Source organism: Zootoca vivipara, chromosome 13 (genome assembly GCF_963506605.1).
Source record: "Zootoca vivipara chromosome 13, rZooViv1.1, whole genome shotgun sequence".
Taxonomy (NCBI): Eukaryota; Metazoa; Chordata; class Lepidosauria; order Squamata; family Lacertidae; genus Zootoca; species Zootoca vivipara.
In genome coordinates this window covers 26,296,985-26,368,478 of record NC_083288.1, presented here as the reverse complement: position 1 = coordinate 26,368,478, position 71,494 = coordinate 26,296,985, and the positions used below count along the sequence as shown (strand labels likewise).

Genomic DNA, 71,494 nt, shown 5'->3' with positions numbered 1-71,494 from the left:
ACCATTCTAACAACAGATCATACATTTTTGACAATAATTTTGTTTTGCCTTCTAACAGCTCTATATGGAATTTGGATCTTTTGTCCTCAAATCCTATCTTTTTATCTTTTGAAAATATATCATTTATTTGGTGGTATTGCAACCAACTAGTCAAGGAATCTTTGATTTCTTCATATGTTTTCAACTTCCATCCTTGTTCTGATTTCCTAAAAATTTTTTCATATGTTGGTCTCTCTCCTTCCATATTAACCTTTTTTACTGTGAATACCTCCACTGGTGAGATCCACCATGGGGTCTTAGTCTCTAACAGCGGTTTGTTCCTTTCCCATACTTCATACAGTGATCTTCTTATCACATGGTTCATGAATCCTTTATGTGTTTTTTTCCTATCATACCATAAATATGCATGCCAACCGGCTCTGTTGTTGTATCCTTCCAGATCTAGCAAGTCCGTATTTCCTAATGTTATCCAATCTTTTATCCAACAGAGACAGGACGCCTCAAAGTATGTTCTTAAGTCTGGCATGGAGAATCCGCCTCTTTCCTTCTTATCAATCAAAATTTTATATTTTATTCTTGGTTTCTTCCCCTGCCAGACGACATTCAACCCAGTTTTAGTCGTCTGAGAAGTCAAGTGGGGATATATGTGCTGGCCTTGCTCCCCCACTTCCACCACCCTCCATGAGTTAGGCAAGGTATGTATAGGGAGACTGCTGAAGGTGTGTGAGCTCCCCGTATAATTTAGAACCCTGCATGATCAGTGCTCTAAATTGTATAGGGAACTTATACAAGCACATTGAGCAGGCTCCCTGTTTCATATCTTACCAGCAACACCTGCAGAGTGCTAGGACTGCACCAGTGAAGTGACCTGGATGGTGGAGAGAACCAAGCATGTTCCTGAGCGTTCCACAAAGCAGGAATTGAATGCCTGAATAGGGCCTCAAGCAAGCTTACCTGATTTGAAGGTGCAAGTACTCAAAACTTAAAAGGAAGCAAGGATGGATCTTTATTGGACATAAACAGCCTCTCTTGGGTAGGAAGCCAAAGATTCAGTTTTAAGGATAAATTTGGCACAACATTCAGATATTTAAAAAACTGGTATCTGATCTTTATTTTATCTTTAAAAAAATCCTTGATCCACACCACATGTGCTTTGTGGTGGTGACGTTACTTTTAATTGATATAATAGATCACTGCTGCAACATGCAGCGTTGATTTTACGTTTCTGGCTGCCTGACTTGCAGAAGCTGACACTTGGATATTTCATAGCCCTGTTGGTACTTGCACATTTAGAAATTGCAGGCATTGTATTGAATTGGACAATCAGGGCTCCAATAAAGGGCAATTCTTACTTTGAACTGATGCTTTCAGCAGTTGAGATTCAGAGAAGCTAAAATAAGGAAGTATCTACTAATCCTTTTTCAGCTTTCTACCTTCAGAGAACCCTTTGCTCTTTGGCTTCTCTTACAAGGAGCCCCTGCTATGCATACTCCCCATATTCTACAATAAATACAGTGCTCAGTTTGTGAGATTGTTAGACTTGTTAGCCTTATATGAATTAAGTGAAGCTGAATGCAATCCCCTGCAGCTGTATATTGGAGGGAAAGAGCAGTGAGAGCAGACAAGCTGTCTTTCATAGGAAAGATGATGTCATCAGTCTCATTGAGAAATGTCTGCTGGGCTGCTCAGATACCCCAGGGTTCACAACAACACTTAATATAAACTTAGCCGAAATGTATTACAGAGCAACAGACAGGCTAGCTTCCCCAGTGATGCAGGAAGCTACTTATTTTTTTTTAAAAAAACACCCCACAGCTTTTAAATTCAGAAATGTCCAGCTGGTGGACAAAACAGTTAAAACATACCATAAACAATAAAAGTGATACAAGTGGTAATATGAAACAGCTGCACATTTATGTTTGGAAAGGAAGCTTATTAATTAGTCTTTAAGCTATCGTAGTGTTCTTGAAGCACCGTGTGTTTAAGATCTGTTTCTGTTGCCACTTGTTTCAGTAACGCCATGCTTTATTACCAATTTCAATTTTTTAAAAAAGCAATTGAGAAACTATTGGTAGAAAAACGTCTTACTGACGACGAACTGGCCAAGGGTTTACATGCAAAATAGACAACACTAGGTTGGAATGTGGAGTTTCTGAAATGGCATTTAAAATGGGAATAGAGCAGTTTGAAATGGCATGTTCTATCAATTTCTAAATCCCTGTTCACGTATGAAACTACCCTTAGGCTGAGAGATACTGACTATCCCAACTTTCTTGGCAGTGTTTGTGTGAGGTTAATGTGGGATACCACCCTGATGTAACCTTGTAGGAAGGATGGGATTGAGTTGTGATAATGAAAAATAAATGGATGGAAGAGAATATATGGTAGTGTCTCGGTCAATATATCTCCAGCCAGTTACTGCATGATGTGGCCTGGTCAATGGGAATGCAGGTACACAGAAGGTGCTGTGTCAGTTTCCGGCAGGGGAAGTGTGAAGTGTGAATCTGTTCATTTGGAACTTCTAAAACATCCATTGCACGTCTCCCCGCCCCCGCCGAATACATTAACAATTCCAGCACATGTTAACACAAAACAATGACCAGCAGGAATTTCAATAAGCCAAAGAATCCAATTAACTCTACTCAATTAGGTTGTGAATTTTAATTCCCAAGGATGACTTTCAAAATGTACGTTGTACAAGTTTTGCTTTAGGCTTGATTCTGACATTGACAGTTCAACCTTCATAACCAACGTTAATTTCAAATGTGAAATCAAGTTTTGTTTGGGTCCAGAGGTGTGCCACATTGAAAGGTAGCCCTTTGCCCATCCATTTTGGTTGACATTCAAACTGCTGGCCTTCCTCCCCCTCTGCTGCATTTATTACTTGAGGCAATCTGAGTACCTGTAATAACCAGAAACTAACATGATCCCATCTGCCAAGTGTTGTCTGTTAATTACCTAATTAATCCCAACATAGACAAAGAAGATCAAGACAATTAACCCTTGGCATGAATGAGGGGCACATTCTAGGCACATTCCTGGATTTACTGAAGCTATCCTAGTTTCTGATTTGATCCCATAATGTCCTGCTTTTCCTTAGGAGGTCCCTATTTTCATCAGAAGGTATGGAATTATGCAACCCCTGAGCCAAGGAGATACAACCTTTAGAAGACATCTGAAGGCAGCCCTGTATAGGGACTTTAAAATTTTTTAAAAAAAATTTTTTTCTTTATATACATGGGAAGCCGCTCAGAGTGGCTGGGGCACCCCAGTCAGATGGGTGGGGTATAAATAAAAACATGACGGTGATTATGATGGAATAGAACATCCCTATTTTCATCGGAGAAATGTTGGAGGGTATGGGGTAGGCCACTGATTTCCCTCTTTTCTGGGCAAAAAAACAGAAAATTAGAAGTATTAACTTTGCCCGAGCAGTTGTGTGCCAAAGACAAAGGCTTCCTAATGCCAAAGGCAATCAACAATGTAATAAGCCTAGCAGCTGAAGCAATGATTGCAAACAAACAAACAAACCAAAAACAAAACTGTTGAAGGGAATCCTTGTTAAACATCAGTAGATCTCCAGTAAGAGAAATAATAGCTGATGGGGTTCCCTAGAACAGCTTTTCCCTGCCTGTGTATCACAGCCTGCAAGTAGGTCATAGGGTTTTATATGTAAGCCCAATATAATTACTGCTTTTTAAGTACAGTAGACACGATGAATACCGCTTAACAACTTTTTGTTTCGTTGGCATGTTGTTACAGTGCTGTGCTGACAGTTGTAACTGAACATCAGAAACTCTCGAGTCCTACATTTTAACACCTGGGAATTGCTCTCTGGTGGCAGATCTGGTGACAGTTGTTATAATTTCCTTTATTTATATCCCTTGGGTGCTGCAAGCGGTGGTTATAAAATAGGCAAACCTGGCAGCTAAAATGTGTGAAACAGAGAGCAGGCTGCTGAAGAGCTACGATCCGAAATCCATGTGACGATAAAACTGATGGGTCACAATTCCAGGTGAATTTGGACTTGAGGGTCACCATACCAAAAAGGTGGGGAAGCACTGCCCTAAAAAACAGCTTGCCTGAAACTCATTATTTTCTCCTGCAATCTTGGGTGTGTGTCATGTTCCTGTAGAAGAATGGTGAGGCCTGACAAGAGTTGGTCAGTGTCCTCTGCAAAATGAAGGTTCGCTTGAAGTGGCATCATCAACCTGCATATGGGCTATGGACAACAGGTGACGGGCCTCACAAGGCCAAAAGTCCCTTCATACAAATGCATTCCTTGCAGAAAGAACACTGGATTTCGGGGAAAGCAAAAACTCTTCTCTGTGATGCATAATTTTTCTATGTGCAGCAGATGTTTTTGTAAGGAGGAGCATTCAGGCTTTGTGAGTCCCCTTCACCTGCAGCTGCAAATCTCAGGCTTCTACTTCAGCACTGGATATAGGATGCTGGTCTTCTTCAGTCTATGATCTTACATTCTTAAACTTTCAGGTTTGGAGCATAACTTTTTTCTTCTTCTTCACCCTATTGGTCTTGAATCTGGTGGTTTCTTACCCCTGACCGACTGCCCCCCGCCCTGGCCAAACCATGCTTTTCAGCATCTGCATAAAACTGCTGTGAGATCACCTGAGGATTTGGAGCAAGGCATAACCAGAATTCTGATTGCACAGAGCCTTCTTGGGGGTGGCACTCATTAATGGAAAGCAGCTCACCTGGCACCTACATATTTAACTTTTTGATGCCCAAGGTTTTGATTTCTGGGCTTTAAAACAGGTGGAGAATGTTCATTTGGAGGTAATCTGTCAGAGGTAATATGGGTGGGGCTCAGAGCCAAAAGTATGTGAGAAACCTACCCCCCCCCCTGCAATCCTCTTCCCCTCCCTAGGCCACCTGCATGAAATCAGACCAAAGACTTCAAGTTGCCCAGCCCTGCTTAAAACAAAACAAAACAAAACAAAAAAGCTAAAAGCAAAACTCACAAACATACATTGAATTGGCTGTATACAGTATTCTTCTTTTTTATTGTAGCTTTCTGGAATGATTTTTTAAAAAACCTGAATGTTAATCGTGTGTTCAGTGGGGCTTACTCCCAGGTAACTGTGTATATGATTGCAGCCTTTGCTCTCACCCTTGTCGTTCCCCTTAGGAAGCAGAAGAGGGCAGCAGAAAACCACATTTCTTCTCTTCCCTTCCTTGCTGGGTAAGGAATTGCTCTTCTCTAGCAACTAGCGCTAAAATGTTGGATGCAAGGTTCTGGGTGACACAGAACTCTTCTCTAGGTGCAAGTGCCTATCAATTTTCTCCTTTTTTTGGAAAAAGAAAATGCTTAAAATTTATTTAGTGCTTTTAAGTATTCAAAACATTACCTTCTGAAATCCATAGAACAACCTCGGAGGGCCTGGTACTCTGGATTCTGTCTGAGCTTCAGGCCCAAGAGGGCTCTGATATATCTCCTTGTTGCAAACTTTTTGACTGATACGCCTCCTGGTGCCTCTCCCTTCACGCTAGCAACAACTGATGGTTAGTGAATATTTAGTACTGGAGGGTGAGGTTGGGGGCCACTCTTAAAGATGGTAATGTGCTTCAAAATAGGGTAAGCCAGCTGCCGGCAGGATGAATCACATGCCCAGAAATGAGGCATCCAACTGGCAATGGGAGCTGGAGCTGAGGGGTGAGCAAGCAGAGGCAGGTGGCTGCACTTTGAATGAATGAATGAATGAATGACAGAGGGAGGAAAACGAAGGTAGATGGGATGAATGGGTTATAAAAAGTGGAGACAGAGAAAGAGACGGGAGGAATGCAGAAGATTTAAGATGGGGGCCAAGAGGGAGAAAGGGAGAGAGATTAAAGAGTGAGGGGTGTGAGACAGAAGTGAGGTGAGGAGGAACAGAAGTAGCTGGAGTTGGGGCCCAGGAAGTCTCCAGTGGAAAGCTTAAAGCAGGGGTCAGCAAACTTTTTCAGCAGGGGGCCAGTCCACTGTCCCTCAGACCTTGTGGGGGGGTGGTGGACTATTTTGAAAAAAATCATGAACGAATTCTTATGCCCCACAAATAACCCAGAGATTTATTTTAAATAGAAGGACACATTCTACTCATGTAAAAACACCAGGCAGGCCCCACAAATAACCCAGAGATGCATTTTAAATAGAAGGACACATTCTACTCATGTAAAAACATGCTGACTCCTGGGCCGTCCGTGGGCTGGATTTAGAAGGCGATTGGGCCGCATCCGGCCCCCGGGCCTTAGTTTGGGAAGCCCTGGCTTAAAGGATTTTAGAGGGGATTGCACAGCCTGGGGAAAGGCCAGCTGGACCCGCCCTCTGGAAACATAGCCCCTTCAAACTCATAGACTCTTATATCCACCCTGAATGACAACTCCCATAGCCTTGTAAAGCATTTTTATTTTTAATAACTGGTATATGACCGTAATAAAGCTTGATTGGGGATTGCACAGGGGCAGGGAACAGTTCTTGCCTGAGGAAATAAAAAACGGACAGTCAGCGATGATAAGGGCACCCAGGTTTGCGAGAGTAAGGGGCTGATCAGGTGGTCACTTAAAGTAAGAGGCACACTAGGGTTCTCCTTGACACTGACAGGTTGGATGTGACACCAGCCTTTGGGGTCCCTCTCTACTCATCTCTGTTGACTTCAGCCTCGATGGCACCAACGCCAGTCTCTTTCTAACCTCTTCCTTCCTTTCACTTCCCTTCGCTCCCTGTCGATTAGTGACTTTGCGAGTCCAGTTTCGGGAGTGCGTTTCCCAATCTTACAATGCTTCCAAGCCACATCCCAGCCTGGATTTGGAACTCCCTTTTTATCCATAGCTATTAGCTTCCAACTAGTCCTATCTTCTCTCTCTCCCCCCCCCCCTGCCTGACTTCTACATGCCAGGGAAGCCCGGTGACAACTGCTTGAGCGTCGAGCCAAAAACGCCACTGTGACAAAAGATGTTTCCCTAATAAATCACCTGCTCTTTATTATACCTCCACCGAAGAGTGACAAGGACAGGCTGCACTGTTCCCTGGAAGAGATGGCGGAGCTGGGATGCACCACATGGCTTCTAGTCACCAGTTCAGGAAAGGGCAGAAATGAGACATTCAGACACAAGGTATGCAACACAAGGTCTGCTCTTCCCTTGAATAAATAAAAGAGATTAAAAAATCTGGCTGGAGCATTTTTAATGGTCCTTTCGCAGCCTTTCCTCACCTATCTCCTTCTCTTCCCATACCATTTCACCTCTCCCTTGCCTGTCTCTTTCTCTTCCACCCATCTGTGTCTCTGACTACCTTACCTCTGAATGAGAAACAGGAATTTGCTCTTAGATCAGGCATAGGCAACCTCTGCCCTCCAGATGTTTAGGGACTACAACTCCCATCATCCCTAACTAACAGGACCAGTGGTCAGGGATGATGGGGATTGTAGTCTCAAAACATCTGGAGAGCCAAGTTTGCCTATGCCTGTCTTAAAAGGTAAAGGGTAAAGGGACCCCTGACCATTAGGTCCAGTCGTGACCGACTCTGGGGTTGTGGCGCTCATCTCGCTTTATTGGCTGAGTACAGCTTCCGGGTCATGTGGCCAGCATGACAAAGCTGCTTCTGGAGAACCAGAGCAGTACACAGAAATGCCATTTACCTTCCTGCTGTAGTGGTACCTATTTACTTACTTGCACTTTGACGTGCTTTCGAACTGCTAGGTGAGCAGGAGCAGAGACCAAGCAACGGGAGCTCACCCCGTCACGGGGATTCAAACCGCCAACCTTTTGATCAGCAAGCCCTAGGCTCAGTGGTTTAACCCAAAGCGCCACCCGCATCCCTATCTTAGATAGGGACTTAGATAGTGCCTGTCTTAGAGTCAAACTAGTAGTCAATCTAGCTCAAATACTGCCTTCTCTGACTGGCAGCAGCCCTCCAGAGTTTCAGACCGGGGACTCTATCCCAGCCCAATCTAGAGTTGCCAGGGATTGGCCAGGGGACTTTCTGTATGCAGAGTGCAAATATTCTACCACTGAGCTGTGTCTCTTCCTCTTTCTTTCTCTCCCACTTACCTTCCCCTTGACACATGCAGTTTTGATGGGGCGGGGATTCTGACCCCGTGTCCGTTGCAACTCAATTATTCTATCAGGATGCTGTTGTTTACATTATCGGGGGTAGGTGGGCTGAATGGCCTTTTAGGTCCTTGCAACCCCTGTGGGTTCTATGATTCACTGCACAATACGATACTAGACAGATCCGTAAAGTTATTGCAGAAATGCATTCTCATTATTATAAACTCCCCCTCCCCCTTTGTGGCCTTTTTAGTTACCTCTTTGAGGTGCCTTCTACCTCTCTAAGTCCTGGATCATCTCACACACACACACACACACACACACACACACACACACACACACACAATTATATATATATTTTTACAAAAGCATCGAGTCATTCTCTCAACACAGTCCTGCACATCCACTTTTAACTATAAAAAAAAACCACTTCTGGCTATATATTTCTCCCCGTCCCTTTTGATCTGGCAAGCCCTGAGCCCCAGAAGATTGGCTTTAGGCATTTTGGCACGCAGCTCCAGTGGATGTGCTGACGGGCTATTAATAGACAGAAATCGGGCTGACAGCGTCTCAATCCGTGACCTGCCCCCTGGAGTGGGACACACTGCGGCAAAGAGACCTGCAGTTCATCGCAGTGAAGCGTGCAGCTTTTGCTGCTGTCCTGTCCTGTCCTCTCCATGTCGTGTAAGCACCCGAACCTGCCACCCCTTGTTTTCTGCACCACTGTTCATGGGGCTCAGCAGGCTGGAGCACAGACAAAAGATGCTCTTATTTTCAAGTGATGGACCCCCCCTCCCTCCCCCCTTCTCCTCTTAAACCTCCCTCCATTGAGAGCTTCCCACTGGCGCTTTCCCTGCCATTCTCCCCAGCCTTCCCCTCTGAAGCTATAGTTTTCTTGCTAGAGTTTCCCAAGGACGAAGCTGGGACTGGCTGACGTTAATCAGAATGGTTTGCATAACAAAAGGCAAGGAGAAGGAAAAAGGAGAAAGGGGAGGAAAAACACCCAGCAAAATTGATTTGTTTCAGAGCGCTCATGATTCACTTTCGAGAATGTCTGGAGATAGATATGGGCCCTTGCCAGGGCATAGGAAAAGGTTACGAAGCCAGTTGTAGCTTCTAATCCAGGGTTGGGAAGGCTCCAGGCTTCATCGTATCTATTTGGAACCCCAAGATCTACTGACCAGCCTCTGGTGCAAAAGTCAGATAATTGGAATGCAAGAACCGAGTGCCTCTCTGAGCACATTCTGAACCTGGGAGTTTTTCCTTTTGGTCCCAGAACAGAACAGAACTCACGGTCATTTCACATAAAAGTCCGTTCCTGTTTAGGTGTCTTCACGCGGGTGGCGCTGTGGTCTAAACCTGGGCTGGGCTTGCCGATTTGAAAGTTGGAGGTTGGAATCCCTGCGACAGGGTGAGCTCCCATTGCTCTGTCCCAGCTCCTGGTAACCTAGCACTTCAAAGGCACACCAGTACAAGTAGATAGATAGGTACCACTGCGGTGGAAAGGTAAATTGTGGTTTCCGTCACGGTGTTCCGTTGCACCAGAAACGGTTTAGTCATGCTGGCCACATGACCCGGAAAGCTGTCTGTGGACAAACTCGGCCTGAAAGTAAGATAGGCGCCGCAACCCCATAGTCGCCTTTGACTGGACTTAACCATCCAGGGGTCCTTTACCTTTACCTTCTACCTTATTCATTTCAGCCAACTAATTTAGATGGGGATAAAGTAACATTGTTGTTGCAATCGACAAACAACCGAGAGTCAGAAACCCTTGCGATCTACTGCAAATATCCCAGAGATCGACCAGTAAACCTGGATCTAACTTAAGAATGTTAGAAGAGCCTTCTCGACCAGGCCAGTGGCCCATCTACCCCAGCATCCTGTTCTCACAGTGGCCAACCAAATGCTCATGGGATGTACATGAGAAGGACCGCAGCACAAGATCAGTCTCCCCTCCTGTGCTATCCAGCAACAGGTTCTCAAAAGCATACCAAATACAACCAAGGAGGCAGAGCATATCCTCCAGTATTTATCCAATGCTAATAGGGACACCCTATTCCATTATTATTATTATTATTATTATTATTATTATTATTATTATTATTATTATTATTATTTACACCCCATCCATCTCACTGGGTTGCCCCAGCCACTCTGGGCAGCTTCCAACATGTAATAAAACATTAAACTTCCCTTTACAGGGCTGCTTTCAGATCTCTTCTAAAGGTTTTCTCGTTACTTATCTCCTTGGCTCAGGTGTCACATAGCTCTATACCCTCCAATATTTCTCTAATGAAAATAGGGACATCCTAAGCAAAAGCCGGATCAAATCAGAAAGCAGGACAGCTTCTGTAAATCCGGGACTCTCCCTGGAAAATAGAGACACTTGGAGGGTCTGGCATAGCTTCCATTGTCGCTAGTGCTACTGATATCCTCCATGAATTTGTTGAATCCTCTTTTAAAGCCTCCTAAGCTGGTGGACCCAGGTGGCGCTGTGCTTAAACCACTGAGCCTAGGGCTTGCTGATCAGAAGGTCGGCGGTTCGAATCCCTGTGACGGGGTGAGCTCCTGTTGCTTGGTCCCAGCTCCTGCCAACCTAGCAGTTCGAAAGCACGTCAAAATGCAAGTAGATAAATAAGAACCGCTACAGCGGGAAGGTAAACAGCATTCCCATGTGCTGCTCTGGTTTGCCAGAAGCGGCTTTGTCATGCTGGCCACATGACCTGGAAGCTATACGCCAGCTCCCTCGGCCAATAATGCGAGATGAGCGCGCAACCCCAGAGTCGGTCACGACTGGACCTAATGGTCAGGGGTCCCTTTACCTTTAAGCTGGTAGACAGGGACGCATGTGGCGCTGTGGATTAAACCACAGAGCCTAGGGCTTGCTGATCAGAAGGTTGGCGGTTCGAATCCCTGCGATGGGGTGAGCTCCCGTTGCTCGGTCCCAGCTCCTGCCAACCTAGCAGTTCAAAAGCATGGCAAAGTGCAAGTAGATAAATAGGTACCACTCTAAGCGGGAAGGTAAACGGTGTTTCCGTGCACTACTCTGGTTCGCCAGATGCAGCTTAGTCATGCTGGCCACATGACCTGGAAGCTGTATGCCGGCTCCCTCGGCCAATAACGCAGCCCCAGAGTGGGTCACGACTGGACCTAATGGGCAGGGGTCCCTTTACCTTTACCTTTAAGCTGGTGGACATTACTCCCTCCTGCAGGAGGGAGTTCCATAGTTTATTACCGGGTATCTGTCCCGAACCTTCTGCCTATACCTGTTCTAGTAAGAGTGTGATTCTGTCAGGCTTCTTAATTAATCTGAGCTAGGATTTAGGCCTGTTTGGAATATGCCATGTGAGAACCAGTTCTTAAGAGCTAGTGGAATCCTGGGAAACAGCTGTCTGTGTTTACTTCCGAGGGCAAGAAAACCTCCAGCGAGAAACCAGAGGCATTAAAACAAAAGTGAGTCACAATGTGACAGCCCATCTCCCTAAGGGAATAGTCTGAAGGGAATACACTGCACCAATGCTCTCTGGGATGTTTTGAGGGTTTTAAAGAGACACTTGGCCATCATTTCCCTCCCTGACCCTGCTTCTGGCCCTTCCTCTGCTTCTGCTCACACAGGCAGATCACCTCCTCCGCCTTCCTCAATGTGGCAGCCTGACTGGATGCTGTTTGGGAAGCTTCCGCTCAAGAGACGCTAACACAAACTGATGGGAGGGATTCTGCTGACCCTCCAGGCGCTTCCTCCATCTCTGCCGCTGTGGCTTGGCATCCCGTATCCTAGTGTGCTCATGGCAAACTGCATACATTTCTGAAGTGAGAAGTACCAGGCCACCCACCCAACTGCCCAGAGGAAGTCCTGCTCCCTGTCTGCCAGGGATCTCCCGGGAACAGCGGGGGTGGCCTTGAGTTCCCCCTATGATTGGCCAGGGATGTGTGTTGAGTCCTCCTTGGTTCATCTGGCAACAGCAACCACTGCTGCTATAAGTGATGAAAGGAGGAGAGGCGCAGTTCTGGGACTTGGCAACTAACAGCAGTGTCCATCTTCTTGTGTCTTGAGAGCTGAGCTTAGCTGTACAGAAAGGAGCTGAGAACTCCTAAGTGGGGTGAGTCGTGAGACAGGAGACAGAGCTGAGCTTGATAAGGCCTTACTCGCCTTATAAAAACACCTCAGGGGTCCATGTTATTGAATTGATCTCTCCAGGCTTGGCCCAAGACAGCAAGGAAAAGGAACAAAACAGAGGCTTGTGGTCAATGCCAGCACTTCTGTGAGGCGAGGTGAAGCCATTTTCCTCAGGCGGTGCTCTGAAGCCCTGGCCTACTGGGCAGCAAGTCAGTTTGTTAAGTCTCCAGTCCAGGATCAATCCACATGTCCAAAGTCCAAACTAAAGCACAGTCCCACAGACCCTAGAGCAGGCATCCCCAAACTTCGGCCCTCCAGATGTTTCGGACTACAATTCCCATCATCCCTGACCACTGGTCCTGTTAGCTAGGGATCATGGGAGTTGTAGGCCAAAACATCTGGAGGGCCACACATGCTTGCAATATAGCAGGCATAGGCAACCTTGGCTCTCCAGATGTTTTGGAACTACAACTCCCATGCTCCCTAGCTAACAGGGCTAGTGGTCAGGGATCATGGGAGTTGTAGTTCCAAAACCTTGGAGAGCCAAGGTTGCCTATGCCTGCCCTAGAGCATCCAAACTGGCCATCAACATGGACAGCTGATGAGACCCAGCCCCAGCTGATCAGCCCCAGCCCCTCAGCTCTGCTTCCCTTTTGTACTTTGCATGATAATTGCAGCACCTGGGCTTGACGAGGCAGGTGACCCTCACCTGTTCTAATCCTGCTCCAGCTGAGGAATCATACCCCTCCTCCAGAGCTAGCGAGCCCCACCTGGCCAGCTAGGGGGCTGGGCTGTGGGCCCTTGCCTGCCTCAGCCTCCTAGAGTGCCATTCTCTGTCAGGAGGCAGACTTCAGGCAGCTCACTTGGCTAACTGCTGAGTGAAACCAGACGTGCAGAGAGCTTATTTTCAGTACTTCTATTAGAATCAAATATGGAGACCATGGAATGTATTCCCTCAAAGCTGAGCTGTTGCCCAGAATGCCTGCTTCTTTCCCCCAGTAGCTAACTTCCTAGCTCTCAGCCCCCTCCTGCGGTCTACGGTGTGGTGGCGGCACAGGTGAGGCTGTGATGGTGGGGCAGGCGCAATGTGGATGTGCCCACTGGGTCAAGGAGGGGCACCAGATCTGCGGGTGTTAACAGTCGGGGTGTCAATGGAGCATTTTGCCTACAAAAATGCCCTGAGTCACCCCTGCCTGAGGTACCCGGAAGCTTGGCGCATTTGTTACAGGATCAGCATTCACAGAATCCTAGAACAGCATTCACCGATTCCTAGAACCGTAGAGTTGGAAGGGATCCCAGGGGTCATCTAGTCCAACCCCCCGCAATGCAGGAATCTCAGCGAAAGCATCCACGAGAGATAGATATCCAACCTCTGTGACCTCACTCGCAGGCTGATGCTCACGTTTTTCCTATCCTGGAGCCACGCAGTACATGTGCAGGAGCAAGATTCGCCTGGCCTTGACTGCTTAAACGCAGCAATGAGCAGCAATGAGGAATGTAATAGAATCACTCGAGCGCCATCTTCTAAAAGCGAGCCGCTCATGATCTCTGCCCTCGGATACAGCACAACTTGTAGCGTTATGCTAGGAGCGCTGGTATTCTGCCAGCCGGACACATTACTTGCCTGAATGAAAACATCTCATGGTGGTTGTTTTTTTTTTTACTAAGAGTATGTTCACATTAAAGGTAAAGGGACCCCTGACCATTAGGTCCAGTCGTGACCGACTCTGGGGTTGCAGCGCTCATCTCGCTTTATTGGCCGAGGGAGCCAGCGTACAGCTTCCAGGTCATGTGGCCAGCATGACAAAGCCGCTTCTGGCGAACCAGAGCAGCACAACGGAAATGCCGTTTACCTTCCCTATTTATCTACTTGCACTTTGATGTGCTTTCGAATTGCTAGGTTGGCAGAAGCTGGGACCGAGCAATGGGAGCTCACCCTGTCGCCGGGATTCGAACTGCCGACCTTTTGATTGGCAAGCCCTAGGCTCAGTGGTTTAACCCACAGCGCCACCTGCGTCCCATGTTCACATTAGCAGCTTAAAATAAACCAAAGTCATCCTGCTTACCCACTGATTTTCAAGCCGTATTTACATGACGTTGCTCACTTTGGAAAGGGAGCAGGGATGTCTTTACCTGACAAGCGTGGCGTTTTTGGTTCTCCCTCCACCCTATCGGACTCCTGTTCATAAAGCTGTTGTGCATGGGCGCCGATCTGTGCATATCCGACGACCCTCTCAAATGTTAACAACATTCTGAAGTGTGAAGTGCACATGGCGCAAATGTTCTAGTTGGACTGAAGCAGGTTTTGGGGGAAAACCTGCATCAAACAGCAGTATCTGTCGAGAAGTGACAGGATCAATATGGATTTGTGGTTCATGTTGTGCGAATGCGGTTTCAAAAACCTAGCGCACTGGATGACGAGTGAACACACCTTAAGAGATGTGGGAGAAAGCATTTGTGGCACTTCCGATCAAACGGAGGCGTCAACCACAAAGCTTTTAGGAAAGCCAAACAATTTATTTTTGTGATTGGGATGGAGGAAAGCCATTAGAGTTGAAATGGCTCCTAACTGGCATAATATATCTGATGTTCAGCCTTTCTCACATAGGAAGGAGGAGCAGAAAGACCACACTGCTCAAACACAGAATTCTCTATGCAGTAACCCACGCAACCTCAATACTACACTCTCTGAGTGTGGATCCTTTTGTAATTGAAAAGGGATTCTGCAGTCAGTGGCGTAGCATGGGGGGCACCGGGGTGGTTGCCCCGGGCGCAAATTTGTTAGGGGCACAAAATTTCAGCACCCGGTGCTGTCTCAATACGCCTGCACCCTTTAGTCTCTGGGCTCTGTTGGAAATGGCTTCTCCATGTTGAACCAGGAAGTGACCTCTCCAGACAACGGAATGACTCTTCTTATCTCTGTGGCTGCCATCTCCTGGGTGATGCAGATGCCATAAAGCAGTTGGATGTGCATGTGTACATGCCCCAGTCCCGAATGGGGCAACTGTGCCCTGAAGGATCAGGTGCGGAGCCTGGGAGTCATTTTGGACTCACAGCTGTCCATGGAGGCGCAGGTCAATTGTGTGTCCAGGGCAGCTGTCTACCAGCTCCATCTGGTACACAGGCTGAGACCCTATCTGCCCATGGACTGTTCCACCATGGTGTTATCTCCTGCCTGGACTACTGCAACGCGCTCTACGTGGGGCTACCTTTGAAGGTGACCTGGAAAGTATAACTAATCCAGAATGCGATCCAGAATGCGACAGCTAGACTGGTGACTGGGAACAGCCGCCAAGACCACATAACACCGGTCTTGAAAAACCTACATTGGCTCCCAGTATGTTTCCGAGCACAATTCAAAGTTTTGGTGCTGACCTTTAAAACCCCAAACGGCCTCGGCCCAGTATACCTGAAGGAGCGTCTCCACCCCCATTGTTCTGCCTGGACCCTGAAGTCCAGCGTGGAGGGCCTTCTGGTGGTTCCCTCACTGCGAGAAGCCAAGTTACAGGGAACCAGACAGAGGGCCTTCTCGGTAGTGGCGCCCGCCCTATGGAATTCCCTCCCATCAGATGTCAAAGAAATAAACAAGTACAGTATCTGACGTTTAGAAGACATCTGAGTGGCTGGGGAAACCCAGCCAGATGGGCGGGGTATAAATAATAAATTACTACAACAATAACAACAACTACTACTACTACTACTACTACCATCACTACTACTACTACAATGTGTACCCTCCCTCCCACCACTCCTTCCACGGAGCCCCGGGTGCTTGCAACCCATGCTACGCCACTGTCTGCAAGTAGCAGCAGGATTGTGGGAGCCCAGCACTTTTAGTAGTATAAACCTCGTTAGAAAAACCCCTAAGGGATAGGGGACCCTCAAAATAGTCTAATGAGGGCTGAGTATGCTCCATGGTCCTAAGAAGTGCCTGTTGGATCAGGCCAATGGCTCATTTAGTCCTGCATCCTCTTCTCACAGTGGCTAACCAGGTGCCTGTAGGAAACCTGCAGAACCTGAGCACAAGAGCCCTCTCACCTCTCGTGGCTTCCAGCAACTGGTGTTCAGAAGAATGGTCACAGAATCTGGCGTGTTTGTTGGTGGTGGGGAGGATCAGAAAATCAATGAGTAGGGGGAGGAGAGGGGGAACGGAATGGAGCATTGTGAAAGGGGGCATGGCTGGCTGGCACCTTGAACAGCAGCACTCCACTCTGTAACATTTTGTTTCTGCTCACACCTTATGCTCCAATCTAATGGGTACAGAGAAGCAACTTGAACCACTTGCATTAAAAGATAACTGGCAGAGCAGCATTCCAGGAGATGCGTTCAGAATCAAGATAGGTTTTAAGGCATAAATCCCTGAATGGTCTAGGATTGCAGTATCTGAAAACCTGCCTTCTCCTCTATAAAGCTTTTGTTCATTTATTGAGGGCATCGTTTGAGCTCTTGCTCAAAGTGCTGCCCTCTTTAGAGGTCAGGTAGCTGGCTACTAGGCTTAGGGGGGCTTCCTCTGTAATAGTACCCCAATTATGAAATACCCTTCCCAAGATTGCCTCCTCTCAAGATTGCATAGCGCAGAAGCAATCAATTCGGCTGCGCGGCTCTTTAGTATGTGTGAGGAGGAGTAACTCAAGGTTACCCAGAACAGCTGTAATGGAGCCAGGCTTTTAAAAATTCTTCCCTACCCTGTCTTTGTGTCAGAACCAGCTCTGCCTAGATAGTAAGCACAGGCTCAGCAGCCTTGCAGGAGAAAGGGCTGATCATGTCACCAGATGGCGTGTCTTTATAATAAATCATCCATCGTTGGTGCTTAGCTGGGAGCGCCCAATGTGTCCAGAGATGAATGAACACCACCACCAGTCACAGCTGGGAGCCTGGCAGGCCTGAGCAGTTAAAGCGATGGAGATCATGGGGACCAGAATTGTTGGGTTCAATTCCCAGATTCTGCAAGATGGGGGGGGGGGGAGAAGAAGCCATAATAACAACAACAACAACAACAACAACAACAACAATTTATTATTTATACCCCACCCATCTGGCTGGGTTTCCCCAGCCACTCTGGGCGGCTTCCAACCGAATATTAAAAACAGTACAGCATCAAACATTAAAAACTTCCCTAAACAGGGCTGCCTTCAGTTGTCTTCTGAAAGTAGAATAGGTACTTATTGCCTTGACATCTGCTGGGAGGGCGTTCCACAGGGCGGATGCCACTACCGAGAAGGCCCTCTGTCTGGTTCCCTGTAACCTCACTTCTCGCAATGAGGGAACTGCCAGAAGGCCCTCGGTGCTGGATCTCAGTGTCCGGGCTGAATGGTGGGGGTGGAGACGCTCCTTCAGGTATACAGGACCGAGGCCGTTTAGGGCTTTAAAGGTCAGCACCAACACTTTGAATTGTGCTCGGAAACGTACTGGGAGCCACAGAAGCTTTGGGTCCTGCCCATTTGGAGACCTATGCAAGAACATTTTTAGGGGGCAAGTCCAACCTCCCCTCCCCTTAGCCTTGCAGAGCCACTACCCACCCCTGCTTTTCACACAGTCAGTGTGTGTGTGTGTGTGTGTGTGTGTGTGTGTGTGTGTGTGTGATGGAGAGAGATCAGGCCCAACGTTGCATGCTAGCAGAGAGGCTGGCTTGAGATCCAGTGGATTCTGGGCTGGCTCTACCCTTGCCACACCCTGTTTTTGGGGCTTTCTGCTGGCTCCGACCACCCACTGGCTTGCTCAGTTTAGCCAGGAGACCAAGGCAGAGGGTCATGACCACACACCCTCCAACCTCTGCCCTTCCCAGCCTGGCATTAAGGGTTTGGGGACTGCTTAGTCTGTGTGAACAATGTGGCACCCTCATTTCAGATACAGAAACTCTTTGCATTGGTAGTGGAATTTTCATTTTAACCTCATGAGAGCAGCAGGCTAGATTAGGGGACACAGGCAGATTGTCTTCCAACACTTTGCCACTACTCCTTGTCCCCACAAATCTGCCACCTGAGCCAGCCGCTTCACGTCAGGGCTAAGAAGACACACACAACTATTTTTATTGTATCCACTGTTTAGTGCAAGTCTGCTAGGATGGGAAAGTTGTGTCTCAACAAACAATGACATCAAAAATTGGCTGGGAGCACATAGGCAGGCACAGATACCCACAATGGAGCTCAGGTTTCCAGACCTCAGGAAGTCTGGGGCAGTACTACTGGTAATTGAGGCTGGGTAACAACACTGTTGTCTTTTTTGGTTGCCTGCTGAAAACCTTTATCTTTCAACAAGCAGAGGTCTTTCACTATCTATTTCTACACTGGAATTGTTCAAGAAGAAGAAGAAGAAGAAGAAGAAGAAGAAGAAGAAGAAGAAGAAGAAGAAGAAGAAGAAGAAGAAGAAGAAGAAGAAGAAGAAGAAGAAGAAGAAGAAGAAGAAGAGTAGTAGTAGTAGTTTGGATTTGATATCCTGCTTTATCACTACCCTAAGGAGTCTCAAAGCGGTTAACATTCTCCTTTCCCTTCCTCCCCCACAAGAAACACTCTGTGAGGTGAGTGGGGCTGAGAGACTTCAGAGAAGTGTGACTAGCCCAAGGTCAACCAGCAGCTGCATGTGGAGGAGCGGAGACGCGAACCCGGTTCCCCAGATTACAAGTCTACTGCTCTTAACCACTACACCACACTGGCTCTCTCAAAGTTTGTCTTTGGTTGGTTTGTTCTTAAGATGTTCTGATTGTTTTATCACTTGCCTGTTTGCCACACTGGGAGGACAGGTGGCATATAAATGTATTAAATCACAAGCTATGCAAAAACATCCCATCAAACACCATCAGCTAATGTGGATGTGAAACACCGAACTGAAAGAGGTCATGTGTGGATGAACTTGCACAAAAGCCCACACAGATCTGTGCTGTCCCCGGGTGCAGTTGACACTCTGGCGTGTAGGTCAGCCTTTATATTAAGAAAGCTGGAGATTCCTTCTAGGCGATGAACTGGGTAAAATAGTCAAGTGAAGCCAAATTGCATCATAGCAGTTAGTCCCAGTGACCAGAGGGCATGAAAATCCTTGTAAAATCAGGGGCTCTTGCTCCGTCCAACTCTTCTCAGGACTTGCATAAGGGATCAGCCCGACAAAAGCAGGCTTATCTCTAGTGTATAAGAGAGTCAGCTGCCTACAAAGTTTTGCTGCCAAAGTGAATAAACCAAGATAAGAAGCAAGGGGTGTGTCGCTGAACCACACTGGCATTCCTTGTCCATGGTGCTGATTGAAAATAATAATCATGGGCCAATAATTTCTACGTGCACCTGATAGGGTTGCTAGCCAGCTAGTTTACCCGTAAAACTATGTGCAGTCAGGAAATCAGTTGTGTGTCTGAAAAGCCGGTGAACTCCAGGTCGTGTCACGTTCCACTCATGATGACCCACCATATTCTGCGAAGCTCCACCCCGTGGTCCGTCAAGTGCTACCCTGATTGGGCACCTGATCCACTTGATTGCATTTCAGTTCCACTCCTGGGCTACTACATTCCATCCTGTCTTACTCCAATACCCCCACTTGGGAGTGACACACCGAGATCGACAAGACTGCATAGCGTAACCATGCGGTAGCAGTGGCAGGGCCGGCCCTACCATTAAGTAGAGTGAGGTGGCTGCTTCAGGCGGCAGATGCTGGGGAGCAGGCAATGGTGGCGAGGCATTGTAGGACGTGTGTAGCAGTGTGTGCCACACAACCTGCCTTGCATTTCTAAACAAGCCTGCTGCTGTCAGGTGCAGTGGGAGACACTGTCCATTTACCTGCACTGAAATAAAAGCCACTTACTCATCCAGTTGGCTTCTGTGAATTAGGGGATGCTTGCTTCAGACAGCAAAATGTCCTGGTCTGGTTCTGAGCAGTGGCGACGGTGGGTTGGTTCTATTTCACACTGCAGGTTTAGCCCGACTGCTTTTAAAAGAAGGGCTTTAATAGTGCTGTATGCTGTTTTTACTATCAGCATTGCAATAGATTTATTTTTACATCTTTTTAATCCTACTAGAGATTAATTACTTTTCAACTAGTATCTTTTTATGGTTTTAGCTATACAGTGGAACCTTGGTTTTCGAGTGTCTCGGAAGCCAAACGTTTCAGTTTTCGAATGCCAAAAACCCGGAAGTAATTGCTTCCGTTTTCGAATGCGCCTTGGAAGTCAAACGGTTTCCGAGGTGTGTTTTCTCCATTGAAATTCCCGGCCACCTATTGTGCCTTGGTTGTCGAATGTTTCGGAAGTCGAATGAACTTCCGGAACGGATTACATTCAACAACCAAGTTTCCACTGTATCTGCATTTTATCCACGTTTGTTTTAATTTTTGTGAGCCTCCTTGAGTCCTGGTACTTGGAAAGAGTCTAATAATAATGATGATAGCCTTAAGAACATAAGGAACACAAGCTGCCTTACACAGAGTCAGGTCCTTGGGTCCATCTGACTCAATAATGTCTACACTGACTGGCAGGGTAGCTCAGTTGGTGGAACATGAGACTCTTAATCTCAGGGTCATGGGTTCAAGCCCCACTTTGGGCAAAATAATAATAATCCTGCATTTCAGGGGGTTGGACTAGATGACCCTCATGGTCCCTTCCAATTCTACGATTCTATGATTCCAGAAAGCTGACAGGATTTCAGGCAGAAATCTCTCCCAGTCCTACCTGGAGATGCTGGGGATTGAACCTGCAGTCTTCTTCCTGCCAAGCAGATGCTCTGCTGATTAGCCAAGGCCCCTCTGATGACGCTGTTCCTTTTCTGGATGGAGCCATCAAACCACACTTGTCTCCCACCCCCGTCCCCGTTTCTTTGCTAAGAAACTGAGGGTTAAAAGAAGCGACACCCCTCTGGAGCTGCTTTGCCATAGCCATCCATCAGCTTTTGCTCACTGGTGCCAAACAAGCCCTCCCAAAATGAAAGGCCTGTCTAGTCTGAAGGGGGACACGGAAGGCATGACAGATTGGCACAGGCTTTTAACCTTTCAGAAAGTGCCTCGCTTCTGCGGCGGGAGGTGCTCTCTGCAAGACAAATCAGTCTCCAAGTGAGACAAGACAAAAGGGCAGCTGGCCTGACACGGTGGCTTGACGGGAATGGCAATAAACACTGAAGGGAACGCGGCCCTCCCTTGTCGCAAGCCTCTGCGGATTGGTGTGGCGGCTGTAAACCAGCATAGGTTTGGTTCCTCATTTCAAACGGAGGCATGGAAATGCAGGCCTCGTAGTCCTATATGGTGTCTATGTCTTCTTCTGCAAGCGGACAGGATGCAGCAGGAACCGTTTCCTACTTTAACACCTGCCGCTGCAATGGTACTCCGGGCTTGCTTTGCACGATCGAGATGCAGCCGTGGAGATCGCAAGGTTGTTACTTGAGACGGCAACCTGTGTCGGCACACAGGTGATGCTCCAGTGTATGCTTTCTGAGGGCAAAGGCGACAGACATGTTCTCTTCCTCCCCTCAGAAGCCTGTGAGGTAGGCTAAGCAGAACCTAGCAAGAACCCTCCGAGAGTTGCTGACTGGTCAAAGGCCACTCAGGGAGCTTTCACACTGAGTGGGGACTTGAACCCAAGTCCTAGGCTCACCCTCTAACCATTATACCGCACTGCCTCTCTACTGGAGTGACACTCTCTTGCTGTTTCTTTGTGAGCTAGAGGCAGTAACTTATTTTACATCAGATATGCCCATTTTTATTTTCTCTTCCTGCCCCAATCCAGGCTCTCATGCGTAGGCTTTGGCAAACAAACAGAACAGAAGGCAAGCACAATGGGATAGGCTGGTGGCTTTCCTTTGCAACAAGTTTTCCTGACATTGGGAATGCATCAAATCAGCACTGAGGAATCTTTTTTCTGTTAAGGGTCGCAGTCCCTTGAAGGTCCCTCAAAAGGTGGTGGACTCTCTTTCATTGGAGATTTTTAAACAGTTGGCCACCTGTTAGGGACTGTGGTGGGGGCCACTCTGAGTTCCTGAAGAGGCAGTTCTGGAATAGGTGGATTAATGGCTTGATTCAATTCATACAAATACAGGAGAGGGAGAGATAGATTTTGATATTGGCAGCAGCTTTCTGCTCTCTTTGCACTCGTCTCCAAATTCCAAGCCACCCCTCTGCTGCTGAACACATTTAGTTGTGCAACCAATCCCAACCCAACGTTGACTTATATTTGCCTATTTAACTATTTGTACCCTGCCTAATATTGACTTGAAAGTCACCGTGGTGGGTTAATGACAAGATGGATCGCAGCAAGGGTGACCCAAGGAAAAGGCCTGCCTTGGCCTGATTGGCTTTAGATGCCCCCAAACTAATATGGAAGGAGCAAGGCATCATCACTTTGGTAGTGATAATGTTAAGGTCCACATATCTCCATGCCCAGAAATGCAGAACAGTAAGTGAAGGGTGAAATACTAACTTCAGTCACAGAGAATGTTTTGCTACCGTAACAGTAGCCCAGGCAAAGGAGCTGACCTCCAGAGAAAGACTGAGCTGGTGTGTGTGTGGGGGGGGGGACGGGACTGCATCAAGCCTATATTTATCCAACCGAAAGGCAACAGAGCAGACACTCCTTCCAGCTGGCAAGAAGGAAAAAGGAAACCACAAGGTATTTGGTGCATTGTCGTCATGTTTAATCCAGGATTTAGTTCATAGCCAACCAGGTTCTTTGGCCATCAAAATTCAGTTCTAACGCCATGCATTCCTCCACAAATACAAATGTGCCGTTTTGCAAACCTACCTTTCTACAGTGCAGCCGGCGAGAATCCGGATGTTATTGCTTAGGTGCATGGGATCCCAGGTAGGGAATCGAGTGTGCTACGGGGACTCTGTACAACAAGGGTATCAAGAATGCGTGTGTGTGTGTGTTCATGACTGGCCTCTCAGTCTACACAAGTTGGAGGGATAAAATGCTTTGATTTAGCATTAGCTTGAAGCCACCTTCCTGTTGCTGCAGCAAACTGGCCACATCCAAGCAGAAAGAGGCGTGACAACTTAGGAGCTCCAGCAGCAAGCAGCTACACATAATTCCTGGCAAAGTAGACGCTTCCCATGTTTCCACACCACTTCATCACATCTATTTATAGGTGACTGAACATGTTTTGTTAAAAGCATCTGTTCATTTGCTTGCTCCAGTCTCGCCAGTTTAGGCTGCAGCCTCACAATATACGCTTTCCTGGGAGTAAGCCCCGTTGAACTCAGCGGGGTTTACATCTGAGTAGAGATGCATAGGACTGCGCTGCTGGTAACGTCAAACGTTTTTACAAGGAAAAAAGCCAATGCTGTGATTTGCCGACAGTGCAAGAAACAAACACCACGTCCTTCAATACACTTGAGCGTCTTCCATTTGACGCTATGGAATACACCTTTGGAGAGCCATACCAAGTCCACTAGAGTCAGCTTAGCAGCTGATATGAGAGACATTGTAGTGTTGGGGGTGGGGGAGAAGGCTGTGTTACTGGAGCCAACGTCCCATTATGTAAGGAAAAGTAAACATAGAAATTATTATTAAGTCCTATGAAGTCTCTCATCCATGCTCGGTATACTGGGCTGGATCCAAGATAAGTTAGTCACACTTTAGATTCATTGGGTTTCAATGAGGCTAAAGTTAGCCTTCATGACTAACTTGTTCCACTGTTTAAAGTACAGCTACCCTAGGGCTCATTCACATTCCCTGTGCCTAGAAAGCACTGGTCTAAGCCATGGATGTGATCAAGTAAATAATAATAATAATAATAATAATAATAATAATAATAATAATAATAATAAACATGACCAAATGCATCACAGAGAACTCGGTTCTGTCTCCCCTGACATAAAGCCAGCCCCCCATTCCCTAAAATAAACCCTGGCTTCACCCATGGTCCAAGCAGTTTTCCATTTGCCTTGCTGCTTTCCCCAGGAAAGCCTACTCCGTACAGCTTCAATCCATGGAAAACCTGGTTGACATTTGCTCCGATTCAGTGGTAAAGAGCAGGTTTTCCCAGGGGGGGAATCAGTAGGACAAGCAGAAGTGTGGAGGTACCCTTGGTTGGGATCCAGCTCACTGCTTACAAGGCCGCAGATGTTGGGTATTTGGGGTTTGGCAAGCCGGAGCATGACGAGCCCAACAATCCCACCTGCAAACAATGATATACCCTCTTAGATGGAGTGAATGCACCATGGAGTATATGCCATGCATCTCAAGAACGTGTGTGTCCTCCAAGGGACCAAGACCATGGCTGAATGCCCAGGAACCAGCATGTGCTAAATGAGGCCTGAGATATCCCTAAGCCGATAGGAAAGGAAGGAGAAACAATTCAAGCAGTACTGTGCTGTGGAAAATTCAGCACAAGGTGAATGTGTGTGTGTGTGTGTGTACGTGCAAAAAATGACCATGGAAAACAACTCCCCACCCCAAGAAAACCCCTCACATTTGAAATCACTTTACATGGTTTTTCAAAAAGAATTTGTTTTGGTCTATCCCAGCATTCTTCCATTATAGTCTGAAAACTTGGTGGTGGGTTCAGCCTTCTGAAAAAGCAAGAGAAACCATTTGGCTTATGTGAGCTATTCTCTGAATTACATCCTATGCCCTTTTAAAATGTGTTTTTTGTGTGTGTGTGTGGCAGGGAGGGAGCTATTGGGTTGTTGTTATTATTATGTATTTTGTGGTTTTATATCTTAATTTTATTCTGTGAACCGCCCTGAGGACCCCCCCCACCCCGGGTATAGGGCAGTATATAAATTCTAATAATAATAATAATAATAATAATAATAATAATAATAATAATAATAATATTCTCAATACAGAAAAGTCCACAATTTACATTCCAAGGATTGTGCCTAAAGTCAAAATTGCAAGTTGTGGGCTTACTGTACATTACCGGGGAAATGTATCCACAGACCTGACTTGGAAAATAAGACTGATGCAACATTCCTGTTTCTGTGTTTAAGGGACTACTTCTATAAGTGAGCCAGTGCACTGAAAATGTTACACGGGTGGTTTAGTGCCCTGGAATTATCTGTTCAATCCTGCTGGGCTCCTACTGCTCCAGAGCAGATTCCACCAGAATTTGAAAAAGTTCTTACCCCATGTTCTCTTTTTCTAGCCCTGCAAGCAATCACAGCACAATGGAAAAAATATGCGAAATTAGAGGCTTGCTTGTTCAGACATGTATAAACATTGTTTGATTTCACTAGCCTCCTGGTGAGTGAACTGACTTTGCTGAAGGGTGATACTGAAATTCTGTCTGTGGACTTTGATATCTGTGGTGGCTAATTCACACTTCAAAGGAGGTTTTAGGGTAGCGAGACTGGTTCAGCCACACTGGGTGCCTTCACCATAATAATGCCGTAGAACGAACACGAGATGCATGTGTGGGAATTTGAGCGTCGCACAGGGGACCGCTGAAATTTGAGAGCTCAAAGTCTGCCACTGCACACTTGCAAGCCATCACTTGGTGTTGCAGAAATCCTGCAATGTATGGATCAAAGCCAAAATAGTGGCTTCTTTCCTCAGCCGCTCTTTCAAGAGAATATGGGGCAGAAATTCGAATGGGGGGGGGAAAGGTTCTCTGCGCACACCCACTACCATTAAAAAACCATTTTACATATACCTGAAAGGAACAGTGGGAAATCCCATCACACAGAGTGCCCTGGCTTCAAACACATGTCTGAAAGTCTTCTTGAACTTCTGAAAGGGCAATGCTTTGGTGTATGTAAAGTAAAATGGTAAAGGACCCATGGATGGTGAAGTCCAATCAAAGGCAACTATGGGGTGTGGCGCTCATCTCGCTTTCAGGCTGAGGGAGGCAGCGTTTGTCCACAGACAGCTTTCAGGGTCATCTGGCCCGCATGACTAAACTGCTTCTGGCGCAGCGGAACACCGTGAAGGAAACCAGAGTGCACGGAAACACTGTTTGCCTTCCCACCGCAGCGGTACCTATTTATCTACTTGTACTGTTGTGCTTTCAAACTGCTAGGTTGGCAGCAGCTGGGACAGAGCAACAGGAGCTCCCTCCCTCATGTGGATTCGAACTGCCTACCTTCCGATTGGCAAGACCAAGAGGCTCAGTGGTTTAGACCACAGCGCCACCTGCGTATGTGGCAGGGAATGTATGACAAGGGGAGGAAATGATGAACTTGCACCAGCAGAAAGACCCAGATCTCAATCTCAATCTCTTTTTAATGGTGCCAGTGCCATCCTACTGGCTACAGCAGGCATCCCCAAACTGCGGGCCCCCAGATGTTTTGGCCTACAACTCCCATGATCCCTAACTAACAGGACCAGTGGTCAGGGATGATGGGAATTGTAGTCCAAAACATCTGGAGGGCCGAAGTTTGGGGATGCCTGGGCTAGAGTATTGGCAAAGTAGACGCTTCCCATGTTTCCACACCACTTCATCACATCTATTTATAGGTGACTGAACATGTTTTGTTAAAAGCATCTGTTCATTTGCTTGCTCCAGTCTCGCCAGTTTAGGCTGCAGCCTCACAATATACGCTTTCCTGGGAGTAAGCCCCGTTGAACTCAGCGGGGTTTACATCTGAGTAGAGATGCATAGGACTGCGCTGCTGGTAACGTCAAACGTTTTTACAAGGAAAAAAGCCAATGCTGTGATTTGCCGACAGTGCAAGAAACAAACACCACGTCCTTCAATACACTTGAGCGTCTTCCATTTGACGCTATGGAATACACCTTTGGAGAGCCATACCAAGTCCACTAGAGTCAGCTTAGCAGCTGATATGAGAGACATTGTAGTGTTGGGGGTGGGGGAGAAGGCTGTGTTACTGGAGCCAACGTCCCATTATGTAAGGAAAAGTAAACATAGAAATTATTATTAAGTCCTATGAAGTCTCTCATCCATGCTCGGTATACTGGGCTGGATCCAAGATAAGTTAGTCACACTTTAGATTCATTGGGTTTCAATGAGGCTAAAGTTAGCCTTCATGACTAACTTGTTCCACTGTTTAAAGTACAGCTACCCTAGGGCTCATTCACATTCCCTGTGCCTAGAAAGCACTGGTCTAAGCCATGGATGTGATCAAGTAAATAATAATAATAATAATAATAATAATAATAAACATGACCAAATGCATCACAGAGAACTCGGTTCTGTCTCCCCTGACATAAAGCCAGCCCCCCATTCCCTAAAATAAACCCTGGCTTCACCCATGGTCCAAGCAGTTTTCCATTTGCCTTGCTGCTTTCCCCAGGAAAGCCTACTCCGTACAGCTTCAATCCATGGAAAACCTGGTTGACATTTGCTCCGATTCAGTGGTAAAGAGCAGGTTTTCCCAGGGGGGGAATCAGTAGGACAAGCAGAAGTGTGGAGGTACCCTTGGTTGGGATCCAGCTCACTGCTTACAAGGCCGCAGATGTTGGGTATTTGGGGTTTGGCAAGCCGGAGCATGACGAGCCCAACAATCCCACCTGCAAACAATGATATACCCTCTTAGATGGAGTGAATGCACCATGGAGTATATGCCATGCATCTCAAGAACGTGTGTGTCCTCCAAGGGACCAAGACCATGGCTGAATGCCCAGGAACCAGCATGTGCTAAATGAGGCCTGAGATATCCCTAAGCCGATAGGAAAGGAAGGAGAAACAATTCAAGCAGTACTGTGCTGTGGAAAATTCAGCACAAGGTGAATGTGTGTGTGTGTGTGTGTACGTGCAAAAAATGACCATGGAAAACAACTCCCCACCCCAAGAAAACCCCTCACATTTGAAATCACTTTACATGGTTTTTCAAAAAGAATTTGTTTTGGTCTATCCCAGCATTCTTCCATTATAGTCTGAAAACTTGGTGGTGGGTTCAGCCTTCTGAAAAAGCAAGAGAAACCATTTGGCTTATGTGAGCTATTCTCTGAATTACATCCTATGCCCTTTTAAAATGTGTTTTTTGTGTGTGTGTGTGGCAGGGAGGGAGCTATTGGGTTGTTGTTATTATGTATTTTGTGGTTTTATATCTTAATTTTATTCTGTGAACCGCCCTGAGGACCCCCCCCACCCCGGGTATAGGGCAGTATATAAATTCTAATAATAATAATAATAATAATAATAATAATAATAATAATAATAATAATATTCTCAATACAGAAAAGTCCACAATTTACATTCCAAGGATTGTGCCTAAAGTCAAAATTGCAAGTTGTGGGCTTACTGTACATTACCGGGGAAATGTATCCACAGACCTGACTTGGAAAATAAGACTGATGCAACATTCCTGTTTCTGTGTTTAAGGGACTACTTCTATAAGTGAGCCAGTGCACTGAAAATGTTACACGGGTGGTTTAGTGCCCTGGAATTATCTGTTCAATCCTGCTGGGCTCCTACTGCTCCAGAGCAGATTCCACCAGAATTTGAAAAAGTTCTTACCCCATGTTCTCTTTTTCTAGCCCTGCAAGCAATCACAGCACAATGGAAAAAATATGCGAAATTAGAGGCTTGCTTGTTCAGACATGTATAAACATTGTTTGATTTCACTAGCCTCCTGGTGAGTGAACTGACTTTGCTGAAGGGTGATACTGAAATTCTGTCTGTGGACTTTGATATCTGTGGTGGCTAATTCACACTTCAAAGGAGGTTTTAGGGTAGCGAGACTGGTTCAGCCACACTGGGTGCCTTCACCATAATAATGCCGTAGAACGAACACGAGATGCATGTGTGGGAATTTGAGCGTCGCACAGGGGACCGCTGAAATTTGAGAGCTCAAAGTCTGCCACTGCACACTTGCAAGCCATCACTTGGTGTTGCAGAAATCCTGCAATGTATGGATCAAAGCCAAAATAGTGGCTTCTTTCCTCAGCCGCTCTTTCAAGAGAATATGGGGCAGAAATTCGAATGGGGGGGGGAAAGGTTCTCTGCGCACACCCACTACCATTAAAAAACCATTTTACATATACCTGAAAGGAACAGTGGGAAATCCCATCACACAGAGTGCCCTGGCTTCAAACACATGTCTGAAAGTCTTCTTGAACTTCTGAAAGGGCAATGCTTTGGTGTATGTAAAGTAAAATGGTAAAGGACCCATGGATGGTGAAGTCCAATCAAAGGCAACTATGGGGTGTGGCGCTCATCTCGCTTTCAGGCTGAGGGAGGCAGCGTTTGTCCACAGACAGCTTTCAGGGTCATCTGGCCCGCATGACTAAACTGCTTCTGGCGCAGCGGAACACCGTGAAGGAAACCAGAGTGCACGGAAACACTGTTTGCCTTCCCACCGCAGCGGTACCTATTTATCTACTTGTACTGTTGTGCTTTCAAACTGCTAGGTTGGCAGCAGCTGGGACAGAGCAACAGGAGCTCCCTCCCTCATGTGGATTCGAACTGCCTACCTTCCGATTGGCAAGACCAAGAGGCTCAGTGGTTTAGACCACAGCGCCACCTGCGTATGTGGCAGGGAATGTATGACAAGGGGAGGAAATGATGAACTTGCACCAGCAGAAAGACCCAGATCTCAATCTCAATCTCTTTTTAATGGTGCCAGTGCCATCCTACTGGCTACAGCAGGCATCCCCAAACTGCGGGCCCCCAGATGTTTTGGCCTACAACTCCCATGATCCCTAACTAACAGGACCAGTGGTCAGGGATGATGGGAATTGTAGTCCAAAACATCTGGAGGGCCGAAGTTTGGGGATGCCTGGGCTAGAGTATTGGACCTAAGTATGGGAGATTCAGGCTCATCTACCACTTTTGCCATGGGTTGCAATGCTGGTTCCTTTTTGGCAAATCAAGGTATGACCATTTCAAAGCATTTTGCATTCTGAAAGTGCTACAGAAATACTAAGAACGGCATTCTGATTACAACCACAGTTAGTTCCTGATTTCCCACTTTGCAGATTGGAATGAGTTTTGAAATGGGGAAGACTGAGGATGCAATAGACCAGGCTAATGGATTAGATCAAACACAATGAGGATCGGCATTTCGGTTTCCTGGAAGCAAAGAAATACCTATCTCCCGTCAGGCTCAGGCCATTTAAAAAAAGGTAGAGAGGGGAAACTCTCAGACAGGCCTGATTCATACATGGTGTGGGCCACAGACGAAAGTGCTTCCCTCTGTCCATGTTCTTTGTAAATGCAATGCCCATCATGCACTTACCACGAGCACTGGGTTATTTGCATGCAGTTAGCAGATCAGGGACCCCTGACTTCTATGCCTATAGTGTGCTGAGCGTGAATGGTTCAGTAGCACACAATGCATCTTAACGGGGCAGGGCGCATGTGGCATGTTGACACAGGCAAATGCTGTGCCTCAGAAACATGGGATTTGGCAGGCGTGCCTCCTTCTCAACCATTTCATCCAGTGATGAAAAATACCAGCTGAGTCAAACTGCAGATGCTGGACAACGAGGCTGTACTGATTAACTCTCTCCAATGGCTGGGACTGAAGTCATCTTATCTTCCTTCCTTCCGTTGTTCTTTATATATATATATATATATACAAAAGTACATTTACAAAGGACAAATAGCCGGAAGCATGCTGGAAAAGTGAGGGAAGATGGGATGGTCAGGGTCTCTGAACTCCTCACATGAGCAATGCCGCGACATTCTCGGTGTAGGTCAGAAATGCATCCAGCTGAGGAAGTTCCCTGAGAAAATGGTCCACACGGCTGTCAGTCATGCAGTGGGGGTAGGCCACCACATGCTGGGGGTGGGTGGGGCGCAAACGGAGGTCAAGGAATAGCCGGGGAGCCAGGAGCGAAGGCAGCACCTCACATCAAGGAACACACCCACCCACTCCGCACGTAACTATCGGTTCCCAGGAGCTCACTGTGGCTCAGGCTCTGCGGGGAAGACTTTGAGTACATGACAAACGAGAGGCTGCGTGGAATTGCTCCGCCTCTTTTTTTCTTTTTTGGCAGGGGGCTGCCCCAATCCTGAGCGACAGCCACCTCCCAACACATATATATACTCACACACACACAAATATACAGACAGCCCTGAAGGTTTTAGAACTGATACAGGGACAGACAGACGACAACACACTCAGGCGGCCTCTCCCTGCCCAAAGGCGGCCTTTTCACATGCGACATAGAATTATCAGGGAGCGTGTCTGAATGAGGGAGTGGTTTGGGCAGCGGGAGGGAGTGGTATGCCAAGATATAAAGAGTCCCCCTCGGGTCAGGCGAGCTGATGTCAACCAGCATCTGTTGCCGTGGAAGTGTGACCCGGAGGCAAAGTGGGGGGCGGGGAAACGGGCGTGAATTACAGCGGTGGAAATCTCCCTCACACTCAGCACCCATAAGAGCTGCCTGAAACGACCTTCGAAAGGGGTGGTGGAAAGCAAAAGCGGGCTTGAGCACACATGTCCAAGCCCAGCTGGGGGCAAGCGAGAGATCACGCAGGTCCTGGCGCTCAAGCCAGTCCCTCCCCCAGTCCTCTTCCCTTGTCCAAACCAAAGCCATATCCTCAGTCCATCTAGAAGATTCCATGAAATAGTGATTAGCCAGGTGCTCAGGGTTGGGATGGGCTGGAGAGCAAGGCAGGGCTGCCCCCGCCTTGCTGCTGCTGCTGCCGTCATCTCTTTTTTTTACTCTTCTGCCTTGCTTTGCGTGCTCATCCTGCCTTCAAATTTCTGTGAGTGCGTCAGCAGGCACCAGCCCTCGCTTTTTGCCACTCGTCACCTTGATGAAGCCCTCATTCTCCTTGGACTTCCCCACACCAACACAGATCTGGGAGGAACAGAAGATGACGGAACGGAAGGTGAGCAAACAGGTCAAGATTTTATAATGCAGAATGCAGCCGGAACAACAACAAAGCCAGTCCTTCCTTATTTACTAGGTGGCGCAGGAACTGGCATCCTCAAAATCTCAGGTGTTTTGGTGTTTGTTTGTTTTTGTAATCTTCTTTAAGGAAGCAAGTTTCTAGTCCCAATGGTTGCAAAGAAAAGCTGGAGGCAAAATGCTTACAACAAACGGAGAGTGTGCATTATGAATACTCAGCTCCCTGAGTTATAATGGACAAAGTTCCCCTTGATATTCTCGTGGTAAAATGTGGGTCTGGACAAGGCAACTGTTAGGTGGTTGACTGGCCAAACCCAATGAGTGCTAACAAATGGTTCTTCGTCATTCTGGGGGGAAAGGGGCAAGTAGGGTGCTGCAGGATAGCTAACGCTGCAGAAGACAGCATCAGGATTCTTGGTGACCTTAACAGATCAGAGAACTGGGCCCAAACTAGCAACATGAATTTCAATAAGGATAAATGTCTACCCTTAGGCAGGAAGAAACAGTTGCACAAATAGAAGATGGAGCACATGTGGTTTTACAGCAGTACATGCAGTGAAAAGGATCTGGGGTCTTAGTAAACCACAAGCTTAACATGAGTCAAGAGTGTAATGCAGCAGCAAAAAGAAGCTAATGCTACTCTAGGCTGCATCAACAAAAGTATAGTGTCCAGATCAAGTGATGTAATAGTACCACTCTATTCTGCCTTGGTCGGAACCACACCTGGAGTACTGTGTCCAGTTTGGGGTATGGCAATTTAAGTGGGATATTGACAAGCTGCAACGTGTGGAGAGGAGGGCAACCAAGATTATCAAGGGTCTGGAAACCAAGCCTTATGAGGAATGGTTGAAGGAGCTGGGTAACAGGAGACTGACAGCCATCTTCAAATATCTCATGGGCTGTCACATGGAAGATGGAGCAAGCTTGTTTTCTTCTGCTCTGGAGACCAGAAGATTTCAACGGATTCAAGTCATTAGAAAGGAGATTCCGACTAAACAACTTTCTGACGATATGATCTGTTCAACAGTGGAACGGACTCCCTCAGGAGGCGGTGGACTGTCCTTCCTTGGAGGTTTGTAAGCAGAGGTTGGATGGTCACCTGTCATGGATGCTTTAGTTTAGATTCCTATAGTTTAGATTGCAGGGGGCTGGACTTGGGGGCCCTTTCCCACTCTATGATTCTGTGATTCTCTCCCTTACAAATGAAACAAGCCTCCGATTTTATCCCTCAGCACCATAAAAATCCTTGCACAATCCAGCAGCGGTGCAGATAAAGGAATAACAACAAGGTCGCAATTTCCCACTTCATTGACTTCATATACACGTTGAACATGGTGAACTGATTGTATCCTGCCAGCGATTATGCAGAGGCATTTGCTATCCATACATTCCCTTATGGGAAAAAATAGAATTGATATTTCTACAGTGGCCCATTATGACATAGAAGGGGTTCCCCCCCCCTTTGTCCCCGGTGGTGTGACTCGAGAGACCTTGTCGCATCTATTGTGATGACTATGTTCTTGGTTGATCACGTATACAATCCGTACAAGGAGTCAACACCGCCAGTGGTTATCACTGTAACATTTGAGTTGAACACTCCTGTGCATTCCAAGTCCCCCATCCCTCTTGAACTAACAAGGACCTGCTAATGATCTACTCAAAGCCACTCGATCCGCCTGCTTGATATGCCATCCTGCTGGTCTCAGTGGGCCAAGTGCCAGCAGACAGCATCTTCCAGTGCATCTTAATACACACTTCAGGCAAAGCACAGCAAAGCATGCAAATCTCAGACGTGGAAGAAGCAGGTGGCTTCACACTTGGAGCAAAACGAATGAGACCCAGAAAATTCTGAGGCAAACCATAGGAGGAGGAGGTGCAAGGGACTCTGTGGAGCTCCTCACCTTCTCCTTCAGGGTCTGCACTCTCGTCCTCCTCATTTTTCTTCTTCTTCTTCTTCTTGGGGGTTTAATAGGGAACTCTCCTTCTGACTGGTTGCTTCTAAGGCAGGGGTCAGCAAACTTTTTCAGCAGGGGGCCAGTCCACTGTCCCTCAGACATTGTGGGGGGGCCCGGACTATATGGGGGGGGGAATGAACAAATTCCTATGCCCCACAAATAAGCCAGAGATTCATTTTAAATAAAAGCACACATTCTACTCATGTTGAAAACAAGCTGATTTCTGGACTGTCTGCGGGCCGGATTTAGAAGGTAATTGGGCTGGATCCGGCCCCTGGGCCTTAGTTTGCCTACCCATGTTCTAAGGAGTAGTAGTTGTCGGAGGAGGCAAACTCTTCTTCTATTGCTGGGCTGTGACTAAGTGCCTCTTGTGGCTCACAATCAGGAGAGAGCACTGATAAGCCAGGGAAAAAAATGTAAAAAGGATCCATACTAGACTCCACTTGAGACATCTAGCTCGCCTTCAAGTGACAGAAATGTGGCATTTTAGATTGAACTTTCGTATTTGCATAAACATTGAGCTAGTCCTCTAGAAAGTGGAGTGGGGGATTATTGGGCTGTTTTTGTTATGTATTTTGTGTTTTCTATATTGCAGTTTTATGTTGAGAACCTCCCTGTGGCCTGCGGGTATAGGGCAGCATACAAATTTAATAAATAAGAATGATAATACAGTCGTACCTCAGAAGTTGAACGGAATCCATTCCGGAAGCCCATTCGACTTCCAAAACGTTCGGAAACCAAATCACGGCTTCTGATTGGCCACAGGAAGCTCCTGCTGCCAATCAGAAACCGCGGAAGCCCCGTCGGACATTCAGGTTCCAAAAGAATGTTCGCAAACCGGAACAATCGCTTCCGGGTTTGTGGCGTTCAGCGGCCAAAACGTCAGAGTTCCAGGGCATTCAGGTTCCAAGGTACGACTGTAATTGATGCAGTCTAGAAGAGCATTACCTTTTTTTGCTGCCTCATCACACTGTTAACTCATGTTAAGCTTGTGGTCTACTAAGACCCCTAGATCCTTTTCACATGTACAACTAGTAAGCCAGTTGTCCCTCACCTTTCATTTGTGCAGGCTGGTTCTTCCTACTTAAGAACTACCAACCCCCAGAGGAGCTCATGCCCTGTATGCTAGTGGGACTGCTTTGGGGGGTGGGGTGGCGTGTCTCCTCCAAGGGCAGGCAATTTGGCAGAGATCCGGCAGCAAGAGAGATTGAATGCTCCAGACGTACCCGATGGGAGAGAACTGTGACATTAGTTCAGTCCTGGCACACAGATTGGAATCATTACAATCTCTCCTGTTTTAAAATTGATAGCATTTCATATTGCTTTTGCAATATTTGGTTTCTGCAATGTTAGATGCAACGCGACAAATAACTGAGTAAAGTGACACCATCCCTCGAGAGAGTAAGTACCATTGCTCAGTTAACCAAAAGGCAACTCACCGTATTTACTCATATCCAATGCCCCATCGAATCTAATGCGCACCTCAATTGTCAGAACCTTGAAACCAAAGAGAGTCTTTGCTGGCGAATGTAAATGTGCCATCGAATCTAATGGGCACCTTAATTATTGCAAAGTAATCGGCCAAAAAAGGTGAGCATTAGATTCGAGTAAATACGGTAATATGAGTCAAAGCACAAAGCACCTCAATCTTTCTCTACAACCTACCTCTATAGCCCATCTGATAGCTCAGTCCGGCAGAGTGTGATACTCATAATCTCAGGGTCGTGGGTTTGAGTCCCATGTATGCAAAAGAAAGGAAGGGTCTGGCATAGCTGACCATGTTAACAGGCCACTTGCGAAGCCAATTTGGTGACATGAACTAGGCTTTGAGAAAAAACACATTAGCAGATATGTAGCTAATTATGTATGAGATGCCACGCCTTGGAAAGCCAAAATTCCGCAAACTTACATGTGATGTTTTGTTTTGTTTTGTTTTAACTGCAAATAGCAGTCACTGGGGAGTCTGATCAAGACTGGAGCTGTGGCATACAGGGAGAGGGACTTTAACACTTCCTGCCCTGCTGCAGTTCTGACCAATATCACCCCTCTGAAACTGCTCTTTACATTGACCGCAAAGCTCCCATTGGAGGCAAGTTAATGTCATGTGCTTAGCATCTCGTATAGCTCCAGGCAGAACGCAGGATGCAAAAGTGTGATTCCCCCTAGAGTTTTCTTCAAAACTACAAGGACTAGAAACTTGCTTTTTTTTTTTTAAATGACACTTGGGATTTTCAGATGTCTACAATGTACAGATACTTTGTGGGCAAAGAAGACCCCAAAAAGGATGTTTGCTCCTACCTGATTTTCCTTAACGCTGAGCTGCCCCTGTTCCTTACTTCCATAGAAAGTCTTGCAGCATCTCCAGACTGTTTCACCTGGGCGGACCCGCTGCACAAAATTGGCTGGAAAGAAACCCACGCGGTCGCCCATCTTCCCCTAGGATACAAAAAAGAAAAAGTGAGCTATACATACCATCCAGCATTGTCTCTAAAGGCCCATTTGGCCTTCGTGGCTAAGAGAGCCTATTTGCAGCTCCAGTTGGTTTACTAATTACAGCTCTTCGGGGAGAGAGAGAGAGAGAGAGAGAGAGGGAGGGAGGGAGGGAGGGAGGGAGGGAGGGAGGGAGGGAGGGAGGGAGAGCTTGGAACCCGTGATCCAAACTCTGGTTGGGCTACTGAAGTGCATTTTACATGGAGATGCCCTGAAAAAACAGTTGGGCAGTTGAAATGGGTACAGATGGCAGCAACATCGGTCAGACTCATTTTACCCCATTCCTATGCGATCTGCACTGCCTGCCAATTTGCTTCTGAACGCAATTCAAAGAGCTTATGCTTACATACAAGTCCTTAAATGCATTGAGCCCCAAATATCTGGAGGAGAATCTCCTCCTGTATAGATCTGCTTCGTTGCTGAAACCAGCCAGGGAGGTCCTGTTAGCAGCATCGCTGCTCTCTGAGCTCAAGAAGGTGGCAGAGCATGAGAGGGCCTTCTCTGTGGTGGCTCCCAGCTTGATGAATTCCCTCCCTTTCCAAGGAGCAATATTGCATAGCCATGATACATATTTCAGTTACAGCTAAAGAAGCACCTCTTTGCCCCAGGCCTTCGGCAGGGAATGAAAGAGTAAACTTTCAGTTTACTGTTCCCCTCTTCTTTTAATTGTCATTGTAATGCTCTTATTCAACTCTCATTGCAATGCTGGTTGATTTGGGCAAGATTGATAGTGGTGTTCTCAGTAGGGGTCCAATTGGGCAAGGCTGTGGGATCTGCCAGAGTTTCTTAGCAGGGGGTGGAAATTTGCAAGGTTCTGCAGTTTGTTTCTTTCTTTCTTTGCAATTCTCTGCCCTCTTACTCAATGGGAAATTTCTGAGGCAGAAAAAATTAAGTTACATTTCCCTTTCTTTTTAAAAATTTGTCCTATTTGATACTTTGTTAATAAAACAATTTTTAGAAAATTCGGGGGGAGCAGGAAAGAGATGTAATAGTCTGCCCTTCAAACCATGAAAGGCCAGTGTGGTGTAGTGGTTAAGAGCGGTAGACTCGTAATCTGGGGAACCGGGTTCGCGTCTCTGCTCCTCCACATGCTGGGTGACCTTGGGCTAGTCACACTTCTTTGAAGTCTCTCAGCCCCACTCACCTCACAGAGTGTTTCTTGTGGGGGAGGAAGGGAAAGGAGAATGTTAGCCACTTTGAGACTCCTTAGGGTAGTGATAAAGCGCAATATCAAATCCAAACTCTTCTTCTTCTTCACTTCTTTTTTTCTGATATGTCCCGGCTGGTTATGGGGTCATGAGAAAGACACTCTCTACATGCTCAGATGCACACTCTTCTCCTTTATCATTACTTCAGGGCTGAGCTCTGGGCACCCGAAACAGGTCCAGACAGAGGCTTGCTCTCAACGCTGCAGGAACTCTTGCCTTTCCAACCTCACGTGGCATCAAACATCAAGAGAAGGTGGATAAAATTAGATATTTCCACAATATCACACTGGGGCTTTCTGAAGAAGCACAGGAAAAGCAGCTGAGTCAGAGTGGACAGGGCAACAGAGGGCAAGGCTCCATCTTCTGACTCTTTATGGGCAGCCCAGAGGCTCTGGAAGTGTGAAGAAGGATGCTCTTGGAACCTGCCATGTTGCTATAGCAACGGGGACAAGGAACCTAATGTGTGTCTGGCTGCCTCAGAGGCCAAGGCCTTTCCCTGAGGGCCTATAAAGTGCATATGAGAGAGAGGGGGGGGAAACTGGAGGGAGGGAGGTGTGTTAAGGACGCTGTGGGCTTGTGGGTATAGACAGAGGAACCTGCAAAAAGCAGAACCTACAGAACAAGATGTGTACATTTGCAACTGTGATTGAGGGGGTCCTGAAGGGGGAAAAAAGCATGGTAGCAAAATAGATAATAGGTTTTTTAAAAAATTGGACATAGGAGGCACAGGTTCGAATCTCTGCGCCCTCTTCCTTTATCTCTCAGGGATGTCCTTTATTTATGGAGAGAATATTTATATCCTGCTTTTTTATTATTTATTGCATTTATACCCTTTCTTCCCTCCAAGGAGCTCAAGGCAGCCTCAAGGCACTTCTCTCCGTCTCCGTTTTATCCTTCCAGCAACCCCATGAGGTAGGCTAGGCTGAGAGGGAGCATGCGACTGGGCCCCATGGGCGAATGGCAATTTGAACCCTGGTCTCCCAGGTCCTAGTCCGGGGCTCTAACCACTACACCACACTGGTTCTTCAGCCAAGAGATCCCAGAGTGGTTTACGCAGTAAAACTGGAGAAAACAACTAGGATGCTTCGGTTCTGCTCACCTTCCACCAGTCCTCATTGGAATCATCCATCAACATAATTCGATCTCCAGGCCTGAGGAGAGACAGAGAAAGTCATGACTGAGCTCCATGACAGTTCACCTTTACAAAAAGAGCGGCAAATAAATAAATAAATAAATAAATAAATAAATAAATAAATAAATAAATACAACAAATAAAAGAGGGGAGTCTCCAAAATGGCACTTTCTTTTCTTTTTTAAAAAAGTATTCATACATTTCACTGATTTTACACTCATTTTTTACATTTCAAAACTGGACTTCCTTCCCCCTCTTTCTGCGGTTCCTGAAATTTATTTTTAATACCTTCTGCATATCCAAATTAACTGACTCATTTATTTATCTTCTTTAAATATATGCTCTTATAAAGCTGCAGGTTATTATAATAATCGTTATTATAATAATCCTGCCAGTGTTTTTATCTGTTTGCAATTTGCCTGTAAATATTCAAGAAACCATTTCCATTCTTTTACAAACAGTTTGTTATCTTGATTTCGTATTCTTCCGGTAAGTTTCGCCATTTCCGTATTTCCCATACGTTTTTGTATCCAGTCCCAGCAAAGGAAGAATGGATACAAAATGGCACTTTCAGTCCGCTAGCTACAGAGATCTGCCGATTCCTAGAGGGGCCTGGAACTGGTGCAGTGGGGGAAGTAAACAAAACCAAAACCGCCTCCATCTTCTGCCCTCGCACGTGGATAGGGCTTCAGAGGCATATAGCGCAGGCAGGCATGGGGAACCTTTGGCCCTCCAGTTGTCGTGGAACTACAACTCCCATCAATCCCAGCAGGCCTGGCCCAATGGCTAGGAGTGATGGGAGTTGTAGTTCAGAAACACCTGAGGGCCAAGGGTTCTGCTGCTCCACCTCTCCCTTCATGCCACCCTACCTAGGATTGCTCTGTTAATAGTTAATAGACTGGCCAGAACTTATTGTTATTCCCAAATTGTGGGTGTGTCTCGGTGGCAGTGTGTTTCCATAGGCCAGCAAGCAAGTTCCGTTGGCCAAGGGGTCCCACGATCCAAATAATCACCAGCTTCTGAACCAATGGGCTCTCAAGATGGGCCAAGGGGGGCATACTTACTTCAGGGGTAAATCGTTGATCTCCTGAGGCAAAAATTTGTAGAGAGCGACATACGAGTACATGGGCGAGACCTCCTTTCGCGCACAGCCTTGAGTTGACTGCAGGAGGAAGAAAGAACCGTAAGGAAAAACAGGGCTTGGAAGTTTTAGCCCAGGCCTCGGGCATTTTTTTATTTTCATTTTTGCAACTAGGGCTGCCAACTTAAAAAAAAAACCAGTCTTTTTTTTGCTCCTGTACCTTTGGAGAGCAGCACGAACTGAAGGTATAATCCTGCTTCTCTCAATGCTGTAAGAAGTAGCACCTGCACACAAGGTTGTGATCAGTTGGCAACCCCTATTGCTGTGTGCTATTTTAAACAACAGACTCCATTCTGGAGCAAACAGCTACATCGTTCCTGTCCATTTTTCACTAGAGGCAGGAAAAGAACACACCCTTAGGTGCCTTGCAAGACAGGTTCTGTTGTGGGTGAGTGCACTTTAGCCTTTTTTTAAGCAAAAACTGGAAAAGGTTAAAAATACTTTTTTATTAAAATAAATAAATCAAAACCTTCCCCAGCCAAGGTGAGGGAAGTGCAATACAATATCTGCAGCGGCTTTTCATCTGTCTTCCCAAATGTGCTTTAGCACAATGCGAAGGGAAAAGGATCTCGCTATTCTCCATTTTCAGGGCTGGGTTAGGGCTTCAAAAGGGAATGGCACATGGTGGGAGGGATATAGCAGGGAAGTGGTAGAATGCAGGAGGAAGTGATGTTGACGACATACGGATGAAGGAAGAATTCACCTGTTGCCCTGGGCTCTTTTCTTCCGGCGTAGTGCCCTCACTCTCTGCTGGTGCTGAGAAAACTGAAACAAAACGAGTGGTGGGATATCAGGCTTTGCAAGTTCTCAAGGAGTGTAGCAGACGGATTGGCTTTTCTCTATATCACCTGCAGGAGCCTGCTGCCATGCACAATTCCTCTCTCCCGCGCAAGGTTATGCTACAGCCATTGGAGACTACCTAGGATTCTGCCGCGTGGGGAGGGGTCAACACCAACCCAAAGTGACACTGGTTCCCATCAGAGAGTTAACGGCTAAGAGTAGGCACACATTTAGGACCTGGCTTTTGGTTTTCTCTCGCCCCACTTTATTCCTCCCCTGCGGCAGAACAGAGATCTATCCAGAGAAATAGAGAATTTTAAAATTCCAGATTTGGGCATAGCTATATTTAGGCACCCGCAAAGCAAAAGTTAGCATTGGAGCTACGATTCCGTACTCTTTCTAATGTGGGTTTTGTTTGGGGTACAAAATGCAATTTATTTATTTTTAAAAGTGGCTTTTAAGCGCATGCATGCAATATTCACAACAGATGACATTGCAGAACAGTCCGAAGGCTCTCCCCACCCCACCTCCCAACACAATATGGATTGAATTTTCCATGGAACCGGCACCGACAGGGCAACTTTTTAATGTTTTAAAAAGTGACATGAGCACATCATTTGTTTATTTTTTCACGTGAGTCTGTTAGACAGACCAGAAACTTTTGGCTTTGCTGCAACCTTTTGCAACTGATGCCTCCCCCCCCCCCCCATGCATTAAGCTCTCCTTGTGTGGGTTAACTTCTGGTGAGAGCAAGTGAGATGGGAATTCTTATCTCTATCATTCCCGTTAATCAAAAAACAGTGGCTCTACTCACCGTCATCAGGTTGACTTTCCTCTGTTGCCTTCCCAGCACCTTCTGGGTCCTCAGCCACTTCTTCCTTCTCATTCTAGAAGAGAGATGCGCACACACACACAAACACACACGGACATGAGGGAGCAGAATTGAGTAGGAAACAGTTCCTTAATGGTGCAGGACCTACACCTCTGTGTTCATGTGGCTGAGGGGACTTGCGTGGTTTGCCCCATTTAGAAGCCTCGGCTTGCAGCCATGGAAAACGGCCAGATAACTAGACAAAAGCATTTCGTATTGTGTCTATTAGGCAATAATTATATTGTTGTTGTTGTTTTTAAATAGTACAGCACCTAAAAATTGTGGGCAATTATTAATTAGACTTGTAAAACACAGGTGACTTTTAAGCCTGGCAATCCGCTTCTATTCTTTCCTAGAAACTCAAGTGGGGAGCACACAAAGGGTAAGATCAAAACCACCCCCATTCTGTTGCCATCTTCCATCAAAAAAAGAAAGGATGGTGTGGGGAGTATAACGTATTTCCCATAAAATTGTATTTAAAAGAATTAAAAGAATTTTTGGGAGGGGGGTTATAATTCAAAATGAATTTTGTTCCATTCCTTGTTCCTTCTCACTCCTGGCCCCACTAAAACCCAAGTCACAAATCATAAGGAGAACTGGAGTTTTTCCCCTACAAGCTTGAAGAGTCTAGATCCTGGCTTGATACAAACAATTGTGTGTATTGCTTTATTGGTTTCGTATTGGCTTCCACCTGAAGGGCCAATCAGGGACTGCTAGTTATACCTGTCTTGTGCTAGCTCCTCCTCCTCTTTCCGGTGCACCCTTCCCCTGCAATCCTTCCCACAACCATGCCCTTGATCTCAGACGTGGGATTCCCACAACCCCTGGAACCTTCACCTGTGACCTCTCCTGTCTACCCAAATGCATCTTTTGCACATGGCATGACCATACCAGGCTCCTGGTGGGGGACTCTGAGGTGCTGCTGAAGCTGGAGCGATTCATGTAGGCCAGTGAAGTGCCATAGCGCAGGGTCTCGTAAATGGGGTCCACCTTTCCACTGGGGCCTGCTGGTGAAGGGAAGACCACTCAGAGCTGGATTCTCAAAGCAGGAGTCAGGGGCAATGGCAGCCGCCTCATATCAAGTCAGTCTACCCCACTATTCTGAGTTTATCTATCTGCCCCCAATCTCTCTCACACACCAGAATTTGTAAACTGCAAAAATTTTCTATAGACCCACTCTGTCCTGCTCGTCCTAACCCTAAATTCATGGTAGTTTCATTTTCTAGAGGGGTAAAGTCCTCTGCATTATATCAACATTGGAAGGCTAGGACTCAACCTGTAAAATAATTTGAGGCTCAGCTAAGAAGAGTTTGGATTTGATATGCCACTTTATCACTATCCGAAGGAGTCTCAAAGTGGCTAACAATCTCCTTTCCCTTCCTCCCCCACAACAAACACTCTGTGAGGTGAGTGAGGCTGAGAGACTTCAGAGAAGTGTGACTAGCCCAAGGTCACCCAGCAGCTGCATGAGGAGGAGCGGAGATGCGAACCCGGTTCCCCAGATTACAAGTCTACCGCTCTTAACCACTACACCACACTGGCTCTCAGCAGCTCGACCCAATTTTACTTATTTTAACAACGCGGCAGGTTTGCGACATTGCTCATGATCAAGCAGATCTCCACCAACCGAGACTTATCCACTCCCCACTTTCAAGTTCCACCCACAAAAGGGTAGAGTTGGCTCCCATGAATCCCAAAGTACCCCACTGCCTCTGTAAATCGCAACAGCATGAAAGTCAAATGACTCCCCTTCCCTGTCCCCACCCCCAGAAGCTATCTAATAACAGAAGCATAACTTCTTCCTACTGTTGTGGATCTGGGAAAAGCCTCAAATCCAAAAGACCAACTGTCTTCCCCAAAGGCTGAGTTGCTGTCAGTCCTTTTACAAGTCCATTGCCCAACCAGCCCTCTGTGGACCAGTCCACTCCTACCTGTAGGGGGAGACTCCTTGGGGGCTGCTGGCGGGGGCTGCGGCTCGTGCACCAGCATCGGGGAGCTGAGATTGCGTCGGAAAGAGGTTGCCTGCTGAGGAGCAGAAGTGGGAAGAATGTGAGCGGATTCCGTGAATATACCAGACTGTGGGCACATTCTGCCTTCCATGAGCGGAGGGCGTTAGGCAAGGCAGATAGGGAACCAATTTTGCCCTATTGGCTATTAGGAGCCTGCTAGCCACGTGACTTTTCCAGCGTCCAGCAGCTCAGACAGAGAGAGTGCAAGGCTAGAGGAATGGCCACACAGAACTCCGCACCTGAGCTGTCGAAAATGGGGATTTCCCAGTTTTGCACTCTCTGCTCCCAGAAGCTGGTCTGCGGAGTCTCTCCAAAAGTAGGCTACTCGCCCAAGCAAGCTATTCGCTGCTGTGAACTTCTCAGTGCACATGAGAGCTACGAGAAGTTAAGTCGAGAAACGGGAGCAGGCTCTAAGTTGACAGCAGATCTGCAGTTTGAATTACTACCAGCAAACACCAGTAAACATGTCAATACATTGAGACTAAACTACTGAAGAAGCCCAGAAAAGTTAGGGAGCGCGCTATCTGCCTACCCCAACGAATTGGTCCCATTGTGAGCAAATCAGCAGTCTTCCAACAACACGAACTGCTTGGGCGAAACAGCGGGAGAACTCCAGCACCCTGTCTTTTCTACAACCTTACAGACTGAGCTTTTAGCACCCTACGGCAGGCATCCCCAAACTTCGGCCCTCCAGATGTTTTGGACTACAATTCCCATCTTCCTCGACCACTGGTCCTGTTAGCTAGGGATCATGGGAGTTGTAGGCCAAAACAACTGGAGGGCCGCAGTTTGGGGATGCCTGCCCTACGGCTACTGGGAACAACGTTTTCTCTTGAACTCATTTGGAATAAACAAAGAAGATGAAAAACCAGGCCAAGAATTTGTAAGAACTTTGCTATATCGGACATTATAAGTTCACTTTATTTTGCGTAGCTTGAAAGTAATTGTCTCTTGTTCACAAATCAGACAAAGAATGCAAAATTTCTTTTGAAACAATTGTTGCCAACGTGTTGTACGCGTTGCATTGCCTTCTTTTTGTGGCAATTGCTAAGCCACACAGTGTGGGCCCTTGTGCCTTGTCTTGGTTGTCTCGGTCACAAAGGGAGTGCAGTACTTCTTCTCCCTTCAGCAGGGCTGACATTGGCAGCTCATAAACTGCAGCTGTCTCTGTCTCTTTCCATTGGGTGCTGACTCGTGTAAGCCACTTACCGTCTTGCCGGGACACTGCTGGTGGGAAACCTCTTCTGAACACCACAAATGAACGCTAGCTTTGCATGTCTTGCATCGGAGGCCTTGCTTGGAGTTCCCTGTGAGGCAAAACAAACCCACAGAGATATTTTAGGTCCTTATGGAGGGTAAGGGGCTTGGGCTAGGTCCCTTCTACAATTCTGTGGCTATATACCGGTATATACAAGTCCTCATGACTCACAATGGCTATATATTGTACCTCTGGGACCAGAGGCACAATGTCTCTGGGTGCCAGTTGCTGGTGGAGAACAGTGGGAGAGGGATGCTCTGCTCATGCGTTTCCCATAAGTAGCTGGTTGGTCCCTGTGGGATGCTAGACTAGATGGCCCTTTGGCCTGATCCAACTGGAATCTTATTATGTTCACAAGGTCCTATGCAGGTGGTGTGTGTGTGTGTGTGTGTGTGTGTGTGTGTGTGTGTGTGAACTGGGGTTGAGAAAATTTCCACAAGAAAGGAGACAAAGGGAGGAAGGGCCATAGTTCAGTGGTGCAGCACATGTTCTGCATGCAAAAGGTCCCACGTTCAATCCCCGGCAGGCCTGGAAGAAACCCTGGAGGAGCTGCTGTCAGCTGTTGCCAAAACAACTGGGCTTAGATGGGCCAAAGGTCTGGGGCGGCATAATGCAGCTTCCTAGGATCCCAATTAGTCAGGCGCCAGGCGCATTTTGCAACTGGGGATTGTCAGATTGCGAGCGCTTTGAGAAGTCTGGCTGCCATGTACGGCGACTGAGACTCAAGAATGAAATTGCCGCTGCTGGCTTCAAAGTAGGATCGCTGCTGCACAGCAAAGTGCCGCTTCCCCGGCCTCAGCACAAGTCACCCTTGTAAAAAAAAGGACTAAATGGCAACTAGACTTTCTATTTTTCCACCCATAACCCAGGAGCCATGTGGCGAATAGCTTTTCTATCCTTGTTTCTAACACTGCCTAAGAGTAGCCTGATAGAAAGCACCGTCTATTGTACAGAGAGATGCAGCTGTTTCCCACACTTCGCTTCCTCCTGCGATAAGATGCTTCGAGGTGCCCGCTTACCGGGTCAGTTTCTTTGTGAGAACTGGAGGCGTTTTTGAAACACTTGCTCATTTACGAACAAAGATGTCGAGGAACTGGCAGTAGCAGGCAAGTCCCTATATGCAGAAAGCAAACGGCATGGCCACCACTGAGCACCTCCTGCCCCAATTCCCCCTCTAGCAGCCTCTCGCCAGCCAGCTGCAGAATCTAGGATGTTTCCTTCGCTGGCTGCATCCCAGCTGCGAAGCTCTTTCCCTCCAGCCTCCACTCGCAAGCAGATGAGTTATGTTAGCACCCGGCAGCCACCGAGGCTCATTTGCGCCAGGATCTTCTAGCGTCAAATGCTTATTAAGGATGCAAAATGCTTATTAAGGATGCAAAAGCTAGGGCCGAAAAGGTCGTCTCCACATCTAGCCATAATGCAACATTTGAAGACAGCCACGTATGCCGGTGGTAAAGGGCAGGAGAGAAGGATGACAAGAGTTGAGGGTACCTCGTTCGTGTGTGTAGACACACATGTATTAGCAAGAACTGCAAAGTGCAAGTCAGGACCTGAGAGCAAGAGGCCTTCAAACTACATACCTACGATAAGCTGGTGGCAGATTTCGCAAGGGCTGTGCTTCTTGAAGATGTGTTCTTGGAAGCTGTGTGTCTTAATGGGCTTGAGGGGGGCCAGAGCCCTGGGGGTCGCTCTGGGAGAGTGCTCTGCCTCCGTGAGGGCCGGCGGTGGAGACGGGGGCGGCAGAGAATCTGGGGGGCTGAGGAGCACGTCGGAGGGGAGCTTGAACTCGCTGTTGGAGCGCAGGAAGAAGTTCTCGACGCTCTTGCTCCGCAGGATGGTTTTGAGAGAGAGGGAGCGCTTGAAACGCTGCAGCTAAAAGGCAGATGGGAGAGAGGGTGGGGAAAAAATAAGAAAAGCTATGTTTTGCAGGGAGGGGGACTTTTCACACAAGTAGAAAGTTTGCCGAGCTTTCTCTGGGCCGTTACTGGACCTCCCAAGCCTTGAGAACAAACAACTTTGTTGGAAACAGCTACTGTATAAGAAGTGCTCAAAATGGGTAATATATTTGTCTTTTAGATTTATTTAGAAGCCACTTCTAACCTGCTTAATACTCAAAAAGCTCTCCAAGCAGTATGTACCAATACAAGACAAAAGCACCACAGAAACAGATACAAACACAAAAACAGTACAGTATTATAAAAACAAACTTTCAGTAATAACAGGGGGAGTCTCTCATCTTGCAGGTCAGGGAAAGCACATGCAAAAAAAGGTGTCTGAAGCCAGCAGATGTATGAGGCTTCATATATGGCAGAGGGAAGGAAATTCAAGTGGGAAGGGGCAAAATACCTAATAAAAACAAAAGCAACCCAATAGTCCCCCCCCAAAAAAAACACATTTTAAAAGGGCATGGGATGTAAATCAGATCAACCAAAGGTATGGTTAAAAAGGAACGTTTTTGCCTGGTGCCTAAAGGTGTAAAATGAAGGCGCCAGGCAAACGTCTCTGGACAGAACATTCCACAGATGGGGAGCCACTGCAGAGAAGGCCCCGTTCTAGTGTTGCCACCCTCCAGACCTTTCAAGCAGGCAGCACACAATGGAGGGCCTCAGAATATGATCTCTAGGTCCGGGTAGGTTCATATGGAAAGAGGCGGTCCTAGCTTTGTAGTCTTTATGATATGCCTAACAAAAATTGCCAGCAAACGCCTATCATATTTCCCAAAACTGAGGCTCAGAGGCAACTGTTCAGTGCCGCAGGGACGCCAGGCCGAAAGCCCAGGGCCTGAGAGTTGAGTCCGAGGAAGAGCCGTTCGTTGGTTGGAGCACCATGGTGGGCTTTTCTTCTGCGGGCAGCTCTGCGCCGCGAGTTTGGGGGCGACTGAGCCAGCAAGACGCTGAGGCCTGCGCGCCTGGGATTGGGTAACCTGGGTGGGGGGTGGACAGATTGTTGCACCCCGGCACCGTATATGCTTAAGACAGCCCTGCATAGCACCTCCGCCTTGCCTGAGCTCATTTCAGCCTGTTCTCTGTCATCCATCCCCAAACACCTGTTTAAGAGCTCTACGTCAGGCATCTCCAAACTGCGGACCTCCAGAAGTTTTGGCCTACAACTCCCATGGTCCCTAGCTAACAGGACCAGTGGTCGGGGAAGAAGGGAATTGTAGTCCAAAACATCCGGAGGGCCGAAGTTTGGGGATGCCTACTCTACAGCCTCAGTGTGGGGACCAGGCAGAAGCAAGAGATTAGAGCTGCATCAATACATGTGGCAGTTTAACCCTGTTCAAACTAGATGAGAACTGGGAGACACGTGTCCTGGATTTTTTTAAAAAATATCCAGTTATAAAAGTCTCCAAATTAGATGCCCGGGGCGGGGGGAAGGGGCAGGGGAAGTCAAAGGCAAGGAAGGAGGGGGATACTTAACCCTGCAGGCCATCTCTCTCCTAAAAGCCACCCTTCTCCCTACGCCGCTTTTCTTCCTGCAGGGAAGACTCTACCATGGAAAGGCAAAGGCTCTTAACTTGCTGCAAGGAGGATTTTGTCTGCTTTTCCCGCCTGCCTCGGCATGGCAATAATAAAGCAAGGAAGACACAGACAAGAGACAGCAATTAAGCACACTCGGGGCAGTTTGTGGGCCTGGAGGAACAGGCCAGCTCATCGCAGCAACAGCCCGTTGCTTATTGCTATGGGCAGGAGTTCCGACACAGATGCTGCAATGTCTAGGCTCTGGCGCACTCCACGCCCTCTGCTTTTTCTCATCATCTATTCCCAACCAGTAATGGCAGATCAGCCAGCAAGCTGACTCAGCTAAGTCTGTTACACAACAGCTGGCTAGTGGCTGTGTTGGAGTCCAGGGCCGGCAGCAAAAAGGCAACAGAGGATATCTTGGTTATATTGCCACCTCATGTTGAGCAAAGGGCATGCCCAATCCGGAAGCCCAGTGCTCGTTTTTCAGTGCGTAGGTATTAATAGTGCTGAACCCAGAATCAAAGCTATTAGCTACAACCCACACTTCTGTGGTTTGGGAAAGGGCCATTGCTCAGGGTAGAGAAGGTAGAGCGTCTTGTTTTGCATGCAGGAGGGTCCCAGGTTCAATCCCTAGCGTCTCTAGAAAAGACCGGAGCTGCCGACCAGTGCAGACAACACTGAGGTTGATGTGAGGTCTGACTCAGTATATTCCTATGTACCCGCTTAGCACTTTTAAGCAGTTTACAGTCTTCACTGTTATTACCGGTATGTATGCTGTCCCTTTGTGGCAGGGTCACAACTGTTACACTCATTTTAAACCATTTATTTTGTGCTTTTATCCAGTGTTTTCATCTTGTGATCTTCAGTTGAAGGGCAGTATATGAATGTAATAAATAATAATAATTTTACAGACTGGGGAAGGAGCCCAAGACGGAAGAGTGTGCCCTGGCGGTGCAAGAAACCCATGGCAGAGGCATAGCTGTCGTCTCCCGTTTTTCACGGGAAACCCCTGTATTTAAACCCATTTCCTGCTGTTATCCCGAATTGAAAAAAATCCCGTAAATCCGATTTAGAAAGCAGCTCCTACCGGCCAGGGAGGCTCCTTCTGCACATGTCTGGACATGCGCAGAAACGATTTCGGGTGCCACTCTGCCCATGTCTGGGCACCAGAAATCGGGCAGTGGCGGCACTGGAAGTCGCTTGTCTGGACATGCGTAGAAGTGACTTCCGGTGCCGCGCCGCTGATCCCTTATTTTTCAATACAGGAGTTGACGGCTATGGGCAGAGGTGGGATTTGAACCCAGACCCAAGTCCTGATTTCTCCCCAGTGATCCAAGCGGCTGCTGCTGCTGCTGATTTATTGCTGATCTCCTGGCATATGCCTTGCATCTAAAAGGAACGGGAGGGGGGGAGGAATAAAACACTGTGGCAATAGTTGTGCCAGGAAGGAAAAATTAGCTGATTAGCTGCCGACAACACAGGAAAAGAAGCATTAAGGAAGGTTGGCAATTAGATGGCAACTTAGCAGGGGTATTTTTAGGGCCAGGAACCAGCTGAGTGTACAGAGCTGAGAAAGGGAAAGCAAGTTTCAAGAGGGGGGAAGGGAGGCTGCCCCAGCTGCAAGGTGCTTCCTTATGCCCTAGATGTCAAGACAGAAGAGGTGTCTTGGCTCGGGGCCATTCAGAGGTCTGGCAGATGGGGGACAGCTGCATGCAGACCAGAAAGTGGTTCGCAGCGCAAGGCTGGAGTGCAAAGGCAGGTCAGAATCTCGCAGGGAACTTTGGCTGAATGTTGTTGCTGCTACTGCTGCCGCCACCGCCACCAGCAGCCAAACTAAATACTTTCCTGCTGTAGGCACAAAACCCAGGGACTTCTGCTCCGGATGGGGAGGGAGCAGAATTACCTTCACACTTCATGCTATCCTAAGGGGTGTGAGGGTGAGAAGAAAAAAGGCACACACACCCCAAGCAGGTTTGCCTGCAGCCTCCTGGAATGATGTAGCCCCAGGCAATTGCCTGCACTGCTTAATGGGTTAGGCTGGCCCTGGAGACAGACCCAGCATGTAGGGGGGGGGGGGGAGAGAGAGCATAGAGTGCCGCTGCGTTTATGTAGCTTAGCTGCTTCAGGCACCTTTTCCAACTACTGTTCCAGAGGGAAAAGAATCCATTTGCCACATAAACTGGTCACCATCCAAGCACACATAACACCTTCTCCAGTTTTACTCCTTTAAAAACAAGGCAAGCCCCCGAAACTGTTTATATAGCAATGGAAAATGTGCAAAGCACTTAAAAGACCTGCGTGAGAAGGAACACCCCCCCCCCCGACTGCCACCCTGTGAAAACAGGGTGTCACTATTATCAGGGCTGCGTTGCACTAGAGAAATATGAAACATTGGCTTAGATTCAGTTACCTGTATAAGTTCTATATTTGTTTGATTCTTTTAAAGGGTTATTCTGTATCATTCTGCGGTGCTCACTCTGCTTTTGCTAGTGACAAGGAGCTAGTGACAAGGAGACCTGCCCCTAATGCAGCCACTTCTCTGGCTTTGGAGATTTCAACTGGTATTGCCAATGCACTTTAAAGTGCATTTTCACAATCATAAGGGCTATTTAATAAATAATAAAGTTGGATTTTGCACCCGGTACTGAATTCTGAACCTATTCTGATCTCCCATGGAAGTGAAACATACACACGGGATTGATTTTTATTCCTATTTTACAAATGGGCCACTGAGGCTGAAAAATCGTTATGGATTGCCCGTAGCTATATGCTACGGGTGGTCTGAAGAGTCACAGCAAGCCTGCAGGGTCTCTTAACTTCTGATTTTTACCAGAATCCTGCAAAACACACAGACATCCAAACAAGAAGACCAGGAGACGGTGCCTTGCTTCAGTATGCAACTGAACAATAACATCACTTATTACATGGGGGCAGGATGAACCAAGTGGCAGCTAAACCACAACTGATTCTTTGGAACAATCTGAAGCGCCTTTTGCAGATTTAGGACTTGAACCCAGGAGGGTTTGGTGTGACTTGGTCTCCTGTCGAAAAATGGTAATGATGACAGTGCCCTTAAGCATGTGCAGAGTGTAACTTCCGAACCACTGGAGAGTTTGAGAAATCACATCCCAGGAAATCACAGCCCCAAGCCTGAGCCAGCAGGATGGGCGTGCAACAGATCCCTTTTAAACCATATTTGTTTAAAAAGCAAAGTTTGACTGGGAAGATAAAGCCCCAAAAAGGGATTGCACACAACCAACACAGGTTTAAACCTGCATGCAACTCTGGTTCTGGGATGTCTTTGAGAAGGAGGTACTCCGCACCTGCTCAGAGGCACTCTATTTTTACTGCTGCTTTGCGTGGCTTTCAAAGCAGGCTGCGGGGATGAACCCTGGCTCTCGAAGCCCAGTATGTGAAAACAGGAGAGCAATGAAAGTACAGGGAATCATAAAGCACTGGGGAAGGAGTGGCAGGGGGTCAAGGTGAGAGAGAAGGGGAGAGAGTGCCTGCTCACCATACTGAGGCTGCCTTTCTGCTGCATCAGCAGGGGACCCAGCTGGCTCTGCAGTCTGAGCTTAAAAGCTTTCAGCTCCACTTACGGCTGATGAGCTGGGCCCATTGGAGCGAGAGCGAGAGAGCTAGAGGAAAAAGAGACACCACCGCCATGCTCCCAAGCCAGGCACTGCTAATGGAAGCCGCAACACCTCACATGGTCCCAGGGAGCAGCAGCTCCTGCTGGCTGAGCGACGAGGGCATTTGCAAAAGGCAGCTGGGAGCTGGTGGCTGGGCCTGAAATGCACCTTGGTGCTTGCCCCGTGAGCACATAGGCTGCAAGGAGCCCAGCCTGCCGAGGGGTCAGACTCTGCGACACGGCTATTTGTACTTTTTAACCTTTGCCATGTGCCAAGTGCTGCATAGAACAGGGGCATAGCAGGGGCTTCTGGGGCGATGGCACTGGGTGCATTTTTCCAGGGAGGACGACACTGCACATTTGGCTCCTCATGCCGCCTTACGAGCCCCAAGCTGCTTTGCGAAGCTGGGATGATCCATGGGGCATGTCGTCTAGCCAGGACCCCCCCTGCATGGGCTTGCTTGACTTAGGTGAGGGAAGGGTCACTCTGGCATCAGCAAGGGCTGGGCTGGCGCAATGGGCTCCATTCACCCTCTGTGCCCCACTTCGGGCACAGCAGATCACGCTACACCACTGGCACAAAGCACAGAGAAGTGGATTTGTTCCTTGCTGAAGGCAGAAAAGGAGAAGGTTGAGAGAGAGGACAGGGTTGGTGTCAGGCAACTTGTGGCCCATGGTCTAATTCAGGCATCCCCAAACTTCGGCCCTCCAGATGCTTTGGATTACAATTCCCATCATCCCTGACCACTGGCCCTGTTAGCTAGGGTTCATGGGAGTTGTAGGCCAAAACATCTGGAGGGCCGCAGCTTGGGGGTGCCTGGTCTAATTGCATGTAGCCTTCCAGAAGCTATGGGATCTCTCTTGCTCTCCAGATCACCACTTAAGAGTTGCTGCAGGTGGCACTGTGGGTTAAACCACAGAGCTTAGGGCTTGCCAATCAGAAGGTCGGCGGTTCGAATCCCCGCGACGGGGTGAGCTCCCATTGCTCGGTCCCAGCTCCTGCCAACCTAGCAGTTCGAAAGCACGCCAAAAAAGTGCAAGTAGATAAATAGGTACCGCTACAGTGGGAAGGTAAATGGCGTTTCCATGTGCTGCTCTGGTTCACCAGAAGCGGTTTTGTCATGCTGGCCACAGGACCTGGAAGCTGTACGCCGGCTCCTTCGGCCAATAACACGAGATGAGCGCCACAACCCCAGAGTCGGTCACGACTGGACCTAATAGTCAGGGGTCCCTTTACCTTTACGAACTCCACCCACTTTGGTTCTAGCTCCACCCACTTTTGGACTGCTCCGCCCATGGGCATAGCCAGTATTTGAGGGGGGCAGAACTTCAGTTTGCTATGTATGTTTATTGATGGGGGCAGCTGCCCTTCCTTGCCCTACCTTGGCTACGCCCATGGCTCTGCCCACCCTCAGCTGATCTCCCCTAAGGTGACAGAAGAAAAATTCCCCGCTCCTGATGTAGGGAGCCTTGGGCCTCAGCAAAGATGCAGGCAAGGGAGCTCTGCCACATCTCCCTGTCCAACTGTACCTTTAAGAATGCTGCTCCTTTGCGCATGCAATTAACTTATGGAACTCCCTGCTGCAAGATATATAGGCAGCCAGGTCTATCCATGGCTATTCGCCACAACAGAAGGGGCGGGGGGGGGGGGGGAACAGGACATTCCTGGATGAAATCAGAAGCTGGGAAGGCTTCTATAAATCCACGAACGTCCCAGAACATATGATGGGTCTGTTTTTTGCAGGGAGCCATGCTCATTAAACGTACTGCGTGGATGTGTGACCACAGGGTGGGGAAAAGTGAAGAAGCTTCAACGTAAAGGACTGGGAACTTGAATAAGCCGTGAAAAGGTTACCTCTTGAATCTCTTTCCAAGGCAGCGCCCTGGAATGCACAGATAGCGATGGAGGGAGCGGCAGTGTCAGGCACGTCCCCAGCCTTTTTCTCCCCACTGGGAAGACCCACCCCACAGATTTAATACACACGACTTCCCCCAAAGGACCCTGGGAACAAAACTGTGAAGGATGCTGGGAAGACTAACTCTGTGACAGGGAAACTGCAGTTTGCAGAATTCTCTCTCTGTGTGTGGTGGGGAGTAACGTACTTTAAATGTGCTTTTGGGGTGTGTTTCAAATATGTATGTTGCGGATCTGTCCATGTGAAAAAGAGTGCCAGCCCCCACGCATATAAAACTAAGGCTAATGTTTCTGGCATCGGTGCCTTCCATTTATAAAACAAAGCACCAGCTGGAGACATGCTCAGACTTTGTGGGAAAGCTGAAAAGAGGCCCAGCTTCAAAGCCTGGATTCAATCCCATGTGTTCTGTTCCAAAGAAAAGAGCTCTGCAAAGGATACGCCACTCTGCTCCCACTCTTCAGAAACACCACACGCCCTCTCCCCGCGCAGGGAAGGCAGATCAAGGTTGCGTCTGTACAACCCATTTTTTCCAGCATACATCCTGATTTGCTTGCAGGGAAGTTCTTTGATGTCTGCCGTTTATTGAGCACTCGTTTTGATTCCCACCTGCTCCAAGCAGGAGGCTATACAATGCATTCAGCAAATGCTATTCCCACAAATTTTGTGGGTGTTTCCCCATCACTTTCCTTACTGCACAAGGCCCAACTGTGCAACCTGAATTTTCCAGGATGCAGTTACATCGCACCTCCAAAACGGCAACAGTCTGTGTCACTGTAGAGCAGGCATGTCAAACCTGCGGCCCTCCAGATGTTTTTGGACTACAATTCCCATCTTCCCCAACCACTGGTCCTGCTAGCTAGGGATCATGGGAGTTGTAGGCCAAAACATCTGGAGGGCCGCAGGTTTGACATGCCTGCTGTAGAGCTATAGTGCCACTCCTTTGCTGTCAAGGACTTGAAAATTTGAGAACTTGCTCCGAGTCAAATGACCCGGGCAGTTCCTTAGAAGCTTTCAGTTCCAGTTCTTGCAGAGGGTGTTAAGAGGCTTTTCTGAATAAAACACTTTCTTAAAAAACTATTCCCCATTCTTGGTACCTGTTATTGGACACAAACATTACAGTCTGGAAGCGGCTGCTAAGTCCGTCAGCTGTTTAGACAGGAGGAACTGTAGCCTCTTGGGCAGAAGCAAGAGAAAAGTTTGGCTGTGTACACACCATACCTTTAAAGTACTTCCCCGCCCCCAATAAACCTGGAAACTGTAGTTTGCCTCTCACAGAGCTCCAATTCCCAGCATCCTTGACAAACTACACTTAACATGATTCTCTGGGGTGTGCTTGCGTGCTTTAAAAGCACACAGCCTTTCAGGTTTTCCTCCAGACGTACGGTTGCCAGAGAAAAGCTATGAGTACGTGAAAAAGCACAGGTGGAATTTGAGTAAGGGAACAAGACTGAAAGCCACAATGAGGACTAGAAACTCCCCCCCCCAAAGAAAGCACTAGACCCTAGGATCTGGCAGAAGAGACTGCATGCTACACAGCACTGCAGGCTATTTTGGGGGAGTAATATAGGCATACTGGCCTCCCCCACACCATCCCAAATTTACTTCTATTGAGGGTGGGGGCAGTCCTGCCTTTCACCCAGCGCCCGCATTATGCATGTCTAAGCTCAGGACAAGAAAACAGCTTCCATGCTCCTGCTTCCTAAACAGGAGGCGCTGCCATTTCTCCCTTACTCACCCTCCGCAACGATCCTAGGATCCTGCCAAGACACAGCGAAAAATCCTAATATTTCTTGACATATGGCTCCAGCCCCTACGAGCTATTTTTAACCCAGCTGCTGTGAAAACAACTTGGCATATAAAAGTCTCATGGGAGATTCAGCTCCCACCCTTTCAAAATAATAAAAAAAACCTCCTCCCCCATATTTATGAAACCATATACAATGTTTAACTTCCTGCTGTGCTCACCTCCCCACCGTCACCCGGTTATGTCTCCCACACAGAGCTCAAACATAGACTCACATCTTTGGGGATGTTTTCAACTACTCTTCCCTTCTCCTCTGACATCCACAGTTGCCAAACCCTGCTGCTCCCCCCACCCCACCCCCGTCCCCGCCATTGCTGACCAAAGTGTTCAGGATGCGCATGCCCATGTGGGGTTGATCTTTTCCATGCTCCTCTGCCAGCCTTCTGCCTCAATGTTCTGCCTCTTTCCCCTGCCAATTCAACAAGGACTCGGCTAAAACATCCCCCCCCCCATTTCTTCACACATCTCATCCTTACAGATGGCTTGTTGTCCGCACTGGGGTATCACGTGGAACCAAAGTTGGTCCTGTTTTGATTAATTTAGCATCATCCACTGCAAAGAACTGCAATCTCGCACATTTCTCCCTCTGAATTTGAATGTCCCTGGTCTGGGGATAATCCGGTAAGTTGTGTGTGCGTGTGTGGGAGCGGGGGACGACAACTCCAAACCGCTGCACACTTTGGAAAGTTAAGACACTTTGCATCAGTATCCCCCCCTTATGGGTGGCTCAATCCTTTAATTTATGCTAGCCATCTTTCAATATCTCAAGTGCTGTTACGTGGAGGGTGGAGCAACCTTGCTTTCTCTTGCTCTGGAGGCTAGGACATGAACCAATGGCTTCGAGTTACAAGAAAGCAGATTCCAAGTAAATATCAGGAGCTAAGAGCTGCTTGACAGCGAACAGTCTCCCTAAAGGGGTGGAGAGAGGGAGGGAGGGCCCCTGAGTGCATCTTGCCTGAGAGTCCCTCCAGTCTGTCCCCCTCCCCATCTGTATCCTTTCATAACTGTAGACCTTCTCTAGGCCAAGGGCAGAATTCTTTCTGTCCACTGTATGCAAAACTGTAGCTCCATATTCAAACTCCTCCCCACTGTCTGAGAAAGCCCTTTTGACAGAGATGGCAAGATTGACGTATATGGCTATGCAAAATTCCAAACCTCTGAATTCCCAAACCAGTTCCTCAAAGAAAATATGGGTGGGGGAGGATCTTGAGGAGGAGAACAGCTAACAAAGTTTCCTTACCCACTCTGCTCAAAATTGCAGCCTATTGAGCTTGCTTTTCATTAATACAAACCACCACCTAGGGTTTTGTTATGTGTATTTGCATGCAACATCTGATTTGCCCCCTCACTTTTCCCACCCTAGGTTCATATTCAGTCCTATTTGCTTTCTCCGTTTTTGTTCAGAATGTAAAACTTGCTTAAGATTGCCGAGAATAGCTTTCCTTTACTAAAACGGCAAGTTTCTCGACCTCATGACTGAAAACATTTTTGGAAAGGTTCCAGTGTTTCGGGACAGTGGCTATCTATTCTTACCTACCTTGTGTGCCATGCCTGTTACTGACCCATAGCCTCCCCTGCTCTCATCTTCTATGGGCCCCCAAACTCCAAACCGCAAGCCTTTCTAGATCACTGCATTTGCAGCATAACAAGTCTGGCAGGAGAGTGTCCAGATGTCTCTTCAAGGCACAGCTCTCTTCATGGGTGTGGTGCTGGTGCTGGGGAATCTTTGTTGCTGTTTAGTCGTTTAGTTGTGTCCGACTCTTCATGACCCCATGGACCAGAGCACGCCAGGCACTCCTGTCTTCCACTGCCTCCCGCAGTTTGGTCAGATTCACGTTGGTAGCTTCAAGAACCATCTCGTCTTCTGTTGTCCCCCTTCTCCTTGTGCCCTCAATCTTTCCCAACATCAGGGGCTTTTCAAGGGAGTCTTCTCTTCTCATCTCATGAGGTGGCCAAAGTATTGGAGCCTCAGCTTCAGGATCTTCCAGTGAGCACTCAGGGCTGATTTCCTTCAGAATGGATAGGTATGATCTTCTCGCAGTCCATGGGACTCTCAAGAGTCTCCTCCAGCACCGTAATTCAAAAGCATCAATTCTTCGGCGATCAGCCTTCTTTATGGTCTGGCTCTCACTTCCATACATCACTACTGGGAAAAACATAGCTTTAACTATACAGACCTTTGTCGGCAAGGTGCTCTGGTCCATGGGGTCACGAAGAGTCGGACACGACTAAATGACCAAACAACAACATATTTTCTACACTAGAAATCTGCAACTAACGGGCCCAGCTTTCTAATGTATTCCGTTTGACAACCAACTCACTCTACAAAAGCAAGCTTAGCATCTAACCCAGGGGTCCCCAAACTGAAAATTTGATGCAGCCCATTGGCCCTCTAAATCCGGCCCGCGGATGGTCAGGGAATGTGTCCTTTTATTTAAAATGCATCTCTCGGTTATTTGTGAGGCCTGCCTGGTGTTTTTACATGAGTAGAATGTGTCCTTTTATTTAAAATGCATCTCTCAGTTATTTGTAGGGCATAGGAATTCGTTCATCTTTTTTTTCAAAATATTGTCCGGCCCCCCCACAAGGTCTGAGGGACAGTGGAGCGGCCCCCTGCTGAAAAAGTTTGCTGACCCCTGATCTAACAAAACAAACAATTAAACAAAAAAACCATGGAGGGAGCAGGTGCAATTTTAGATGGCAGATAACCACCCAGTGTCCCTATGCCACAGCTCCTGCCTTTGTGGCACTGGCCAAATGGTTACTGTTTCTCACTTCACGTACAGATCCTCCCTGTAACTGCAAGTGTCCAGGTTAAATTCCTTCCCATTCTCTTGAAGGGCACTGACTCCTACGAGGAGGAGCCCTTTTGCTTGCAAATGGGAGCAAACAGATTGCATAGAAAGTGGCTACTTTTGCACTGTGCCGGCAACAGCGAAAAACGTGGCTGGATTTTGTTAACTCCTAAAGTAATTGACCGTGATCCGGATCCAGCTGGTGATTTCTGATTTCACGTGTCTAAAAGGCCTGCTGTGATCAATTGGGTGGTTCGCTTTGCGGAAGAAATTGCTTACAGCTGCTCAGACTTGGACATTACTGTCAGTGTCAGTCCCAGCAGTAACTAGGACTGGGGCTGCTCCTTCAGCTGTCTGGTAGGTGGCATTCAACGTCAGGCGCAGTTTGGGGACTGAATCAGCCTTGGTCGCCAGGATGCCAACAAAGTTGAATCCCAAGGCATTAGGGATCCAAGGTACGACTGTATTAACAATTACTATAATGATGTACTATATCTTTTTTCTATCACTTTTTAAAAAACAGCCACATTTTATGTGCTGTATTTAAATTTTTAAAAATAAAAAAGGATTGCCATATGGAAGCACAGCTAAATCTGGCCCTGTTCCTAGATGCCTAAGCGGCAGTCAGGAGTGCTTCCCCCCATTTCTGTCTTATATCCAGGTTGCGCTGTATTTCTTTTCTTTGAGAACCTGACCCGGTCATTTATATCCTGGCCACCTCCAGGCTAGATTACTGCATTATGTTGTTTGTAGGGCTGCCCTTGAAGACAGCATGGAAACTTCCATTGGTTCAATGTGCAACTCCCAAGGTTCTGAACAGAGCTAATCAACCAGATTCAGATCATATGACACTGATCTTATACGCCAGCTAGTCTGGTTGCCTGTTTGCTCCCAGGTGCTGTTTTTGACCTTTAAAGCCCTCCATGCAGGCTTTGACAAAACCACTGCCAGGGTAATTATGGTGAGAGGCCCTCCCTGCTCTGAAAAGACAGGGAGGAAGCTGAGCCACTAGCTCTGCAAGGGAAAGCATGCTCAGTTCCTCTTATCTGTGCTGAATCGATGGGAGCTAGCGGGAAAAGGGAGAGGGAATAGAAGGTGGAGCCAGATTCTCCTTTTGGGGTCTGAAACGCTCACAGCAGCTAAGGAAAAGTTAGAGCAGAAAGCGCTCTTTCTAACTGTGAGAGATGAAATACCAATAAAGTCCAAAGAAATACAAATACAGTACGAGGAAAAGGAATAAGCAGAACCTGGGAATAAGTACGAGGAAAAGGAATAAGCAGAAACTGCGCTTTCCCTTTGGCCCTCCCATTTTTAATTTCCAACTACCCTTGTCCAACGCATGGAAGAAATGCAATGCAACGCTGACGAGGAGGGAGTGAAAGCGGGCACAACTTAGACGAGCAAAGGTGGGACATTTATAGCACCCATGCCTGCCCCACCAGCCTCTTCCCGGTTCACTAACCTACTGAGTGATCAGGACCTTCGACCTCTCCAGCATCACTCAGCTGCCCACACCATGGCTGAACAGAGGTTTGAGCACAGCTCTCTCAGACTCAGCTCCAAGCCAAATGTTCTATTTACACTTGCTCTTAAGGGATCTAAACAACAAGAGCCTTCGTTTTTTTCATCTTCTGTTTCTCCCTACCCCATGTTTTTTGTTAAATTTGCAAACACACACACAAACGGATTTAAATTTCCCAATGCTGGTTCTAACCCTCTTTCAGACCCTGCTATCAGATCTAAAATCAGGGATGGGGAACTTGTAGTCTAACAACATTTGGAGGGCCACAACTTCCATCAGCCTTCAGGACCATCAGTCATATCGGCTAGGGCAGAAGAGAGCTGGAGTCTGGCAACATCTATAGCAGGCATTCCCAAACTGCGGCCCTCCAGATGATTTGGCCTACAACTCCCATGATCCCTAGCTAAGAAGACCAGTGGTCAGGGATGATGGGAATCGTAGTCCAAAACATCTGGAGGGCCAAAGTTTGGGGATGCCTGGGTTAAAGAAAGGAGAGCTAAAAAAAAAAGACCTCAGGGTACCAGATCGACCGATGTATTCGACTCTGCACACAGGAGTTTCATATGTTCATGATAGGGGAGAGTACCTCTGAGCATGAACAGAGTTTATTTCTTCCGTCACCAAGCAGCCAAACCACTCTGGGAATTATTCTGGGTGCAAGCTTTTAGAGTCTAGGAAGTGATTCTGCTACAATCCTTAGCTCCAGCACCTCTCTTTTCAGAGAAATCTAAGGCCAATTCCATGTGAAGTTTAAAGCCTTTTATTTATAAATTCACTTCCAACCTTGAAGAGGGGCAGGGGAAGCACAGTTCAGCCGAAACGTCTCACTGTGTCTGTTCTGTCATATTCTTTGCGTTGCTTAAGGGGCTGCGGTGAAGGCCACAGAAAGATATTCCTTACGCATCTTAAAGACGCAGGACGATCCTTGATATACCGTACACATCCTTGATGTAGGTACCTTTTTTTTCCAAAGACACTTTGACCTCAAACCAGATCAAGGAGTAACAGAAGGGTTTGCTTGTTCCTCTGTCACTTAAAACACACACAAAAAATGCCACACCTTAAAATAAAGGAGCCTAGAAATTGCCTTTGGAAATGTAACACTAACAAAACTAACCATGTCCGCTTAAAAACACACTATAGGATCAGGCAAGCAGAGAGCTCCAGAGACGTCACGGGACAAGCCAGAGAAATCTCTTATAGTTCTCCACATGTGCTCAGAAGCTTTGAGGTGGTTAATGGTGGTTTTCTTTCCACTCCCCGTTTGCCTTCTTCTGGCCCATCATTCCCCCCCCCTCTTTCCTATTTTCTCCCTGCCACCCTCCCCCTGCCAACGCTCCCTTAGAAGGCATTGCAACCTGAATCCACAGCAGGCTGCCTGCTCAAGGCTGGGCTTGGTGAACAAAAGGTCTTAAAAAGGAAGGGGGAAAAAAGATTGAGACAAGGAGGGGAAGCAGGAAGGGCATCTGTACTTTGTTCCTGATTATTATTAAGCCAGCGCAGCAAATTGAAGAGGCACTGGCAAGGCTGCTTTCAAGGATCCCAAATTAACAGGAATAGTCCTTTATATAAAAAGATGTTCCTAGGAAGAGAAGAGACATGGTCGATAAATTTCATCCCTGTTTCATTTTGCCTTTGGTGGAGACACAGGGGATGTTTCTAGTTTCAGCCCCCCGGATCAGGCCCAATCGCCTTCTCAATCCGGCCCGCAGACGGTCCTGCGAATCAGCATGTTTTTACATGAGTAGAATGTGTCCTTTTATTTAAAATGCATCTCTGGGTTATTTGAGGGGCATAGGAATTCATTCATTCATCCCCCCCCCAAAAAAATATAGTCTGGCTCCCCACAAGGTCTGAGGGACAGTGGACTGTCCCCCTGATGGAAAAGTTTGCTGACCCCTGGGTTTAGACGTTAGATCTCTGAAAGGGAGCAGGGCAGATGCATGTTCAATATTTACCCACGCATGTAAACGTACTCACTCACACAGGTGTAAGCAGCCAGCCAGCTGCTTCTGTTTCACCTCCCTCCTTTCACTCCCAAGACCAGATAAGAAATGAGCATATTCAGAAACATTTCTCTCTCTCCCCCCCCCCCTGTTTTATTTTCTATGAGAAACATTTCTGTTCCTCTCCAACTCGCCCCCCCAGCTCAGAGCAGTCTCCATGGCATACTTCCCCCATGTTCCCCGTACAACAACCCTGTGAGGTAGGTAAGGCTGAGAATGAATGGCTTAAGCAGGCATCCCCAAACTTCGGCCCTCCAGATGTTTTGGCAGGGCCGGCTCTAGGTGTAGGCTGGGTGGCGTGGGGCGCCAGAGCGCCGGCCCGGCAGGGGGGCGCCGTGCTGAGCCCTGCGCCCGCCCACCAGCCGCGCCAAGAAACGGGGCGGAGCGGAGCGGGGGCGCCGGAGCGATCGCGGCGCCAGGGCGCGCGACACGCTTGAGACGGCCCTGTGTTTTGGACTACAATTCTCATCTTCCCTGACCACTGGTCCTGTTAGCTAGGGATCATGGGAGTTGTAGGCCAAAATATCTGGAGGGCCGCAGTTTGGGGATGCCTGGCTTAAGGTCACCCAGTGAGCTTCAAGGCCTAGTGGAGATTCAAACCCAAGTTTTCCCAGCCTTTGTGCATTAATCTAGCTAATGTACCACAGAGTTTGCATTTGTAGCTATTCTGTAAGGAGGACACAGATTATTCTGCTCAACATTTAAAAAATGCATATACAGTACTGTATGTTTTAAACAGAAGCACCAGTGGCACCTGCAACAAAATATTGCAGTACAGCATGCTCCTGTTGGGGATGCCAGCCAGTCATGCCTTCTTGCAGGATACTCCATTCCCCCCCTCAATTCCCCTTTCCAAGCCTCCCTCCCCAACAGTTAGCCAGCATGCCATGGTCACCGAACATGATCAGCCATCACTGAGGTGTTTTGGGATCCCCTCCCTAAAGATTTCCTTCTACTCCTGCAAACCATGGAGGGGTCTTTTGTTTCTGTTTTGCCAAAGCTCACCAATACCTCCCCTCTTCTGCACAGAGGCTACACAAGGATCCACTTCCAGAGAATGAGTTAACTATGCCTGGATAGCTCAGCTGGTTAGGGCGTGGTGCTGACAACGCCAAGGTTGCAAGTTCGATCCCTGTATGGGACAGCTGCATATTCCTGCATTGCAAGGGGTTGGATAAGATGACCCTCAGGGTGCCTTCCAACTCCACAATTCTATGATTCTGTTAGTCAATAGGATAACATTTATGGTCACACCCTGCTCCAGGAGCCAGCACAGAAGAGAGTGTAGTTGTCGAACAGGCAAAGAAGAGTGTTCTGGAATGCACAGTCATTGAAGGGAGGTACCGTGTTTCTCATATTATAAGACATGTCTTATATTTATTTTTTCCTCAAAAAAACCCACTATGGCTTATTTTCAAGGGATGTCTTATTTTTTTCCTCCTCCTCCTGCCACGGCTGGCATTGCTGCTGCGCCTATCACTATGTCTTATTTTCGGGGTATGGCTTATATTCCTTGAATGCTTAAAATCCTGCTATGGCTTATTTTATGGGTATGTCTTAAAATATGAGAAACAGGGTAGATCTGAGGCAGTGATTGGTTGCGTAACAACCAGGGTGTCAGAAGTGCACAAGGAGGATCTTCATGGTGGAGGGTGGGAGTAGCTCTTCCATGAGTTCCAAGTAGAAGAGCTGTGGGAATCCAGATTGTGGGCTCCATTGAAGAGGAGCAGACCAGAATATGATCAGGCCCACAGTGACCCTAGGGAGGTGTGGACTAAATCATAGAAACTGCGTAGGCCCCAACTGGCGTGTTGTGTTTGTGGGCAGGCCTATGCACCACAAAGGAGCCTGTGCAGAAGACCATTCTTGGTGGTACTATACCCTCCTGCCTCCCATGTTAATTAACAGGGACAGGAAGTGTTATTTGCATTCTTCCACCACAGGTGCCAAAAAGGTTAGGAGTCAAGCTTGGCCTGAGGAGAGGAGCCTCATGATTCTCCCTCCCAGCCTGTACTTTCTGTCCCTGATTAGTATCAAAACTGCTCTCCATCTCTTTGACTAGGTAGGAAAAGACCTTTAGAAAGGCTCCCGGGGGCAGCTGATTGGCTACTTCAGGCTAGCTCATGCCCCCAGCAAAGCACGACTCTTCTGCTGCACAGTGTTTATTTCTACATTCATTGCATTCATTTCCCATCTCCGTGGAAAAGAGGAGGGGGTCAGCCAGTCTGACCACACCTAGCCCCCTAAGTTCCCCTGGAGGCACACAGGGGCAGAGTGAAACAGCTGCCTCAGAGGTGCAGGTGCTGGAAGGCAGGGAGCAGAAGAGATGTGCTGAAGGACAGGGCTACTGTGTGTCTGTGTGTGCTATGGGGCTTGCACATGGTGCCCCCCTAAACTAGCATGGTGCCCTCAGGTGTGGTGGAGGACGCCTGTCTGTCACTATTACCGAGGTAAGATTTCCACTGCCTTCTGTACATGCTTTGTCTCACTTGAACCCAAGTCTCTCTCCCTCCCCATTCTCTGGACGATTTATACAGTCCATGGAATCAAGTGGTAAAGCCCTCCCTGGACTGTTCCACCGCTGGTTGCCGCTGGGTGGGTTGGATCTTTGAGTAGCCCACCACCCAAGACACCCACCCAAATCTCTTTGTCCAGAGAAAACCAGCTTGTTGGGGAGAAGGCTAGGATGATCCTTTCTCCCCCATATACATTGTGTGTGTGTGTGTGTGTGTGTGTGTGTGTGTGTGTGTGTGTGTGTGTTCCGGGAGTCACCACCACCACACACACACAAACATAGGGGAGCCTTCAAAATACCCTACTTCATCACCAACCTGGAGTGGTACAGTCCAGAACAAGGCTCAGCACTTGGAGGAGGTATAAAGAGATCAAGAGATGGCCAGACAGCCAGTGTGATGCAGTGGTTAGAGAGCTGGACTAGGACCTGGGAGGCCACAGTTCGATCCCCACTCAGCCATGGAGACTTTGAACCAGTTGCTCGCTCTCAGCCTAACCAACCTCCTATGGTTGTTGTGAGGACAAAATGGGAGGGTGGTGGTGGTGATGGTGAAGTATGCATGCCACCTTTAACTCCTTGGGGGAAAGGCAGGATACAAAGGTAAATTAAAAAATAAAATAAAACAAAAGACAAAGCGCCATTTCCCCCCAGTCTCAAAAATGGCCCACCAGTGATCTACCTCGCAGATTCTGCGCATGGAGCAGCAGTGAGGAGGGATCAAGGTTTACAAATTAATTACAAGTTAATCACAAATGATTAATAACAAAGAGGAGCAACAGCCACTCAGTACACAGACTTGCGAGCCATCTGGGAGTACCTCACCCACGCAAGGAACCTGCGGAACACTGCGTCTCGACCCCCCCCCCCAATCTCTTCCCACACTTAACTTCCGAGCAAGTGAACTGCAGGGCAAAGTAGCACCATGTCCTGTTGTGTTTGCATAAGACAAATGCACACACACACACACACACACACAGGCTGTGCTGGGACTTCTCAGGGGTGGATTAAAAAAAACCCCTCTGCAGCATCACAGCTTGTCCTCCCTCGATTTCAAATCTACTTGGGATATTAGATGAATTAGCAGCCGACGTCACAGCACTGACATCAGCAGAGATGCTGTCATCAGAGCAGGCGGGAGATCTAGCCTGTGTATTCACACAACACAGACTTTCCCTCCTCCTCGGCTCATGTAGACGTTAATATCAAATTGGAGCGGGGGTGGAATGCACATGATGAGAGAGTTAAAATAAGAAGCCTGCCCACCCCCACCCCCCAATTTCTTACGTCTTAGCCTAGACTGAGGTTCTGGTCTGCATTTGCAAGTATCCATCAGTGCCTGCCCCTACCATAACCAGCCGAGATCCTGCTGTCTGGGGTGAAATAGGACACCAGCTAAGAACTCTTGATTCTGTCCCCATTCTGACTCTTAGGGTGCATGGACAGCTTCAGCATTCTCCAGGGGCGTATGGAAGTCCCTAAATCTATGATCAGTAATTGCAAGAATGGAGAAAGAAGCAGGCGCCTGAACATGCACAGAGTGCTTTTTTTTTGTTCAAACCACAATGGAGAGGAAGGAGGGAGGTGGGCTCTAGGAAATGTGTGAGAAGATGTAGGTGAGCCAGTGCCAGACACTTGCCCTTTCCAGCTTTAGAAAAACATAGAAACCACAACACTTTCCGTCGAGGAGGGGCCTATTAGTCAGTATAGCTAGCTGAGCCTCCATAAACAGGAGCAGCATTCCTTGGAATTCCAGATGCTGGGAGAGAAGCACCAAGAGAAGGCCCTTTAGTGCCCTATTCTGGAGCTACTTAGAAGCATCCAGTGGGCTGGATTCTGGACTAGGATCCTGCGCAGAAATCTGGAATAGATGCACTTTGCTCTGGTTCAGCCAGGCAATTAAAATATATAAATCTACATTTAGCAAAGCAATTCCCCCCTTCCTTCTCCACCCCTCCCCTCCAAAATTGGATCCCAAGACACTCTCCCCCCTCTAGGCTTTCAGCTGTGAAAGAACATAACCATTATAACAGCAAAGCCTACAATTAAAGCATGTGCTAATAAGTCACACTACTGCAGTGGAACACACACACAGGCCCACCAGGCTAAATTGCTGGTTTCCAAATCCCACCCCTCTCCCGCCATCATTAAGATGTTATTATGATTCCCACGCTAGTAACCTTTTGGAACGTGCTCCCCCTCCAATACACACACTGACACACACACACGTGTGTGTGTGTGTGTGTGTGTGTGTGTGTGTGTGTCTGAAACATCCTCCCCCCCCCCCCGAAAACATACAAGGCTAAGTTAGGTAATTGGCCAATATCCTAGATGTATAGATAGATATACACTGCATTTTTTTTAGCCATTTGCCTTTTCAATGACTGAGGTCGATGGGGGGCATGAAGTCTATTTACAACACTGATTATATGGGGGGGGGCAGAACCCAGATAACATGACAGGTTCGGGTTGTATGGCATTTAGAAGTGCCATGTACTGTATCTATAGATAGATATGAAATCGTACGGCTTCCTATCCTGCCGTTTGATCTAGGAATCGATTCGGCATATATAAGACACATACAAGAGGTAACTTAAGATTCCCCCCCCTGAATAGAATCGTTCCTTACTGGGAAGCCAAGAACACACGTATATACACGCATACACACACGCCGCTCGACATCCAGAGAAGGAAATCGGTCACAAGACTGGGAAGAACCCGGTGGTTTGACTCCCCACCTCCGGCCCCCCACTGATCCCACAGCACCATAACCCTACAGCGCCCTATGCAAAGAGCGAGTGCACCGCATAGGAGAAATTAAGAGAGAGGGAGAGATATGTCCACGGGGGGGGGGACCAACTCAGCCCCACACTGCGGTTGTGGAGCAAACGTAAAGGCGCGCTTTGGCGAGTGAGGAGGGGGCGGCCACAGACTCCTCGTTTACTGCAGGGAAAGGGAGGCACGAGCGGTTAAGGGAGATGGAGAGGAGACGCAAAGAGACACACGTACACACGCTCGAGTCTAGGGGAGAAATTGTTTGCAAACCAAAGCGATGGGCAGGTGGGTGGAGTGGAGATGCTCACAGAGGGAAGAGAGAGACACACGCACAACACAGCAGACGACCCAAAGCAAAACAGCGTCCCCAACCCAGCTCTAACCAAGGAGGATCAGGTTTGCGCTTTTAAAGGAGAAGAGCAGAGAGGCGGGCAAGAGAGAAAGTCTGCGCCACGGACCGCGCGGAGGGGAAGGCGGCGTCGAGGGAGCCTTGGGTACCTTCGTCTCGTGGAGGCTGGGAACGGTGCCCGGAGTCTGCTGCGGATCGCTGTTGTGCTGCTGCGGGTCATTTTCCTTCTCCGTGATCTCGGTCATGGTACAGAGGCGGCTGCTCCGGCCGTTGGGCGACCGGACCTGGGTCCGCGGTCCGGAGGAGGAGGAATGAACGAGGAGCAGATGCAACTTCGGGGTGTCTCCTCCTGCTCTCCACGAAGAGACCTTTTTCTTTCTTGTGCCTGGCTGAGAAGTCTTAATTCTTCTTGGTTCTCTGAATTAATTTTTTTTTAACCCCGGTTAGAATTATTTGGGGTTCTCTCCACCCACCCCGCTTCCTTGTATGAGGACGAAAGAAATGACCCCGTTATTAAAGAGGGGGGAAACCTCGCTCGCTCCCGCTAAACTCTTCTGAATGGGGAACGGAGGGTCTGTTTTGCCATTTGAGACCTCCCCTTTCACGCAGATTAAAACAAGCGAATTCGCGTCTTCTGCCACCCACCTCCCGGGCTCTGCAACAGAAACTGGACGAAGGCTGCGAAACGCTGGTCTCGCTCCTGCTGCCGCTTCCTCCAAGTTTGATTTCAGGAGCGCCTTGGCTCCTCCCCCTTTCTTGTATTATTGTGATCTCCCAACGCCCGCCCACCCACCCCTCCTTTTTACGAGTGGTTCATTAACCTCGCCTTTTTCTTTTGATATGCTAATACAGCACGTAGGAGGACGCTTTCCCATTGGTCCCTCCGGCGGGAGGGCAGGCGAGAGAGGCCGGGCGCCTCCACCAATGGGTGGGTCTTCGCTGAAAAGTTACGCGCGTATTTGCGAGAGAAGGGATGAAACTGCCTTGGGGTTTTGCAGGAGGTCGACACCAATCAGATTTCCTCAGTTTCACGCACTATGTTTCAGCGCTGGTGCCTTGAAGCTAAAGGATGCAGCGCCTTCTTTCTCAGCTGTCCAGACCTGGATTTTGACAAGTGGAATATCAGAAGAGTCCAGCTGGAGTCCAAGTAATCCTGTTCTCCTTGGTAGCCAACAGACGCCTTTGTTTATCTCCAGCATTTGCCTGGTATAGTGCCCCTTATTGACCTTCCTTTGCTATCATACCTGCTGCACTCTGCTGCCAAAATTATTCAGCTCTCCTAGCTCTGACTCTGATGCTTCAACCTTTCACGGGTTTCCTGACCACTCCGAGATCAAGCATGAGCTCCTTGTCCCTCTCTTCAGGGGCCTCTCTCAGCTCTGATATTCAGATGCATCCTTGCTTGTGACCTAGCTGCCTCCAACTCCACTACTCTCCTCTGTTCGAAGGTCTCTTGCTCCCTCAAAAGGGCTCACCCTCTCTTCCCTTGCTGCCCTGTGCGCTTGGAAGTGCCTCCCAGGAAACCTGTTTGATGCCACCTCTTTTGCTTCCTTCAAATCCCTCTTCAAAATCCCTTCCTTTCCCAGGAAGCCTTTGGCACAACCTCCCCAATTTCTCTAGCCTGCAAGGATACTTTTGGAAGACCTGTCTGTTGATCATGCAATTCTGATTTGTTTGCAGGGAAGCCTAGAATGATGTGATCTCAAACAAGTGTCATCTTGCGCTTTCCAGTGCATTGCCCATTTACTCTATTTGCAAAAGGTCTGATCTTTTGGGAAAGTGGGTTTGTTGCACAAGGCCTGCCAGTCAGCTACAACTGCACAACCTGTACATTTCAGGAATACAGTACCTTCTGTAGATTTCAAAATGCTGCTTTCTCCTTTAGAGTTGACCTAAGCCTAAGCACGGGACCCAGGTGTCGCTGTGGTTAAATCACTGAGCCTAGGGCTTGCTGATCAGAAGGTCGGCGGTTCGAATCCCTGTGATGGGGTGAGCTCCCGTTGCTCGGTCCCAGCTCCTGCCAACCTAGCAGTTCGAAAGCACGTCAAAATGCAAGTAGATAAATAGGGACCGCTACAGCGGGAAGGTAAACGGTGTTTCCATGTGCTGCTCTGGTTTGCCAGAAGCGGCTTTGTCATGCTGGCCACATGACCTGGAAGCTATACACCGGCTTCCTCGGCCAATAATGCGAGATGAGCGCGCAACCCCAGAGTCGGTCACGACCGGACCTAATGGTCAGGGGTCCCTTTACCTTTACCTTTAAGCCTAAGCACATGCAGCTAAAACAAATGCACACTGCATCTCTATTGTCCCCTGCTTCCCCGCTTGTAAGCTCCTTCAGGCAGGGACCTGTCCTCTTGTACTCTACAAAGCACCATTCCCCCTGATGGGTCCATATAAGCAAAGAAAGAATAAATGATCTGCACCTCACTTTTCCCTTTCATACAGCAATGCCCAAGGCAGCATACAATCAAATGTAGTAAGAAGCACAAGTTACATAACGGGTATTATAATCACTATACCTTTACACACATTCCAGAAAAAAAACACATTCTTTACCTCAAAGAATTCTGGGCCCTGTAGTTTACCCCACACAGAGTTATAATTCCCAGCAACCACTGAATCATAGAATTGTAGAGCTGGAAGAGACCCCTGAGGTCATCCAGTCCAATCCCCTGCAATGCAGGAAACTCAACTAGATTATACATGACGGATGGCCACCCAGCCTCTGCTTAAAAACCACCTCTCGTAGGAGTCTGTTCCACTACCAACAGCTCTTACTGTCAGAAAGTTATTCCTGATGTTTCGTTGGAATCTCCTTCCTTATAACTTGGTTCACGTCCTTATACCCTTAAAGTACAGTGCCCAGAATTCTTTGAGGAGCGGCGGGATTGTGCTTCATATATGCTTTAAATGTATAGTGGGTACACAGTGGGTACATGTGGTCTAACCCACGGAGCCTAGGGCTTGCTGATCAGAAGGTTGGCGGTTCGAATCCCCGCAATGGGGTGAGCTCCCGTTGCTCGGTCCCTGCTCCTTCCCACCTAGCAGTTCGAAAGCACGTCAAAGTGCAAGTAGATAAATAGGTACCGCTCTGGCAGGAAGGTAAACGGCGTTTCTGTGTGCTGCTCTGGTTCGCCAGAAGCAGCTTTGTCATGCTGGCCACATGACCCGGAAGCTGTACGCCGGTTCCATCAGCCAATAAAGCAAGATGAGTGCCGCAACCCCAGAGTCGTCCGCGACTGGACCTAACGGTCAGGGGTCCCTTTACCTTTACCTAGCCTAAGACACCAGCAAATATCACAGTTTGGAAGATCATATCTAAGAAGAAGCTCCGCTAAAACTATAGGCTCCTTTGATGGTGAGGAATGACTGTCTGGGAGGAGATCAAGCTGGCATTCAAGGCAGTAGAGTAGATTATCCACCAATGGTTTCTAGGCAGTCTCCCATCCAGGTCCTGTCCAGGCCGATACCTGCTTAGCTTTAGCAATGCAACAACACACTTCCAGGCCATTCTCTAGGTCCTGTGTAGCAGACAAATGCAGTAGCTGGGAAAGCCAGCAATAGGAAAGTTTCTGGAGCCTACTCAAGACAAGTGTTCCAGAGCAAGGGAGAGCATTAAGTCTTTGAGATGCTGCAAGGAGAATAACAGGGATGCTATGACATTGCTTAACCTCTGCCCTTGGGTCTCTCTCTCATTAGTGTTGGCTGTGAGGCATGCCCCCCCCCAGCCTACTCAATGACTAGTGAGAATAAATGCTCCCTTGGGGAAGATGCAGGGATGAAGGTCAGAGGGGGGGGAGTAAGGGGGAGGGGCGCTGCTGCCTGGAATAACATATGTCTGGCAGAGTTAATGCACAAGGACGGCGGTAGCTGTATGAGTAAAATGTGGTGGGTAGCGGATAAAAAGGTGGGGTGAAGTCATCAGGCGGATGGGATGAACAGCCAAAAGCTCCCTCCCTCTTTTTTTTTCAATTGTGGGGGAAGAAAGCCATAAATTATCTTCACTCTGTTGAGGTTTCTTCTTTTTTCTTTTCTTTT

At 47.8% G+C, this 71,494-nt stretch overlaps 1 protein-coding gene across 2 annotated transcripts; it reads right to left on the bottom strand.

Moving 5' to 3' along the window:
* Window positions 1-28,887: 28,887 nt before the first annotated feature.
* STAC2 (SH3 and cysteine rich domain 2) lies at window positions 28,888-68,174 on the bottom strand. 2 transcript variants are annotated; one of them, XM_035136095.2, is made up of 11 exons: window positions 67,603-68,174; window positions 46,260-46,551; window positions 44,631-44,728; window positions 43,344-43,437; window positions 42,304-42,419; window positions 41,356-41,428; window positions 40,465-40,526; window positions 39,685-39,782; window positions 38,588-38,639; window positions 36,089-36,226; window positions 28,888-31,784 (listed from the first exon to the last, which is right to left on the bottom strand). In XM_035136095.2, the coding sequence occupies exons 1-11, from the start codon at window positions 67,696-67,698 to the stop codon at window positions 31,680-31,682; spliced, it is 1,224 nt and encodes a 407-aa protein (XP_034991986.2). In that variant the 5' UTR covers window positions 67,699-68,174; the 3' UTR covers window positions 28,888-31,679. The 2 variants fall into 2 exon arrangements, with proteins under 2 accessions (XP_034991986.2, XP_060137493.1); XM_060281510.1 differs by having other exon boundaries at window positions 43,344-43,434.
* Window positions 68,175-71,494: the final 3,320 nt, after the last annotated feature.

Excerpts from the sequence above, each read along its gene's own strand:
- STAC2 (XM_035136095.2), bottom strand. The coding sequence starts at position 67,698 with ATGACCGAGATCACGGAGAAGGAAAATGACCCGCAGCAGCACAACAGC. Across the intron at positions 39,783-40,464 it reads AAAAGAGCCCAGGGCAACAG|TCAACTCAAGGCTGTGCGCG; the intron begins GTGAATTCTTCC and ends TTCCTCCTGCAG. Across the intron at positions 36,227-38,587 it reads CCAATGAGGACTGGTGGAAG|GGGAAGATGGGCGACCGCGT; the intron begins GTGAGCAGAACC and ends TTTGTATCCTAG.